Source organism: Symphalangus syndactylus, chromosome 12 (assembly GCF_028878055.3).
Source record: "Symphalangus syndactylus isolate Jambi chromosome 12, NHGRI_mSymSyn1-v2.1_pri, whole genome shotgun sequence".
NCBI classification, from domain to species: Eukaryota; Metazoa; Chordata; class Mammalia; order Primates; family Hylobatidae; genus Symphalangus; species Symphalangus syndactylus.
Genome location: NC_072441.2, coordinates 126,940,881 through 127,012,969, shown reverse-complemented (window position 1 = coordinate 127,012,969; position 72,089 = coordinate 126,940,881). Strand labels below are relative to the sequence as shown.

The 72,089-nt window shown below is 39.0% G+C and overlaps 1 protein-coding gene across 2 annotated transcripts; it reads left to right on the top strand.

The window, feature by feature from the left end:
* The first annotated feature begins 23,241 nt into the window (after positions 1-23,241).
* C12H1orf185 (chromosome 12 C1orf185 homolog) lies at positions 23,242-69,612 on the top strand. 2 transcript variants are annotated; one of them, XM_063627565.1, is made up of 5 exons: positions 23,242-23,289; positions 33,407-33,512; positions 38,691-38,826; positions 67,481-67,517; positions 69,230-69,612. In XM_063627565.1, exons 1-5 carry the CDS (start codon positions 23,286-23,288, stop codon positions 69,532-69,534), a joined length of 588 nt encoding a protein of 195 aa, XP_063483635.1. In that variant the 5' UTR covers positions 23,242-23,285; the 3' UTR covers positions 69,535-69,612. The 2 variants fall into 2 exon arrangements, with proteins under 2 accessions (XP_063483635.1, XP_063483636.1); XM_063627566.1 differs by lacking the exon at positions 67,481-67,517 and having other exon boundaries at positions 69,230-69,384.
* The last annotated feature ends 2,477 nt before the right edge of the window (positions 69,613-72,089 follow it).

Below are 72,089 nucleotides of genomic sequence, written 5' to 3'. Positions count from 1 at the left end.
AAACAAACAAAAAAACAAATGAAAAGTTGGCCATGGTATCCCCAGTCCAGTTCATTGTGCACCAATCATGTGTCTAGGACCACATCGCTTTTCTTGGGCATTTCCTCTACTATTGAAAAATATCCTACAGAGAACTTTCTCTTCCTTAGAATACCTTCTTCTCTCTTTTCCCTGTGCCTGGCACATTTGAACTCTTTTGTCACTTCTTCCATACTCCAAAACACCCACAATCTGCCCTCTTCCCCTCTACTTCAGGTTGTAGCCTTTCCTCTAACAGGTATGCCTAGGAAATCATGCCTTAGTCATGCAGTGGCACTTTATCATTATCATTTATCTTGCCTGTTTTCTCTGCTGGATGGAGAAGAATAACTCCGAGCTTTTTCTTCCCATTTTCTCTTTTGTTTGTTTTTGGTTACTCTGGATATAAAAAAAAAAAAAATCAGACATCTAGACATCTCTCACTGTGAAAATTCATCTTGTATCAATAGCTCTCATCTGACATGTGCACTACATTCATATTCTTCTTACTAGCCTAAGTTTTAGATCTTTTAATGCTAAAAAAGCATCTGTCTCTACTGACCCTTTGTTAAATTAGCGTTAGCACATGCATGCTCAATTGCTTCCTCCTGACTTGTCTGTCTCATCCCGTCCCATCCCTTCTCTTTGCCTCCTCTCCCTTCTTTCCTTTCCTTTTCTTCCTTCCTTCCTTCCTCCTTCCTTCTTTCCTTCCTTCCTTCCTCCTTCCTTCCTTCCTTCCTTTTCTCTCTCTCTGTCTCTCTCTTTCTCTCTTTCTCTCTCTTTCTCTCTTCCTCTCTTTCTTTCTTTTGAGACAAGGTCTCACTCTGTCACCCGGGCTAGAGTGCATAGCTCACTGTATCCTCAAAACTCCTGGGCTCAAGCAATCTTCCCACTTCAGTCTCCCAAGTAGCTAGGACTACAGGTGTACGCCACCACACCTGACTTTTATTTTTGTAGAGACGGGGTCTTGCTATGTTTCTCTTGATTCTTGAGGGATTTTTGTTTTTCCTTCAATGTAGCAAATAGGGAATGTAGTCAGGGCACTCTGAGAAATATGAAAACATAGCTCTGAAAAGAGTTTATTATCTAGTGGAAAAGACAACCTCTTAGCTGTAAGAGGTCCTGCATTTCTTTAAAAAGGAGCTTAAGGAATATGCATTCTGATTGGAAGTCAGAGTTAGGAGATTTGTCTTGAAATTGACAATAGCAAGCACACAATCTTTAGACTGTATTTGGGATGGCTTGAGTAGAAACGTATTGAAATTAAGGGAGAACTAAAGTGACCAAACTGCCCCTCGGGCTGTCAGTCTCTTTCAGGTTCCGGTTCTGACTTTATGTGATTTTGTAAGGCAGATATATTCGTGAAATAGACTGATGGTGCTATAGATAAACTACAAACAGAGGTAAGAAAGGTGAAGGAGAGGCCAGGCGTGGTGGCTCACGTCTGTAAACCCAGCATTTTGGGAGGCTGAGGTGGGTGGATCACAAGGTCAGGGGTCAAGCCCAGCCTGGCCAAGATGGTGAAATCCTGTCTGTACTCAAAATACTAAAAATTAGCTGGGCGTGGTGGTGGGCGCCTGTAATCCCAGCTACTCGGGAGGCTGAGGCAGAGAATTGCTTGAATCTCTGCCAGGAGGCGGAGGTTGCAGTGAGCCGAGATGGCGCCGCTGCACTTCAGCCTGGGCGACAGAGCGAGACTCCATCTCAAAAAAAAAGAAAAAAAAAGGTGAAGAAGAATTAATTCCATCTGGTGAAATCTGAGATGGCTTCAGAGACAAGGTGGCATTTATACTAAACTTTTAAAAAGTAGGTAAGCTTCCAACAAGTAAAAAAGTTGAGTGAAAAGCATTCCAGAAGTATGGAACTAGGTAAACGATGACTAAAGATGGAAAGCCTGGTGCATATTTAGGAAGTGATGAGTATTCTGGTGTAAAAGAAAAAAAATATGTATATGTATGGCAAGCAAATGCATTGGGAGATAGAGTTTGAAAGACAAGTTGAGGCAAAATCTAATTTAGTAACTAAAGTAACAATGCTGCTAAGTATTGGAGCAAGGACTTGAATTCAAATCCTATCTCCAAATCCTATCTCCAAATCCTTAAACCATGTGGCCGGCTAGCAATAAAGAATTAGTAATGCCTTTGCACTCTGTTTGTATGCTTTCTTTATTCATAAAAAGATCTAGAATCCTATGATAGAAATTTGAACTTTAGGGATCTATTGAAACTATTTGAGCAGGAGTTTTTATTTTTTCTAGCCTCACATATCTCAGTCACTTCACAGATCTCTTAATGATATAAATTTAACAAGTTTGCTTTTTTTCCCCTCCATGTGTAAAAATGCTTCCTATCTTGCATATCTGCAATTTTCTCCTCTTTAAGCAGTTATAAACTGATGTCTACCTCAGCTCTTCATTATCTAAAGCTTAAAAAAATGACCTAAGTTGGTGGGCGATTTAAGGGTGATATACTCTCAAGTAAATCTAAATTATTTTTCCTCTTTTTTTTTTTTACACCACTGCCCCCGTTCTACCGTTCTATACTATAGAAGAGAAAAAGAGAAAAAATAATTTCTCCACCACCACTTCGCCCTCCACCACCATTCTACTCTCTACTTCAATTACTTCAACTTTTTTCTTTTTTTTGAGACAGAGTCTCACCCTGTCTTCCAGGCTGGAGTGCAGTGGTGCAATGTTGGCCCACTGCAACCTCTGCCTCCAGGGTTCAAGTTACTCTCCTACCTCAGCCTCCAAGTAGCTGGGATTACAGGCAGGCACCACCATGCCCAGCTAATTTTGTATTTTTAGTAGAGACAGGGTTTCACCATGTTGGCCAGGCTGGTCTTGAACTCCTGACCTCAAATGATCTGCCTGCCTCAGTCTCCCAAAGTGCTGGGATTACAGGCATGAGCCACCGTGCCGGCTCAACTTTTTAAGATTCCATATAAGTAAGATCATGTGGTATTTGTCTTTTTATGCCTGGCTTATTTCACTTAACATAGTATCTACCAGGTTCATTTATGTTGTCACGAATAGCAGGATTTCCTTCTTTTTAAAGGCTGAATAGTATTTTATTGTGTATTATACCACATTTTCTTTATCCATTCATCTGTTTATAGACACTTAGGTTGTTCCCATATTGTGACAATTGTGAATAATGCTGGAATGAACATGGAAGTGTAAACATCTCTTTGATATACTGATTTCATTTCCTTAGGGTATATGTCAGTTTTCTATATCCACAGGTTCCACATCCATGAATTCAACCACTATGATTTGTGAAGAACGTCATTGGTATTTTGATAGGGATTCCATTAAATCTAAAGATTGCTATGGATAGCATGGTCATTTTAATAATATTAATTTTTTTTTTTTTTTACGGAGTTTCACTCTTGTTGCCCAGGCTGGAGTGCAGTGGCATGATCTCAGCTCACTGCAACCTCCACCTTCCATGCTCAAGCGATTCTCCTGCCTCAGCCTCCAAGTAGCTGGGATTACAGGCATGTGCCACCATGCCTGGCTAATTTTGTATTTTTAGTAGAGACGGAGTTTCACCATGTTGGTCAGGCTGATCTCGAACTCCTGACCTCAGTTGATCCACCTGCCTCTGCCTCCCAAAGTGCTGGGATTACAGGTGTGAGCCACCGTGCCCAGCCAACAATATTAATTCTTTAGATCCATGAGGATGGGATGTGTCCATTTGTTTGCCTTCTTCAATTTCTTTCATCAGTGTTTTATAGTACTCATTGTAGAGATCTTTTACCTCCTTGGTTAAATTTATTCCTAGGTATTTTATTTTTTGTAGCTATTAGAAATGGGATTGCTTTCTATATTTCTCTTTCAACTAGCTTGTTATTGGTCTATAGAAACATTACTGATTTTTGTATGTTGATTTTGTATCCTGTAACTTTACTGAATTTGTTTGTCACATCTAAGAGTTTTTGGTTCAGTTTTTAGGATTTTCTATATATAAGATCATGTCATCTGCAAAGAGGGACAGTTTGAATTTCTCTTTCCAATTTGGATCCTCTTTATTTCTTTCTCTTGCCTGATGGTTGTGGCTAGGACTTCCAGTACTACGCTGAGTAAGAGTGATGAAAGTGAGCATCCTTGTCTTATTTCATTTCTTAGAGGAAAGGCTTTCAGCTTTTTCCCCATTCAATATGATGTTAGCTGTGGGTTTTGTAATACACGGACTTTATTGTGTTGAGATATATTCCTTCTATGCCGAATTTATTGAAGAGTTTGTATGATGAAGGGATGTTGAATGTTACCAAATGCTTCTTCTGCCTCTATTGAGATGGTCATATGGTTTTTGTCCTTCATTCTCTCGTTGTGGTATATCATGTTTATTGATTTGGATATACTGAGCCATCCCCAGGATAAGACCCACTTGATCATGGTGTCATGATCATATCTTTTTGATATGTTATTGGATTCAGTTTGCTAGCATTTTATTGAGAACATTTGTGTCTATGTTCATGAATGACATTGCCCTGTAATTTTGTTATTGTTGTTGTGTCCTTGTCTGGTTTTGTATCAGGGTAGTGCTGGTCTCGTAGAATGAATTTAGAATAGTCCCCTTCTCTTCAAATTTTTTGAATAGTTTGAGAAGAATTTGTTAGTTTTTCTCTAAAAGTTTGGTGGAATTCAGTGGTAAACTCATTTGATCCTGGACTTTTCTTTGTTGGGAGACTTTTTATTACTGATTCAATCTCATTACTTGTTATTGGTCTGTTCAGTTTTTTCATTCCTTCTTGGTAGGTTGTATGTGTCCAGGAATTTATCAATTTCTTCTAGTTTTTGTTTTGTTTTGGTGTATAGTTGTTGATAATAGTCTCTACTAATCATTTGTATATTTGTGGTATCTATTGTGATGCCTCCTTTTTCATTTCTGACTTTATTTGAGTCTTCTCTCTTTGTTTCTGAAAAAAGGGGGAGTGTTATGGCTCAAGGAGGTTAGTTAAAAATTAAAAAAAAAATTTTAACGGGAGTTAGTTTAGCTAATGTTTAGCTAATAGTTTGTTAATTTTGTTTATCTTTTCCAGATACCAACATTTTGTTTCATTGATCTTTCGTAATTCTTTTAGTTTCTATTTTGTTTATTTCTTCTCTGATTTTTATTATTTGTTTCTTTCTACTAATTTTGGGTTTGATTTGTTCTTGCTTTTCTAGTTCCTTAAGGTGCATCATTAGATTACTTCTTTGGTCTTTTTACTTGTCATTAGTCTGTTCAAGCTACCTATTCTTTCTGATTGAGTCTTATTAGGTTATAATTTCTTTCAGGTTATCCAACTTGTTGGCATATAATGTTCATAATAGTCCCTTATGACATTTTTTTGTCCTAAGGTGTCTGTTATAATGTCTCCACTTTCATTTCTGATTTTATTTATTTGAGTCTTCTCTTTTTCATACTTAGTACTTAGCTAGGGGTTTGTTGATTTTGGTTATTTTTTCAAAGAACAAACTCCTGATTTTGTTGATTTTTTTCCTATGGTTTTACTGTTCTCTATTTAATGTATTTCTGTCCTGATCTTCCTTCTGCTAATGTTAGGTTTAGTTTGTTCTTTTTCTAGCTCTTTGAGGTTTAATGTTAGGCTATTTATTTGAGATTTTCCTCCTTTTTAAACATAGACATTTATTGCTATTACTCCCCTCTTGGAACTGTTTTTTTACTGTTGTCTTCTAGTTGTTTTGTAGGTCATTTTTTCCTTGCTTTCTCTCTGTAGTCCACCTTTGTGATTTGGTAATTTTTTCTAGTAGCTAAGCTTTAATTCCTTTATCTTTCTCTTTGTGTATCTGCTATAGTCTTTTGCTTTGTTGTTACCATGGGGTTTACATAAAACTTCTTATAGTTACAATAGACTATTTTAAGATGATAACATCTTAAATTTTGTCACATATAAATACTGTAGACTTTTACTCTTCCCTCCTAATTTACATTTTTGTTGTTTTTCTGATCTTGAATTATCTGTTTGTATTCTCATATATCTTGCTGAGCTTCCTTAAGATCATTATTTTGAATTCCTTTTCAGGAAATTTATAAATTTACATTTCTTTAGGGTCAATTATTCGAGGATTATTTTGTTCCTTTGGTGATGTCATGTTTTCTTTTTCATGTTTCTCTGTCTGTGCATTGGTGTCTGCACATCTGGTGGAATTGTCAGTGCTTCCAAACTTTACAGAATGACTTTCATAAGAAAAGGCTTTCACCTGCAGATGAGTCTTAGGGTGCCAGCTGGGAAGGGTGTGGTGGCTTTGGTTACAAGTAGATGTAATAGTATAGCTGCCATGCAGAATCTTCAGCTGCCATTAACGTCAGTGATGACATGGGTGTCTTAGTGACCTAGGCTGCAGAAGTTTGTTGCAGTGGCAGCAGCAGCATATGCCATTAGTGTCCTCCATGGCAAGGGCTTTTAGGGTCCTCCTGTGTTTGTTTTCCCCAAAATGGGAAGTCTTTACTGAGGAGATCTTTCTTGGTATCAAGTCTGACATGAACCACAAGCAACTGCAGTGGCGCTGGGTTTCCGGGAGGAGGTGCTCAGAGCAGCTGTGGAGCCAGGGTCCTGTGCTCAGGACCTCACCAGTCTACTGTGGCACCTGGGAATTTGGACACATGTTCACTCTCTGAGGCATAGGTAGGTGCTGACTGCCATAAAGCTAAGGTCTGTGATTCTGGTGCATACCTCAGCTGCTCAGGCCTAGGGGGCTGGGTTGTTGCTGTGACTCTGCCCCTGCTCCTCAGGGGCAGCACTGGCCCAGCTCTGGTAAAGAAGGGGTGCTCTGGGCCGGGGGTAGTGGCTCACGCCTGTAATCCCAGCACTTTGGGAGGCCGAGGCAGGTGGATCACCTAAGGTCAGGAGTTCAAGACCAGCCTGGCCAACATAGTGAAATCCTGTCTCTACTAAAAATACAAAACTTAGCCGGGCTTGGTGGCGGGCGCCTGTAATCCCAGCTACTCAGGAGGCTGAGGCAGGATAATTACCTGAACCCAGGAGAAGGAGGTTGCAGTGAGCTGAGATTGTGCCATTGCACTCCAGCCTGGGCGATAAGAGCAAAACTCCGTCTCAAGAAAAAAAAAAAAAAAAAAAAAACCAGGGGTGCGCTGGAGGTTCAAGCTTTGGGAAGCAGGGCACAGCTGCAGTTTGGCAACCAGAGGCCTATAGAGCACAGGAGCCACTCAGGCCCTGGACAGGGATGAGAACCTGTGTAGTGGGGACCCTCGACTATGGGATGGTAGGACACAGCAGCATTCCAGGCTCTGTGAAGTCAAGTGCAGTGGCACTAATGTCCCAGGAATGGCAGGGCATAGCTGTGGCTTGGGCCCTGAGGTACAGGGAGCAGCACAGTGATGACTCCACTCCCTGGTAAGTCAGGGTGCATCCTCTGCTAGGGGATAGTCCGGTTTCATGGAAGCAGGGTTCTGCAGTTGTTCAGCCTGGAGAGTAGGTTGTTTCAGTTCACCCAGTCCTCTGTTTTCCTGGGATGTGCAGCACCACATTGGCTCAGCCCTGGGAACTGCAGCTGCTTGGCTCAGCCAAGGGACCCATAATCTTGTGAAGAGGAGTGATTCTTCAGCTCCAACACCTGGGGGGGTGACTGCTCTGGGTGACCCACAGCACCAGTTCCCTAGAAGGCACTACCTCAGGTCTAGTACAGGAGGACATGACTGCTCTGGGTAGCCAAGCCACCAGTTTCCCAGTAGGCACTGCTTCACCTCCAGTGCTAGGGGCATTACTGATCTGGGTGGCCAAGGCACCATATCCCTGGAAGGTAGGATACTGCTGCTGCAGCTCCTACACTGGGGGGCAGGGCACAGCAATCACTGGGAGGGGTAGGGCACAGCAGCTTGACTCTATGGGATAGCATGTAGCAGCAGCTTGATTTAGGGATGGTGAACCACCAGACAGTGGTGGTACAGGTGTAACAAACCCTCGGGAATGGAGAGGTGCAATAACCCCTCACCTCCAAAGCAGGACTTCCTCCAGCCATGGTTCTGGATCTAAGATGGCACAGCAGAGTAGCAGCACATGAAGGGCAGAGCACAGCATTGACTCCTTCTCTGGAAGAAGTGCAGCCATATGGACACCAGGCAGTTCCCTCTGCTGGGCTTAGCACCTTTGAGGAATACAGGATTTCCCAGTGGTGAGGACTGTAGTAACCTCAGTGGTGATGAGGGCTGCTGGGTTCCTCTTGCTTACCTTTTCCCTTCACTGAAAAGTTCAGCCCGGTTCTGAGCTGGTCCTGACTGGAGTGTGGATGGGGTAGGATGTGAGCTGCTTCCTTCTTTTCTCTATGTAACTATCCTGGGTTTCTATGCTCTACGGACTTTATACTACTACTTTTTTTTTTCTTTTTGAGACGGAGTCTCATTCACTCTGTCACCCAGGCTGGAGTGCTGTGGTGTGATCTCGGTTCACTGCAACCTCCATCTCCCAGGTTTGAGCGATTCTTGTGCCTCAGCCACCCGAATAGCTGGGTTTACAGGTGTGCACCACCACGCCCAGCTGATTTTTGTATTTTTAGTAGAAATAGGGTTTCACCGTGTTGGCCAGTCTGGTCGCGAACTCCTGACCTCAAGTGATCCGCTGCCTTGGCTTCCCAAAGCGCTGGGATTACAGGCGTGAGCCACTGCACCAGCCTATACTACTCCTTTGATATATTTCTGTTTTCTCCTTCAGTTATTTTCATCAAAATATAGTTGTTTATTCATTTCTTTGGCTGTCTTTGTGTGGGAGACAAGCACAGGAGCTTCTAGTCAACAATCTAGCTAATGTCCTCCTCTTAAAATTTTAATTGAACCTATGCATGGTGGCTTATGCCTGTAATCCCACTGACTTGGGAGGCTGAGGTGGGAGGATCGCTTGAGGACAAGAGTTCTAGGCCAGTCCAGACAAATAGTGTGATCCCACCTCTAAAAAATAAGAAACAAAAAAATTAAAAATTAATTGAGCATGAAAACATGCATCTGTAGTCCCAGCTACTTAGGGAGGTTGAGGAAGGAGGATCACTTGAGTCCAGGGGTTCAAAGCTGCAGTGAGTTATGGTTATGCTACTGCATTCTAGCCTGGGCAACAGAGTCAGACCCCAACTCTAAAAACTCTTTTAAGTTGAAGAGTTTTCATAATAGCATATTACCACTTATTAGTGGTAGTATTAATATTATTTGTACTTATATAATTGTATTTCTCTTATATATATTTAAATCTTACAATAAGCACTAAATGATGCTTTGGGATGTTAATACCTTAATGAAAATAATGAAGCACTATATATTTTATTACTATACCAAAAGCTATAAAAGCTATTCCTCAACAGTTATAAAAGCCTTTCTTAAAAACTATAAAGTATAATGCCCAGCAGAGGATGCTGCAACTGCATGAAGAAAAGCAAACAATATCCTTAGTGACATCACATCTTCCCAATTCAAGTCAGGGAAGCTAATACCTACTTATCCTAGACAGTGATCCACATTTGTCTTCTGGCTTATGACCTACTGAACTTTTGGAAGAAGAGTTACAGTGAAGAGAACCTAGGAAAATTCAGAGGAAACTTGAGGGATAAAATTGGAAGATTACCTTGGTATAAAGGTCAGCAGACTTCTCTCATTCTCTAGTGACATCAAAATGTACTTATATAATTCAACATCTATTTTGGCATCTTTAAATAATACTCCCTAACACCATTTAAAAAATGCCCTTAGTGATTGAATTGGTATATTAGCTGTTCTTGCATTGCCATAAAGAAATATCTGAGACTGGGCAATTTTTAAAGAAAAGAGGTTTAACTGGCTCATAGTTCTGCAGGCTATACAAGCATGGTGCTGGCATCTGCTCAGCTTCTAGGGAGAGAGCTTTTACTCATGGCAGAAGGTGAAGGGGGAATAGGCATATCACATGGCAAAAGCAGGAGCAAGAGAGAGTCGGGGGGCACACATTACAACAAAACAAGAACTCAATATCATGAAGACAGCACCAAGCCATAAGTGATCTGCCCCCATCATCTAAACACCTCCCACAGGCCCCATCTCCAACCTTGGGGATTACAATTCAACATGACATTTGGTGGGGACATATACTCAAATCATATCAATTGGTGACACATGTATATAGTGTGTCTTTCATATTGACAATTCAGATATTTCTATTGATGATAGGATAAGAATATATATTTTCTTGCGGCATCCTTTGCAACTTCCACTTAGTTATTAGATGATTTCTTTAAGACCTGGCATTTTAAAAAGTAAGGAACTCAACAGGTAAATTACTAAGAATCTGTAAGCAAACATACCCAATAAAAATCAAAACAAGTGAGATACAGATTACTGGAATAAATAATCTTTCAGTGCAAAGACAGGCATACATCCATAAGAGAAATCTGCAAACAGAGATCTCCCCAAATGAACAAAGAACCAGTGACTGATCCTAACAAGATGACAAAATATGAGGTCTCTGACCAATTATTCAAAGCAGCAGTTTTAAGGAAACTCAGTGATCTCCAAGATGACACTGAAAAACAATTCAGAAATGTATAAAAGAAATTTAACAAAGATATTGAAATAATTTTTTAAAAATCAAGCAAATCTTGGAATTAAGAAATACACTGGCAGAAGTGAAAAATTCATTAGAGCCTCTCAGCAGCAGAATGGATCAAGCAGAGGGAAGAATCAAAAAGCAGGAAGAGGCCAGGTATGGTTGCTTATGCCTGTAATCCCAGCACTTTGGGAGGCCAAGGCGGATGGATCACTTGAGGTCATGAGTTCAAGACCAGCCTGACCAACATGGTGAAACTATGTCTGTGCTAAAAATACAAAAATTTGCCGGATATAGTGGCATACACCTGTAATCCTAGCTACTTGGGAGACTGAGGCAGGAGAATTACTTGAACCTAGGAGGCGGAGGTTGCAGTGAGCCATGATCATGCCATTGTATTCCAGCCTGGGTGACAGAGCAAGACTCTGTTTCAAAAAACAAAAAAGCAGGAAGACATTGCCGGGTGTTGTGGCTCTTGCCTGTAATCCCAGCACTTTGGGAGGCTGAGGCAGGTGGATCACCTGAGGCTGGGAATTCGAGACCAGCCTGGCCAACGTGGTGAAATTCCATCTCTACTGAAAATATAAAACTAGCCAGGCATGGTGGTTGGTGCCTGTAGGTGTCTGTAATCCCAGCTACTCAGGAGGCTGAGGCAGGAGAATCTCTTGAATTCAGGAGATGGAGGTTTCAGTGAGCCAAGATCGCACCATTGCACTTCAGCCTGGGCAAGAAGAGTGAAACTCTGTTGCAAAAAAAAAAAAAAAAAACAAAAAACAAACAAACAAACAAAACAAAACAAAACCAGGGTATTTGAAATTATACAATCAGAGGAGGAAACAGAATGAACAGGAGTGAAGATTGCCTAGAAGATATATAGAAAGTTACCTCAAAACAGGAAGTTCAGAGAACACCAGAGAGACTTGACCCAAATAAGACTAACCCAAGGCATATAATAATCAAACTTTCAAAGTTCAAGGACAAAGAGGATCCTAAAAGTAGCAAGAGAAAAGAAGCAAATAACATAAAAGAACTCTAAGTTGTCTGGCAGGAGACTTCTCAGTGGAAACTATGCAGGACAGTAGGGAGTGGGACTACATTTTCAAGATGCCGAGAGACTGTATTATGCATTTCCCCAAACCACTTAAATATGTATTCCTAATACATTATAGTTTTAAATATATCATACAAAGATTAATTGAAAAGAAAGATAAATTGGCACATTTGATATTATCTTAGGTGACATTATCACAAAACCAACTGTTTTGGTATATAATAAATATATGAACACAATAAATGTGTATTCTATGTGCTGTACAAATATTAACCACTATGGTTCATGAAATTATTGACCATTGATAAAATTCCTCACTTATAATATTATTTTGTATTTTTTCTAATTACAAGCTGCATTTTTTATGTTACTAAATTTTGGCACAAAAGAAGATGTAGGCTCAGTCTACTATTTTGATAAAACTCAAAATCAAATGGCATAATTTCTTAATTTACTTTAGATTCAATATCTCATTTGTCTCATACAGTAAGTCTGAGGGGTAGGGAGCTATAGCAGTTATAGTCGTTTTCTCTCTCCTATATCAGAGGACCTTTAGACATAGGGTATTTGTGGATTGACTCATTCTCCCACATTATTTTTGTATATCAACAACCATGACAATGAGAGAAACTTGGAACACTAAAAATTATAAGCAAACTTATGTAAAGATAAAAATGATTGAAAAGAACTCAAGAAGGAATAGAGGACATCAATAAATCTATAAAAAGTAAAGATATTAAATTGATTTTTAAAACTTTTACAAAGAATATCCCAGATCCAAGTGGTATCACAAATGTACCCTGCCAATTTTTAATGAGGAATTAAAAACAATAATTCAAAAATACTTTTACAAAAGACAGAAGAGGAGGGAACACTTTCTCATTAATTCTACTAGGCCAGGATTACTATAATCTAACAACCACACAAAAGCAGTACAAGAAAATAAAACTACAGAACATATCTCTCTTAAATGTCCACAAAGAAATATTCAAGATAATACTAGCAAACTGAATACAAAACATATAAAAAGGATTATACACTATTACTAAGTGTGATAGTATGAACAAATACATAGTTTGTCTAACATGTAATAAACTGTTAGCTTTTCTGTCCATATCCATCACTTCCGGAGTTTCTCCGTGTGTGTGTGTGTGTTACTTGTGGTAAAAACACTTAACATGGATATGTTTGTTATCCTGATTATGATGAGAGTATCAAAAGTATATGCATAAATCCAGACTCAAATAGTATACGCTAAACACGTGTGTGGGGTGTACTAATTATCCTTCAATAAAGTTGTTAAAAACAATGTAATACACCATATTAATAAAACAAAAGGACAATTTTTAAAAGGTGCTGAAATAAAGCTGGGCGTGAGGGCTCACACTCGTAATTCCAGTGCCTTGGGAATATGAGGTAAGAGGATTGCTTGAGACCAGGAGTTCAAAGAGCTGAAAGAAAAGAACTGCCATCCAAGAATACTGTATTCAGCAAGGAAAGATAGTCTTTCCATGACAAACAAAAACTAAGAGAATTTACCACCACCAGTCCTGTCTTACAAGAAATCATAGAGTTTTTCAATCTGGAAGAACAAAACACTAACGTGCAAAAAGAAAACATTTGGAAGTATAAAACCCACCAGTGAAATTAATTACAAGGACAACCACAGAATATTTCAATATCTTAATTATGGTGTGCAATCCATGCATACCTCTAGAATGAAGCCTCAAAGACAAATATATCAAAAATAACAATAGCTATAGCAACCTGTTAATAGATAGACAATATAAAAATATGTAAATTTAGGCAACAAAATGTGTGTGGGGGGGGTGGAGTTAAGATACAGAGTTTTTTTAGTTTATCTTTTGTTTCTATTTTTTTGTGATCTAAGTTGTCATCTCTTTAAAATAACTAGTTATAAGATTTTTTGTAACCCTCATCATAACCATTATGCAAAAAGCCTATAATAGATACAATAAAAATAAGATGCCATGAGTTAAAACATACTACTAGTAAAAACCACTTAACCACAAAGGAAGATGGGAAGAAAGGAAGAGAAGAGTTACAAAACAACCAGGAAACCATCAACAAAATGGCAGGAGTAAGTCCTTACTCATCAATAATAACACTGAATGTAAATGACTCTATTCTTTAATTAAAAGTCACAAAGTACCTGAATGTATAAAGAAACAAGACCCAGTTGTGTACTGCCTGCAAGAAACCCACCTCACCTATAAAAACACACATAGACTGAAAGTGAAGAGGTGAACAATGTTATTCCATGCAAGTGGAAAGCAAAAAAGAGCAGGAGTAGCTAAACTTATATCAGATAAAATGGACTACACATCAAGACTATAAAAAGAGATTAAGACGGTCACTGTATAATGATAAAGGGGTCAATTCAGCAAGAGGATATAACAATTATAAATATTTATGCACCACCACTGGAGCACCCACGTATATAAAGCAAACTTTAATAGATTGAAAGGAAGAGATAGACTGTAATACAGTAATAGTAGGTGATTTCAGCAGCCTACTCTCAGTAATGGACAGATCATCCCCCCACAGAAAATCAACAAAGAAACATTGAGGTTAAACTGTACACTAGACAAAATAGAACTAACATTTAAAGTCCATTTCACCCAAGTACTGCAGAATACACTTTTTTTTTCCATCAGCACATGGAACATTCTACAAAACAGACCATATATGAGGTTGTAAAACAAGCCTCAGCAAATTGAAAAAAGTAGAAATAATGCCAAGTATCTTTCTTGACCACAATGGAATGAAACTAGAAGTCAGAAACAAGAGGAACCTGAGAAATTACACAACGCATGGAAATTAAACAGCATGCTACCAAATGTTAAATGGGCCACTGAAGAAATTAAGAAGGAAATTAAAACACTTCGGGAGTGGAGGCAGAGCAAGATGGACAAATAGAAGACTTAATTGATTGTCCTCCCAGCAACTATCCACAACAATTGAACAACGGTTCAATCCACAATTGAACAACTATCCACACAAAAAAGCACCTTTATAAGAACCAATAATCAGAGGAACAATCATAGTATTTGGTTTTAAGTTCATATCACTGAAAGAGGCACTGAAGAGGGTAGGAAAGCATTTTGAATTGCCAGTGCCACCCCTTCCTCATCCCCCACAGCAGCTGTGTGGTGCAGAGAGAGAATCTGTGTGCTTGGAAGAGGAAAAGTGTAGTGATTGTGGGACTTTGCACTGGAACTCAGTGCTCCCTGTCACAGCAGAAAGCAATACCAGGCACAACTCAGAGCCTGTGGAGGGAGCATTTAGACCAGCCATAGCCAGAGGAGAATTACCCACCCTAATAAAACCATTGTCAGAACTTGAGTTCCAGCAAGCCTTGCCACCATGGGCTAAAATGTTCCAGAGCCCTAACTAAACTTGAAAGGCAGTCTAGGCCCCAAGGACTGCAATTTCTTGGCAAGTCCTGCTGCTGTGCTGAGCTTGGAACCAGTGGACTTGGGGGCAAGTAACCTAGTGAGACACCAACCAAGGCAGCCAAGGGAGTGTTTGCACATCCCTCTTCCATCTCCGGGCAGCACAGCTCGCAGCTACAAAAAAGACTCCTTCCCTCTGCTTGAGGAGAGGAGAGGGAAAAGTAAAATAGAGTTTGTCTTGCAATTTGGATACCACATCAGCCACATAGGATATTGCACCAGGCAGGCTGGGCGCGGTGGCTCACGCTTGTAATCCCAGCACTTTGGGAGGCCGAGGCGGGCGGATCACAAGGTCAGGAGATCGAGACCACGGTGAAACCCCGTCTCTACTAAAAAATACAAAAAATTAGCTGGGCGTGGTGGCGGGCGCCTGTAGTCCCAGCTACTCGGAGAGGCTGAGGCAGGAGAATGGCGTGAACCCGGGACGCGGAGCTTGCAGTGAGCCGAGATTGCGCCACTGCACTCCAGCCTGGGCGAAAGAGCAAGACTCCGTCTCAAAAAAAAAAAAAAAAAAAAGGATATTGCACCAGGCAGAGTCTTCAGGCTCCCATTCCAGGTCCTAGCTCCTGGATGACATTCCTAGACACACCCTGAGCTAGAAGGGAATCCACTTCCTAGAATGGAAGGACCCAGTCCTGGCAGGATTCATCACCTGCTGACCCAAGAGTGCTTGGGTCCTGAATAACCAGCAGCAATACCCAGGCAGTACTTGCCATGGGCCTTGGGTGAGACTCAGAGACATGCTGGCTTTAGGTGTAACCCAGCACATTCCCACCTGTGATGGCTATGGGGAGAGCCTTCTTCTGCTTGAGAAAAGGAGAGGGAAGAGTAAAGGGGACTTGGTCTTGCAGCTTGGGTACCAGCTTGGCCATAGTGGGGTAGAGCACCAAGCAGGCTCTTGGGATCCCTGATTTCAGGTCTTGGCTCTTGGACAGCATTTCTGGACCTGTCCTGCGCCACAGGGGAGCGCATTGCCCTGAAGGGAGAGTCCCAGGCCTGGCAACATTCACCACAAGTTGATTGGAGAGCCCTTGGGTCTTGAGTGAATATCAGGGGTAGCCAGGCAGTACTTACTATGGGTGTAGTGTAGTGATGGTCATGGGGAGAGACTTCTCTGCTTGTGGAAAGGGGAGGGAAAAGTGGGGAAGACTTTGTCTTGTGGCCAGGGTGCCAGCTCAACTGCAGTAAAATAGAGCACCAGGTAGCTTCCTAAGGTTTCTGACTTCAGGCTCTCAGATGACATCTCTGGGCCCACCTGGAGTCAGGGGGAACTGGCTGCCCTGAAGGGAAGTTTGCAAGCCTGGCTGGCTTTGCCACCTGCTGATTGTAGAGCCCTAAGGCCTTGAGTGAACATAGGTGGTAGCCAGGTAGTGATTACCACAGGCTTTGGGCGAGACCCAGTACCATGCTAACTTCAGGTTTGAACTAGCACACTCCCAGTGGCTCTCCCAGCTGTAGGCATCTCAGCACACAGAGCAATATTCCATTTGTTTGACAGAAAGTAAAGGAAGGCAACAAGAGTCTCTGCATTGTAATCCAAAGAGTTCTTCCTGGTCTTATCCAAGACCACCAAGGTGGTACCTCTAGGAGTCTGTAAGAGCTATAGTGTTACTCAGCTTGGGGTGCCCCCTAATACAAATATGGCTCCGATGACCAAAAACTTAGATCACAACACCCAAGTCCCTTCAAATATTTGAGAAGCCTTACTAAAAAGAACAGGTACAAACAAGCCCAGACTGCAGAGACTACAAAAAATACTTAACTCTTCAATGCTCAGACACCAACAAACATCCACAGGCATCAAGACCATCCAGGAAAATGTGACCTCACCAAACAAACTAAGGCACCAGGGACCATTCCTGGAGAGAGAGAGAGATGTGACCTTTTAGACAGAGAATTCAAAATAGCTGTTTGAGGAAACTCAATGAAATTCAAGATAATACAGAGAAGGAATTCAGAATCCTATCAGATAAATTTAACAAAGAGATTGAAAGAATAAAAAAGAATCAAGAAAAAATTCTGGAGTTGAAAATGCAACTGACATACTGAAGAATGCATCAGTCTTTTACCAGCAGAATTGATCAAGCAGAGGAAATAATTAGTGAGCTTGAAGATAGGCTATTTGAAAACAGAGGAGACAAAAGAAAAAAGAATAAAAAAAAAAGAAGCACTCCCACAAGTTCTAGAAAATATCCTCCAAAGGGCAAATCTAAGAGTTTTTAGTCTTAAAGAGGAGATAGATGGGGTAGAAAGTTTATTGAAACATAATAACAAAGAACTTCCCAAATCTAGAGAAAGATATCAATATTCAAATACAAGAAGGTTATAGAATGCCAAGCAGATTTAACCCAAAGAAGACTGCCTCAAGACATTTAATAATCAAACCCCAAAGGTCAAGGATAAAGAAAGGATCCTAAAAGCAGCAATGGAAAAGAAAGAAATAACATGCAATGGAGTTCCAATAGGTCTGGCAGGAGACTTTTCAGTGGAAACCTTACAGGGCGGGAGAGAATGTGTGACATATTTAAAGAGGTGAAGGAAAAAAAAGTTTATTCTATAATAGTATATCCAGCAAAAATATCCTTCAGACATGAAGGATAAAAAGACTTTCCTAGATAGACAAAAGTTGAGAGATTTCATCAACACCAGACCTGTAATATAAGAAATGCTAAAAGGAGTTCTTCAATCTGAAATAAAAGAACGTTGATGAGCAATAAGAAATCATCTGAAGGTACAAAACTCACTGGTAATAGTAAGTACACAGAAAAACAGACTATTATCACGCTGTGATTGTGGTGTGTAAACTATTAATAATATCTTGAGTAGAAAGACTGAAACGTGAACTGATCAAAAACAGTAACTACATCAACTTTTCGAGACATAGTAAAATGAGAAAAAAAATTTGATTAAAAAAGGGCAAATGATCTGAACAGATATTTCTCAAAAGAAGACATCCAAATAGTCAATAAATATATTTTCAAATGCTCAACATTACTTATCACCAGCTATCTGCAAGGAAAAATCCCAATGAACTATCATTTCATCCCAGTTAAGATCGTTATTATAAAAAAGACAAAAATAGCAAAGCCTGGTGAGGATGCAGAGAAAAGGGAACTCTTATATACTGTTCATTAGAATATAAACTAGTACAACCACTATGGAGAACAGAATGGAGGTTCCTCAAAAAACTACAAGTAGAACTACCACATGATCCAGCAATCCCACTACTGGGCATTTATCCAAAAGAAAAGAAATCAGTATATCAGAGTGACATCTGCACCCCTATGTTTATTGTAGTACTATTCACAATAGCCAAGATACGGAATCAACGAAGGTGTCCAGCAATAGATGAATGGATAAAGAAAATGTGGTGGCCGGGCATGGTGGCTCATGCCTATAATCCCAGAACTTTGGGAGGCCAAGGTAGGAGGATCACTTGAGGTCAGGAGTTCGAGACCAGCCTGGCCAAAATGGTGAAACCCTATCTCTGCTAAAAATACAAAAATTAGCCAGGTGTGGTGGTGGGTGCTTGTAATCCCAGCTATTCGGGAGGCCGAGGCAGGAGAATTGCTTAAACCCAGGAGGTGGAGGTTGCAGTGAGCTGAGATTGTGCCGTTGCACTCCAGCCTGGGAGACAGAGACAGAGACTCTATCTCAAAAAAAAAAAAAAGGAAATTTTGGCATAGATACAGAATGCAATACTATTCAGCCACAAAAAGAATGAAATTCTATCATTCACAACAACATGGATGGAACTGGAGGACATTATGTTAAGTGAAATAAGCCAGGCACAGAAAGACAAAAATTGTATGTTCTCACTCATATACGGAAGTTAAAGTAAAGTTGACCTCATAGAAGTAAAAAGTAGAATTGAGGATACTAGAGACTGGGAAGTTTAAGGGGAAAGGAGAATAAGGACAGATTTGTTAAAGGATACAAAATAACAGCTAGATAGGAGGAATAAATTCTAGTGTTCTATACCACTGTAGGAGAATTATAGTTTGAAATAGCTAGAAGGTGGATACTGAATGTTCACAACACAAATAAATGATAAATTTGTGAGATGATGGTAATTACCCTGATCTGGTCACTATATATGTATGCTAACTACCCTGATCTGGTCACTATATATGTATGAAATATCACTATGTATGCCGTGAATATGTACAATTATTTGTCAATGTAAAAGAAAAATGTGGTGGCCAGGTGCAGTGGCTCACATCTGTAATACCAGCACTTTGGGAGGCCAAGGTGGGTGGATCACCCGAGGTCATGAGTTTGAGACCAGCCTGGCCAGCATGGTGAAACCCCGTCTCTACTAAAAATACAAAAAATTAGCCAGGCGTGGTGGGACATGCCTGTAATCTCAGCTACTCCAGAGGCTGAGGCAGGAGAATCGCTTGAACCTGGAAGGCGGAGGTTGCAGTGAGCCAAGATCATACCACCACACTACAGTCTGGGTGACAGAGCAAGATTCCATCTCAAAGAAAAAAAAATAGAGAGAAAAAGAAAAAAATGTGATATATATACACAAAGGAATATTATTATATTGTTAAGTCATAGAAAAGAATGAAATTCTGTCATTTGCAGGAATGTGATGAAACTGGGGGTTATTGTTACATGAAATAAGCCCAACACAAAAATACAAATACCTCATGTTCTCACTTATATGTGGGAGCCTAAAAAATGGATCTCTCCTAACACAGAGAAATAATAAATGTTTGAGGGGATGTTTATTCCAATTATCCTGGTTTTATCATTATACATTGTGTGCTTGTACCAAAATATCACATGTACTCCATAAATATGTACAACAATTATGTATCCATAAAATTATAAATAAAAAAGGGGATCTCATGAAGATAGTAGATTGGTGGTTGCCAAAGGTCAGAAAGAATGTGGGGAGGGAGTTGATTAATGGATATAAACATACAGTTGGATAGGAAAAATAAAACCTGGTATTTGATAGATCAGCAGGGTGACTGTAGTTAATATTAATCTATTATGCATTTCAAAATAACTAGAAGAGAACAATTTGAATGTTACTAGCATATAGAAAAGATATAGCCGGCTGGGCGCGGTGTCTCACGTCTGTAATCCCAGCACTTTGGGAGGCCGAAGCGGGCGGATCATGAGGTCAGGAGTTTGAGACCATCCTGGCTAATACGGTGAAACCCCGTCTCTACTAAATATACAAAAAATTAGCCAGGCGAGGTGGTGGGCACCTGTAGCCCCAGCTACATGGGAGGCTGAGGCAGGAGAATGGTGTGAACGTGGGAGGCGGAGCTTGCAGTGAGCTGAGATCGCACCACTGCACTCCAGCCTCGGCAACAGAGCGAGACTCCGTCTCAAAAAAAAAAAAAAAAAAAAAAAGATATAGCCAGGTACAGTGGCTCACATCTGTAATCCCAACATTTTGGGAAGCAGAGGCAGGAGGATCACTTAAACCCAAGAGTCGAGACCAGCTTGGGCAACATAGTGAAACCCTGTCTCTACAAAAAAAAAAAAAAAAAAAATTGTTTTTAATTAGCTGGGTGTGGTGGTGCACACCTGCAGTCCCAGCTACTCAGGAGGCTGAGGTGGGAGGATGACGTGAGCCTAGGAGGTCGCACCACTGCACTCCAGCCTGGGTGACAGAGCAAGATTCTGCCTCAAAAAAACATAAAATAAAATAAAAAATAAGATATATTTAAGGTGATTGATATCCCAATTACCCTGATTTGATTCTATTATATCAAATTATCACGTGTACCCTGTAAATACACATCTATTATGAATCAGTAAAAATATAAAGTAAATATGAAAGGACATAGATCAGCTACATTGTTATCCTTGATAGAAAGAAAAAAAATAATTTCTCATAGCATCTTATTTAGGGACTATTTGGGAATAACGAACATTATTTAGGGATGTGGCAAAAGCCATCCTCAATAAAAATCTTGTAGCAAATATAGTAATGTTTCTAGTCAGTTTATGCAAAAGCTGATCCAACTAATTTAAGAAGAAATTTAAGAAGGAAGGTTGAAATATCACCTTGCTTTATATAACGTTGAAATTTTCTGCAATCACTGTAACTATAAGGTTTATAGCATTTTTAAATGTGGGAAGAAACGCTTTGATAGCATAAGGTGTGAGAGGTCATCTGAAATTAAGGATAGTGGTAGATGGAATTGAAAGCTTGAGCAAAAAGCAGAGGTTTAGAATAACCGCAGTACATTTATAGATCATCGAGAATAAAATGTCAAATAAGCTGACTGAAGATGAAATCCTACTCCAAAGAGTTAAAGAAACTAACAACAGATATTCTTGAGTTTGCAGGATGACGCATAAGAAACAACTTGCTGAAAAGCTGAAACTTCCTTTGCTATTAATAGTAAGAAAACGAAACTGACTAAAATCAGTTGAAACCAATATGGCCAATTAGAGTTTGTGCAGAATGAATTTGCTGACATTACAGCCTGAATTTCCACCATATGTTTTTTATTAACTCCCCCTGAATTTGCACATGGGACCCATGAGAAAGCATGAAGAGATAAGTACACATACCTGAGGACTTTCCAGACCTCCCTTTCCTTCCACCAATCACCTACTGATTTCAGAATGCACCCCCTGAACTTTTCTAATAAAAATACTGCCTTGAAGCCAGCATAGGGAGACAGATTTGAGTTGGACTCCTATCTCTTTGTTGGTTGACTTGTAATAAAAAGCTTCTTTGCTGGGTGTGGTAGCTCATGCTTCTAATCCTAGCAGCTTTGGAGTCTGAGGTGGGAGGATCACTTGTGCTCAGGAGTTTGAGACCAATTGGTGCTGGACAATATAGTGAAATCCCATCTCTATGAAAAAAAATTTAATTTAAATTAGCTGGGTGTGATGGCACATGCCTGAAGTCCCAGCTACTTGGAATAGTGAGGCAGAAGGATCGTTTGAGCCTGGGAGATTGAAGTGGAAGTGATCCATAATCAAGCCACTGCACTCCAGGCTGGGCAACAGAGCAAGACCTTATCTAGAAAAAAAAAAAAAGTGTTTCTTTTTTCTTTTCTCAAAAACCCAATGTCATAGTATTTGCTGCAATCACATTGGGCAGTGAACCTCTTTTGCTTGATAACAAAGATATATATAATGCATTGGATTTAATTTACTTTAAAAATAAGCAAGCTAGGCACGGTGGTTCACATCTGTAATCCCAGCAGTTTGGGAGGCCAAGGTGGGCAGATCACCCAAGGTAAGGAGTTCAAGACCAGCCTGGCCAACATGGTGAAACCCCGTCTCTACTAAAAATACAAAAATTAGCTGGGTATGGTGGTGGGTGCCTGTAATCCCAGCTACTTGGGAGGCTGAGGCAGAAGAATCAGTGGAACCTGGGAGGCGGAGGTTGCAGTGAGCCAAGATCATGCCACTGCACTCCAGCCTGGGTGACAAGAGCAAGACTTCATCTCAAAAAAAAAAAAAAAAAGCAAAGCAGAATTAACCAAAAAATGTTCCATAGCCTACCTGACTACTCACATAAGCGATTAGATTACGGAATGTACATTTATAGTTCATCAAGAATAAAAAGTCAAATAAATTTATGATGAAATATATAGTATAGTAATGGATCTATAATTTCAGAAAGCTAAAAGGTTGCCCTTTTTTGAAAAAAATGGTAGATTATATCCCATAAGTACTGCTTTAGTGGCATGCTGTAAATCCTGATATACTGTGTTTTCATTTTATTTGTTGAAAATATCTTTTTATTTTCCTTTGAGACTTCCTCTTTAGAGTAATGATTATTTAGAAATGTGTTATTTAGCAGTTATGGTAGTTTTCAATGATTTCTCTGTATTAGATAATGTATCGTGTACTTGGAAAGGATATGCATTTTGCTCTCATTGAGTTGAATGTTATATAAATGTCAACTAGATCCAGTTGATTGATGGTGGTAACATCGATACGTGGCTACCAAGGTTTCCCTGGGGATCATCTCCACCCCCATCAGCCCAAAGGGAGAAAGATCATAAAGAAAATTGCCTGGAATGTTTTTATGACATCACTTCCACTCAAATTCTATTGGTTAGAACTCAGTCATATGGCTTCACCTAAAGGTATGAGAAGCTGGGTCATGTAGTCTAGCTTTTTGCCTGGGAAGAAGAGGAAAATATATTTAGATGAACAACCAGAAATCTCTTTCTATTCTCTGGAAGAGCTTGTATAAGATAAGAAATACTTGAATCATGGGTATACAGTAGAAATTGTAAAGTTATTGGGGCTTTCTATTTTCTTTGGGGGAAATTTTGTAACTACTGATTCAATTTAATGGATACTGTTCATATATGTTTTCTATTACTTCTTGAGTCACTTTTTGTAAGTTACTTTTTAGGTATATATTATTTTGTATAAGTTTTAAAATATATTAGCATAAATTCATTGAAAGTATTTATTTTAACCTCTGCTCTGTGATTATGTTTTCTTCATTTTTAATATTATTTATTTATGCCTTCTATTTTTTTCATTTGGTTAATCTTACTAGAGATTTGTCCATTTTATTAGTCTTTACCAAGAATCATAAATTTTATTTCATTAATTTCTGTTCTTTATTATTTTCTTCCTCTACTTTCTTTGGGTTTATTTTGCTGATCTTTTTCAACTTGTAATTTGTATGCTAAGCTCACTAGTTTTCAAACTTCTTTTCTAATATATGCACTTAGGGCCATATATTTTCCTTAAATTTGGCTCCAGCTGTGTTCCTATGAGTATTTATGCATAGTATTTTCATTATTATCTGGTCCTATGTATTTTCTAGGTTCCGCTGATTTCTTCTTTAATTAATGAGTTATTTACAATGTGATTTTAAATTTCCCCAAGCACAGGAGCTTTTCTTAGGGTATATTTTAGGTTATTAATGTAGAGATTAATTGCATTATTGTCAGAGAACATGGTATATATAATAATGATTTTATAAAACTTGTTGAGTCTTGGCCAGGTACAGTGGCTCACACTTGAAATCCCAGCACTTTGAGAGGCCGAGGTGGGAGGATCCCTTGAGGCCAGGAGCTCAAGACGAACCTGGGCAACATAGAGAGATTCTATCGCTACAAAAACTTTAAAAATTAGACAGTGATGGTGGCACACGTGTAGTCCTAGATACTTAGGAGGCTGAGGTGGGAGGATCAGTTGGGCCCAGGACTTTGAGACTACAATGAGCTATGATCATGCCACTGCACTCCAGCCTGGGCAACAGAGTGAGATCTTGTCTCAAAAAAAAAAAAAAACCCAAAAACCACGAAACAAACAAAAACTTGTTGAGTCTTGCTTTATGGCCTGATATTATATGCATGTTAAGTTTCAGATGTTTTCCTTTTTTTTGAGACTGAGTTTCACTCGGTCACCCAGGCTGGAGTGCAGTGGCACAACTCTCGGCTCACTGCATCCTCTGCCTCCTGGGTTCAAGCAATTCTCCTGCCTCAGCTGCCCCGCTAACTGGGCACTATCAGGTGCACGCCATCATGCCTGGTTAATCTTGTGTATTTTTAGTAGAGATGGGGTTTCACTATGTTGGCCATGCTGGTCTTGAATTCCTGACCTCAGGTGATCTGCCTGCCTTGGCCTCCCAAACTGCTGGGATTACAGGCATGAGCCACTGCACCCAGCCATTATGTTATTAATTTCTTATAATATTATCTTATTTATTCCTTGCTGTAATTCTGTGAGATAGTATGATTCTCATTTTTCAAGTGAGAACATTAAGATCCACCCAATATAATAAGTAGCTTTTCAAAGTTCACAGATCCAGTTAGGCTTATATCAGATCAAAGCAGACACCAACTATAAACAATCAATATGGTCCACTTTACATACTGGCTGCATATCAGCCCTGCATATATTTCATTACAGATTTTTAAACCTCAGAGTAAGGATTATTCTTATTTTAAACAGATTTTTATCCCCCTTAGGTCCCCCATGCAATGTTTCACACATATTTGCTGTTCAACAGATATTTGTTGATTGGACTAAACCACTTATATACAGCATAAACCTAAGAATGAAATCTGGCAAAACTCAAGAAGAGCAAAATAAACAAGTATTTTGTTAATACTCAAAAATAAAAGCAGGACTTATAGCTCTGGAAGCATTGCAAAAAAAATCTGAAAATACTCCTGGTACAAATACTTAGTACTTCTGATTTAATATATAGGTCTATAACATATAAATATGTAACACATAAATATATAAATATGTGAATATAGACAGGCTGAGGAAGAAGAACCTACAAATGCAATTATAGACATAGAGTTGGGAGGAAAACCAAGTGAATTTAAGTTACAGACATTAAGGCAAGAGAGGGAGAAAAATCAGTAGTGACCTTTGGATTTTGTGTTAATGAAGTTATTAATCACTGTGGAAATAGAAGTTGCATGGAAGTAGAAATTTTTATTTTAAGAAGTTTGGCTATAAGTGGTAAGAAAAGGGCCAACTGTAAGCTGGAGGGTGCTGTAGTGAGACAGTTTTATTTATTTTCATGTGGAAAAGTCATAATCAGGCTTAAGACTTAATCCCTTTGGCTACACTATTTCTTACAGTCTAAATCTTAAGATTCGGCTTAAGTGTCATTTCTAGAAAACTGTTTTTGCATTGGGCCAAACTGCCTCTGTTGTTATACCACTGTAAACAGGTTATTCTCTTAGCACTCAGGACATTTTAAGGAACATATATGTTTAAATGACTTGCCCCCTTCTAGATTGTATGCTCCATAATCATGTGTTACTTTTCTTCTCCTTTTTTTTTTTTTTTTTTGAGATGGAGTCTTGCTCTGTCACCCAGGCTGGAGGTGCAATCTCAGCTCACTGCAACCTCCGCCTCTTGGGTTCAAGCTATTCTCCTGTCTCAGCCTGCTAAGTACCTGGGATTACACATGTGCGCCATGACGTCTGGCTAGTTTTTTGTTTTGTTTTGTTTTTAGTAGAGAAGGGGTTTCACCATGTTGGCCAGGCTGGTCTCGAACTCATCACCTCAGATGATCCGCCTGCCTCGGCCTCCCAAAGTGCTGGGATTACTGGTGTAAGCCACCATGCCCCACCTGTTACTTATCTTCGAATCACCAATTCTTGACTAGTAATTGGCAATAGAAGATTATCAGGCAATGTTTAACTATGCAGCCTTAAAAAAAAACTTTCTCCTATCTTTCTATAGATCTTCCTATGTCTTTATTTTGTATTATTCTTCCTATTATTCTTCCATTATAACACCCATAATACTTTTAAATTGAACTTAAAAAATATGTGTGTCCTTCCTACTAAGCAGCATACTTCTTGAGAGAAAGAACCTTATCTTATCCATGTTTTAATACTGGCATCTATCATTATCCATTGAATATTTAATCATTTATTGAGCAACCAGTCATTATTCTAAACTCTGAGAATACTATAGTGGTTCTAAGAAGACAGACAACAGACAATAAACCAATAAATAAAGAATATTATTAATGATTATTATTAAAGACAAAGAAATAGAGTGATAGAGTGACTACTGAAAGTGGGGAGTTACTTTAGATAGGATACTTAAGAGTGGAGTCAAAAAAGTAAAAATACTATCTTTGTATATAATGTGACTTTATGATATATATTGACTAAACCTTTAGAGTAGGAGCAGAACTTAGTGATCACACAGTCAAGCCTTCTCATTTTACAAATTGATTTGGACAGAAAGCGACACTCGTTGAAGGTATTAGCAAATATGTAATTTTTCTTTCCCATGGTAAAATGTTTTGGAAACTTTCATGTTCTTTAGATCTCATTGAAATTCCCCTGAGAGGTAAATGATTCATTTAAACCAGGGGCCGGAATGGTGTACTAATCACACTTATTTTCTGTCCTAATAGAGAATTTTTAAGGAGAGGAAAGGTAGGAGGGCAGAGATTCTCAGAGGTGAAAGCTAAGTGGGATATAAACACAGTGATAAAAATATAGAAGGTGCTACAAGGAGACTTGTAATATCTAAATAGATGAGTCAGGAATTATATATGAAGCATTAAAAAATTTTTTTTCTGATTTTTCTAAGATATTCATGGTAGCAAATTTGATATAAAGGTCTAGAGTGAAAATTGTACCTATAAGCCCTTACCCCAGGAATAACCAATGTTGATTATTTTCTTTATACAAATAGTTTTTGCTATCTCTCTCCCTCTCTTTTTTTTTTTTTTTAACAAAATTGAGATTATATTATGTCTATATTTTTTAAATATTTGAGAAAAAGAAATCAGCCTTGGCAAAAAAGTGAGACTCTGTCTCAAAAAATTAAAAAGATTAGCCAGGAATGGTGGCATGTACCTGTAGTCCTAGTTACTTGGGAGGCCAAGGCAGGAGGATCAGAGGATCGCTTGAGCCCCAGGAGCCCAAAGCTATAGTGAGCTATGATTGTGCCACTGCATTCCAGCCTGAGCAACAGAGTCAGGCCTTGTCTCCAATACATATTGGAGAAAAGCAGAAAAAGGAAAAGGAAAAAGAATAGTAAACACCCATGTAATCTCCTCATAAATGAACATTTTTTTGTTCAGCTAAGCTTCAGATCTGTAATTTTTTTTTTTTTGAGACAGAGTCTTGCTCTCTCGCCAGGCTGGAGTGCAGTGGTGCAATCTCAGCTCACTGCAACCTCCAACTCCCTGGTTCAAGTGATTCTCCTGCCTCAGCCTCCCGAGTAGCTGGGATTACAGGCACATGCCACCATGCTCAGCTAATTTTTTGTATTTTTAGTAGAGACGGGGTTTCACCATGTTGACCAGGATGGTTTTGATCTCCTGACCTCATGATCCGCCCACCTCAGTCTCCCAAAATGCTGGGATTACAGGCGTGAGCCACCGCGCCTGGGCCAGATCTGTAATTTTTTTAAAGAAATGAAATATTGGGCATGGTGGCTCATGCCTGTAATCTCAGCTACTCAGGAAGCTGAGATGGAAGGATCACTTGAGGCCAGGAGTTCAAGACCAGCCTGGGCGATATAGAGAGACCCCCCTATTTACCCGCCACTCCATAAAAGGCTGCTCCGAAGGTAGTGAGTCTTAATTGATTGTGCACAGTCAGTTGCAGATCAAACTCCTTGTTCAGTTCTTTCTTCTCTCATCACTACTGCACTTGGCTAGTCTAAAAAAGTGTTTAAGAAAAGAAAAACCAATGAAATATTATAGATGAAGTCTAAGTTTGTGTTCTGTCCACAGTACCATCCACTGCTTTCCCCACCGAAAGACAACTAATACTAAAATTTGGTGTACTTTAATACTTTTTAAATATTTAATTGTTAAAAATAGTATTTTATGTTTTCTTTAAATGTGCATAAGTGAAATCAGTACATAATTGGAATCATTGAATATACATTTGTAGATCTTGCTTTTTTATATTATTTTTTCAGTTTTATTCATACTGACACATATAGATCTAGTTTATCGATAAGTCATAAGTGGTAAGTTTGATGAAGTTTCAGTCAACAGACCTATAGAAGCAACACCCAGATCAAGAAACAGAACATTCCCAACATCCCAGAACTCCCCCGATGTCGGTGTTTGAACTTTTTGTCTGCCTTCTTTTGCTCAGCATTACGTTTATAAAATTTATCCATTATGTTGTGCATAGTTGTAGCTTATTCTTTCTCATTGCTGTAAATATTTTGTTTTCTTTAATTAATTCAACTTTTAAATTTACCCATTCAACTATTAATTGGCATTTGGACAGTTTCCAATTTGTGGGCCATGTCAAGTAGTGCTCCTGTAAATATTTTAGTACATGTTTTTGTGAACACACGTATGCTCCTCAGTTGGGTATTTGTCTAAGAGTTGAATTGCTGGATCATAAGTATGCATGTGTTCAGCTTTCATAATAATGCTAAACAGTTTTTTAAAGTATTTTACCAAATTACATTCTCACCACCAGTGAATGAGAGTTCAGGCTACTCTGCCTCCTTGCCAGTACTTCATATTTTCTTTTTCATTTTACCACTGTATATAGTGGTCATAGTATCTCATTGTGGTTTAATTTCACTTCCTTAATGATTAATAACATTTTTACGTGTTTATTGGCCATCTAGATTCTCTTTTATGATACTCTTAAAATTTTGGTTGTTTTTTATAATTGACATAATTGTGCACATTTATGGGGTACAGTGTGATATTTTGATACATGTGAACAATGTGTAATACTCAAACCAGGGTTATTGGGCTATCCCTCACCTCACACATTTATCTTTGTATTTAGAACATTACAATTCTTATCTTCTAGCTATTTTGAAATATATAATACATTATTGTTAACTGTTGTCACCCTGCTCTGCCATCAAACATTAGAGAACATATTCCCTCTAACTGTATGTTTGTACCCATTAACCAATTTCTCATCATCCTCCCCTCCCCCACTCCCTTCCCAGTCTCTGATAACCACCATTTTACTGTCTTCTTCATGAGATCCCCTTTTTAAGCTCCCACATATGAATGAGAACATACAATTTTTGTCTTTCTGTTCCTGGCTTATTTTACTTATGACTTCCAGTCCCATCCATGTTGCTGCAAATGTTTCATTTGTTTTTAGGACTGAATAATATTACATTGTGTATATATACCACCTTTTCTTTATTCATTCATTTATTGATGGACACCTAGATTGATTCCATATCTTGTCTATCGTGAATAATGCTGCAACAAATACAGGGGTACAGATGTCACTTTGTTATACTGATTTCCTTTCCTTTCCTTTGAATATATACGCGGAAGTGGAATTGCTGAATCACGTGGTAGTTTTATTTTTAGGTTTTTGAGAAAACTCCATATTGTTTTTCATAATGGCTGTACTATTTTGCATTCTCACCAATAGTCTATAAGTGTTCCCCTTTCTCTGCATCCTTGCCAGCATTTGTTATTTTTTGTCTTTTTGATAATAGCCATTCTAACTAGGGTAAGATAATATCTCATTGTGGTTTTGATTTGCATTTCCCTGATGATAGTGGTGCTGAACATTTTTTCATATACCTGTTGGTCATTTGTACATCCGTTGAGAAATGTCTATTCAGATCATCTTCCCATTTTTAATCAGATTATGTTTCTTTAATGCTGAGTTGAGTTCCTTGTATATTTTAAATATTAATCCCTTGTCAGACGAATAGTTTGCAAATATTTTCTGCCATTCTACAAGTTGTCTCTTTGCTTTGTTGATTGTTTCCTTCGCTGTGCAGAAGCTTTTTAGTTTGATATAATCTCATTTATCTATTTTTGCTTTTGTTACTTGTGCTTTTGAGGTCTTATTCATAAAATCTTTTCTCAAACCAATGTCCTGAAGCATTTCTCCTATTTTTTTTTCTAGTTGTTTTATAGTTTGGGCTCTTACATTTAAGTCTTTAATCCATTTTGAGTTGATTTTTGTGTATGGTGAGAGATAAGGGTCTTCTGCAGATGGATAGCCAGTTTTCCCCGCAAGAGGTTGTTCTTTCTCCGGTGAGTGTTCCTGGCACTTTGGCAAAAATCAGTTGTCTGTAGACATGTAGATTTATTTCTGGGTTCTCTATCCTGTTCCATTGGCCTATGCTGCTGTTTTTTATGCCAATGCTATGCTGTTTTGGTTATTATAGCATTGTATAATAACCAGCATTGTAGTATATTTTGAAGTCAGATAGTGTGATACCTCCAACTTCTTTTTACCCTCAGGATTGCTTTGGCTATTCAGGGTGTTTTGTGGTTTTGTACACATTTTAGAATTTTTTCCTATTTCTGTGAAGAATTTCATTGTTATTTTGATAGTGATTGTATTGAATCTGTAGATTGCTTTGGTTACCCTAAATTTTTAACATCTATACTTAACTGTTTTTCTAAAAAAAAAAAAATCTAAAGATATTCACTGCCTCTATTCCTTACCCAATCTAGATGATAAAGTCCCTTAGCAACATTTAAATTACTACTATTCCCCCACTTACCAGTTCTATTCTTTTTTTTTTTTTTTTTTTTTTTTTTTTTTTTTTTTTTTGAGGCGGAGTCTCGCTCTATTCTTTTGAGAAAGCTGTTTGGCCTCAATTTGCCTCATCTGTTTTCTCATATGTAAAGTGCAGAAATCATAGTATTTAACTTATAGAATTTGGAGAAGTAAATAAGTTAATGTTTATAAAGCACTTTGAATAGTGCCTGGCATATAGTATTTGCAGTATAAATGTTAGATGTATTTTTCATATATAGCATCATTATAACTTATTTAATTGATTTCCTAATTTGGGGCATTTGGAGTTTTTATGTTAAAAGTATCACTTTGAGAAATAATCTTATATAACATTTTTGTACCACTAATTAATTCCTGAATGTAGACATTTCTGATCTCAAAGAAAACTAAGATTTGACAGGCACTATCTTGAAGCTGGAAATTACTTAGGAAACAATAAAAATAGGGAAACGACAAAAGTCTTTATCATGTCATATTCTTAGTGGAACTTGATAATATATTCACACAAAGATCTTCAATTAGTTTTATACTCAATCTTTTCCCAAAATAATATACTCCTCAGTTGTCTTAAGGTTCAAGTTCTATAAAGCCGCCTATGAAAGCTTTCTTTCTCAGCTGGGCGCGATGGCTTACGCCTGTAATCCCAGCCCTGTGGGAGGCTGAGGTGGGTGAATCACTTGAGGTCAAGGAGTTAGAGACAAGCCTGGCCAACATGGTAAAACCCCGTGTCTACTAAAAATACAAAAATTAGCCAGGCGTGGTGGTGTGCGCCTGTAGTCCCAGCTACTTGGGAGGGTGAGGCAGGAGAATCACTTGAACCCGGGAGTCGGAGGTTGCAGTGAGCCAAGATCTCACCACTGTACTCCAGCCTGGGTGACAGAGCGTCTCGCTCAAAACAAAACAAAAAAACACAAGAAACAGAAAGCTTTCTTTCCTTCTTTTGTTTTTTGAAAGCTTTCTACGGTTTACTTTATGCAGCTTTCAGAATCTTAAGGAAGACTTGACCAACCTATAATTACCCCATGCCTTCTTCATTCCTAATTATTTTTAATACATACCAGAATTATGATAATTTGTAGCAGGGATAGGATAATAGGAAAAAAAAAAAAACCAGAGGTCTGGCTTTAATTTGCTGCATAACCTTAGTTTATTACTTTTCTTTCGTGGACCTCAGTTTTACCATCTGTAAAATAAAGGGTAATACCGTATAATTCCTATAGGCTTTTCCAATTATAAAATTGGTGATATACTTTTACTTTATATTGCTTTCATTTAGCTTTCTTTCCTCTTTTTTTTTTTTTTTTTTTTTTTTTTTGAGAGACAGGTTTTGCTTTGTTGCCCAGGCTAGAGTGCAGTGGAGCAATTTTAGTTCACCGTAACCTCAAACTCCTGGGCTCAAGCAATCCTCCCACCTCAGCCTTCCGAGTAGCTGGGACTAACAGGCAAATGCCATCACACCTGGTTAATTTTTTTTTGAGACGGAGTCTCAGGCTCGAGTGCAGTGGTGCTATCTTGGTTTACTACAACTTCCACCTCCCAGGTTCCAGTGATTCTTCTGCCTCAGCCTCCCGAGTAGCTGGGACTACAGGCATGTACCAGCATGCGCGGCTAATTTCTGTATTTTTAGTAGAGACAGGGTTTCACTATGTTGGCCAGGCTGGTCTCGAACTCCTGACCTCAGGCACTCCGCCCGTCTCAGGCTCCCAAAGTGCTGGGATTACAGGCGTGAGCCACGGCGCCCCGCCCCTGGTTAATTGTTTTTTAACTTTTTGTAGAGATAGTATTTCACTCTATGGCCGGGCTGGTATCCAACTCCTGTCTTCAAGATCCTTCCGCCTCAGTCTCCCAAAGTGTTGGGATTACAGGCATGAGCCGCCACGCCCATCCTCATTTTACCTTTTAGATCAAACTTGTAAAGATTTCTAAGATCTTAAAAATTCCTCATATTTGTTACTTTATTACTCTTATCTGCCTCCTTATAGAGATTGATAACACAAATCTTAAAATGAAAATCTTAAAAAGTCTTATATTGGAGGCCTGCCAGGAATGATACTGGAGAAAAAAGAAAAAAAAAAAAGCTAGACTGAGAAGGAAGAAAAACAGATAACAAGGTGGTGGCAGCTGTACAAACACAAACGAAACCTAGGTTTCAAATATTGGCATCGTCAAAGAAATGTGCCCTGGGCCATAATCATCAGGAGGCCATGTGTAATTCTCTAATCCAGGGTCTTGGAGTTTATTAGAATTGCATGGGACTAGAATTCCCATCTCCCAATCTCCTGGTTAATGTCTTAACACTACAACATGCTATATCATTTGAAGTTTATCATTCAGTTTTACCTAGAGAATAAAAACACATGCATGAAATAATCTTTTGTAATTTGTTTGTATAGGTTTTTTTAATTACTTGACCTATTTTCTGGCTGCTGGTGCTGTCACTTTGGGAATTGGTTTCTTTGCTTTGGCATCAGCTTTGTGGTTCCTGATTTGCAAACGAAGGTAAGGATTATTCGAATATTTCTTTAACCTTTTTTTCTTTTAAAAATTCAATAAAGGACTTTTTCAAATGAAAGTAAACTTAAATAACTATGATAGTATTGGTTGTGTAGTTTGGGATTTGGTTATAGACCCTTTGGTTGGGGACGGAAGGCTTTACATTTTTTAAATAGCCTCAAAAAAGAAGTACTGGTGATAGGAATGTTCATGCATTAAAATTTTGAAGGATAACAAGACCTACTTTCTTTTCTTTTTTTTTTCTTTTTTTGAGACAGAGTCTTGCTCTGTCGCCCAGGCTGCAGTGCAGTGGCGTGATCTTGGCTCACTGCAAACTCCACCTCCTGGGTTCACACGATTCTCCTGCCTCAGCCTCCCAAGTAGCTGGGATTACAGGCTCACGCCACGATGCCCGCCTGTTTTTGTATTTTTAGTAGAGACGGAGTTTCACCATGTTGGCCAGGCTGGTCTCGAACTCCTGACCTCAGACGATTCGCCCGCCTCAGCCTCCCAAAGTGCTGGGATTACAGGCATGAGCCACCACACCCGGCCTTTATTTTCTAGAAGACATAGGTTTGATTGTAATGGAAGGTGAAAACGTTTTTAAAAATTGACTCCCAATTTTAGAGATTGAAAACATTACAGAAAAGGAAAGAAACATTTTCTTTAGGAGATATTTGAGAAAAAAGCTGACAGAATGCCCTGGTATGGTCTGAAAGTAGTCTTTTGCCAGAAACAGAAAAAAGATGATTTGACACCTTAATTCCTTTCAACTGTAAAATTTGCTGTTTCTAATTATTAAATCATTTCAGGCCGGGTGCCGTGGCTCACACCTGTAATCCCAGCACTTTGGGAGGCCAAGGCGGGCGGATCACCTGGGGTCAGGAGTTTGAGACTAGCCTGGCCAAAATGGTGAAACCCTCTCTCTACTAACGATAAACAAAGTTAGCCAGGTGTCGTGGCACACACCTGTAGTCCCAGCTGCTCGGGAGGCTAAGACAGGAGAATCGCTTGAACCCAGGAGGCAGAGGTTGCAGTGAGCCGAGATTGTGCCATTGCACTCCAGCCTGGGTGAAAAGAGTGAAACTCCACCTCAAAAATGCATACATACATACATACATAAATTCAGTGTTTGCATTGTCTAATGTTTAAAATATATAAATTGTAACATAATCTTCCCACACAGTCTTCCAGTGTTCCTCGTTGCAAATGAATACACACTACCCATCTACATTCAGAAGTCAGAAACCTAGAAATTATTCACTTATTCATTCTTCCAACAAATATTTATTAGGTGCTTGCCATTGTTCTAGGTATTGAGGTTACAACTGTGAACAAGTTAAAAAAGTTTCTGTTTCATATATTTGCAATGCCACTAGCAGGGGACAGACAATGAACAAATAGTCAGGATGTGTGTGTACTAAGGTAGGTTGTATTTAATCTAAGATCTGAGTTAGAAGGAACCAGACATATGAAGACTTTGTGCAAGAGCTGTCTAAACTGAAAGCAGAACAAATACAAAGACCCTAAGGAATGGTCTTGACGTGTTTAACAAACAGAAAGAAGGCCAATGTGAATAATCTGCAGTGAGAAAGGGAAACAATCACGAAATTGAAGAGACACGTAAGAGCCAGATCGCTTAAGAATTTGTAGGCTAGAACATGGAGTTGGATTTTATTTGTGCCATTGGCAGTTTCTAAACAAGGGGAATAGCACCATCATCGTAATAGCTAGCACTGACTGCTTTCTACATAGGCACTGTTAAAAGTGCTTCATATGTTATCTCATTCAGACTTAGCCCCCATGAGGTAGAAGTAATATTACCTCCATTTGAAAGACTATCCTAGGCCTGGTGCGGTGACTCACGTCTGTAATCCCAGCACTTTGGGAGGCCGAGGCAGGTGGATCACTTGAGGCTAAGAGTTCGAGACCAGCCTGGCCATCATGGCAAAACTTTGTCTCTACTAAAAACACAAAAATTAGCCGGGAATGGTGTCGTGCGCCTGTAACCCTAGCTACCTGGGAGGCTGAGACACGAGAATTGCTTGAACCCTGAAGGCAGAGATTGCAGTGAGCCAAGATCCCACCACTGCACTCCAGCCTGGGTGACACAGCGAGACTCTGTCTCAAAAATAAATAAGTAAATAAACACTATTCTACAGCTGATTTACATTTTAATAACTGTTTAAAATTGAGGTGTAGTTTACATACAAGCAACTGCATAGATCTGAAATGTACAGCTATCAGTTTCAACAAATATACACCTATGTAACCACCACTCTATCAAGATACAGAGCTTTTCACTGCCCTAGAAAGTTCTGTCATGCTCCTTTCCAGGCATCATTCCTGACCTCCTACCTCAGAGGCAAGAATTATTCTGGTTTCTATCACCACAGATTAATTTTGCCTGTTCTCGGATCATATGGACTTTTTATGTCTGTTTTTTTCACTCAACATAATATTTTGGAGGCCGGGCGCAGTGGCTGACATCTGTAATCCCAACACTTTGGGAGGCTGAGGCGGGCAGATCTCTTGAGGTCAGGAGTTGGAGACCAGTGAACAGTGAAACCCGGTCTCTACTAAAAGTACAAAAATTAATTGGGCATGGTGGTTCATGCCTGTAATCCCAGCTACTCGGGAGGCTGAGGCAGGAGAATCACTTGAACCCAGATGGCAGAGGTTGCAGTGAGCCGAGATTGTGCCACTGCACTCGAGCCTGGGCAACAGAGCAAGACTCTGTCTCAAAATAATAATAATAATAATATTTTTAGATTCATTTATATTGCATTTATCCATCCATAGTTCATTGTTTTATTGAGTAATATTCCATTTTATGAATATACCTTGGTTTATCTATTCTTTTGTTAATGGACATTGGGGTCATTTTGTTTTTAGCTCTTAGGAAAATGGCTGCCATAAACATTCTTGTATAAATCTTGTACGTATAAAGTACATGTACTTTCACTTTTCTTAGGTAAATACCTAAAACTAGAATTGTTGGATCATATGATTAGCTTTATTAGAAACGGCCAAACACTTTTCAGAAGTGTATATACACTCTCACCAGCAATGTATGAGACTTCTGATTTACACTTTTAAAGATATTTTTAAAATATCTTTATGTCTCTATGAAGCCTGAGTTTTAATGGAGCAAGAGTGAAAGCAGAGAGACGAGTCAGGAGACTATTGCAGAGTCCGGGTGAGAGTTTACGGTGTCTTGCACTCACATGGAAGTAGAGGAGATGAAAAGATGGAGTTGGATCTGGGATAGGTTTGCAGGTAGAGTCAGCAGATCTTGTCGACAGATTGGATGAAAATGGCAGAGTTAATGCTGACACGTAACTTTTTACCGTAAGCAGATAGGTAGTTTATACTTTACTCAGCTCAGTTAAGCTCAGCCATTTACTGAGACAAAGAGATGATGAAAGGGAGGAGCAATTTAGGGGGCTGGTGATAAAAATGAAAGACATCCTTGAATCTCCCCACTCCCACTAAACTTGAACTGTCACTAAATTCTATTTACTTTACTTCGTATATTGCTCATATCTACTCAATTATCTCCTTTACCACTGCCACCATCCTATCCAAGTTCTCATTATCCCCCACAGAGACTACTGCAAAAGGAGTTAAAATTGACTCCACCTTCAGTATCTTACTCATTTAATCTTTTCTCCACACTTCTACCAGATATTCTCCAAGGGCAAATCTGATCAAGTCACCCTACCCTTTTTTTTTTTGAAATGGAGTCTTGATCGGTCACCAGGCTGGAGTGCAGTGGTATGATCTTGGCTCGCTGCAACCTCTGCCTCCCAGGTTCAAGCAATTCTCCTGCCACAGCCTCCTGAGTAGCTGGGACTACAGGTGCATGCCACCACATCCAGCTAATTTTTGTATTTTTAGTAGAGACAGGGTTTCGCTATGTTGGCCAGGTCGATCTCGAACTCCTGACCTTAGGTGATCCGCCCTCCTCAGCCTCCCAAAGTGCTGGGATTACAAGTGTGAACCACTGCGCCTAGCCCAAACTACCCTTCTACCCCACACTCACTGTATTTTAAAGGACTTTTCATTGCCTTTGGATTAAAGATAAAACTTTAAAGAGCTTACATGGTCTACCCCCGCGCATATTCCCCAATCTCATCTCCCACTTTCCCTCTTGCTTTCTATGTTTCTGTTACATTGTCCTAATCTGGCCAGTAGGTCTTTGTGTATGATATTCTCTCTGTCTAAAATATACTTACTTTTACATGTCCCCTCTTCCACCACATTCTACCTAATAACTACTGCTGTTTCTTCAGATGCCCAGTTAAATCATCCCTTCCTTAATAATAAAGGCTTCCCTGGCCAGGAAGCCTTTCTCTCTCTCTCACTTACTTGTGGTTGCATGGGTAAGAAAAGATTACGGTACTCTTCCATTGTGAGTCAATTCAGTTTTCTTCCTCCTATTTATTTATTTTTGAGGCAGGGTCTCACTCTGTCACCCAGGCTGGAGTGCAGTGGTGCAATCTAGGCTCACTGCAACCTCCACCTCCTGAGTTCAAGCAGCTCTCCTGCCTCAGCCACCCTAGTAGCTGGGATTGCAGGCGTGTGCTACCATGCCCAGCTAATTTTTGTGTGTGTGTTTTTAGTAGAGACAGGGTTTCACCATGTTGGCCAAGCTGGTCTTGAACTCCTGACCTCAAGTGATTTGCCCGTCTTGACCTCCCAAAGTGCTGGGATTACAGGCATAAGCCACGGCACCAGCCCCTCTTACTTTTTGCCGGAAATATAATTAAATACCAAAACTGACCAATGAGTTGCATTTTATTTAATTTCCTTCGCCATTAAGGATAATTTTATGAAAAGGCTAATTAACATTAAAGTCAATTAATTTTCTCACAACCAGAAAGAAATAAAGACTCCTGGCTGATATTCAAACTGAAAACAATAGCCCTGCATACATAGCTTAATTTACATTTCATGAATAAAATAAGTGGCTTAATTTATATTCTATGAATAAAACAGTTGTAATGAAATCTAACATATGAGTAGGGAGTATGTAAATTGACTTGTGCTTTTAAAAATAAATATGCTATAATGTATTTATTCTGATTTTAAAGCTTTATATATAAATATTGGAAATAATGATTTTAATTGTTTTATAATCTAATTCAGGTTTAATAATATTCTTTATAAAATATTTTTCAGAGAACTATTTCAAAATTCCAAATTTAAAGCAATTGATGAGAGATGCAGGCAAAGACCATCAACGGCAAAGATTAAATCTCATCCTCAGTGTGTTTTTATTTCTCGAAATTTTCATACTGGGAGATTCCAATTACAGGTAGGGTGTAATATTTTATAGTAATCTTTTCAAATAATTTTTTTTTTATTATTATACTTTAGGTTTTAGGGTACATGTGCACAATGTGCAGTTTTGTTACATATGTATCCATGTGCCATGTTGGTTTGCTGCACCCATTAACTCGTCATTTAGCATTAGGTATATCTGCTAATGCTGTCCCTCCCCCCTCCCCCCAACCCACAACAGTCCCTGGAGTGTGATGTTCCCCTTCCTGTGTCCATGAGTTCTCATTGTTCAATTCCCACCTATGAGTGAGAACATGCGGTGTTTGGTTTTTTGTCCTTGCGATAGTTTACTGAGAATGATGGTTTCCAGTTTCATCCATGTCCCTACAAAGGACATGAACTCATCATTTTGTATGGCTGCATAGTATTCCATGGTGTATATGTGCTACATTTTCCTAATCCAGTCTATCGTTGTTGGACATTTGAGTTGGTTCCAAGTCTTTGCTATTGTGAATAGTGCCGCAACAAACATACGTGTGCATGTGTCTTTATAGCAGCATGATTTATAGTCCTTTGGGTATATACCCAGTAATGGGATGGCTGGGTCAAATGGTATTTCTAGTTCTAGATCCCTGAGGAATCATCACACTGACTTCCACAGTGGTTGAACTAGTTTACAGTCCCACCAACGGTGTAAAAGTGTTCCTATTTCTCCACAATTTCTTTTGATACCATGTTATTAGCATTGCTGTCTTAAAATCTGAAGGACAGAGAATCCACTGTTATTTTTTAATTTGAGGGACAAACTAGTTAGAGTTTATACTATAGGAAAACTGAAAAGCTAAATGAAAATGTATCACCTTCTACAGTTGTTTCTTCCTATCTCTAGCCCAACAACCTACATTCCACATATTGGGATTGCTATAGGGATAAAGATAAATGGCATAAGGAAAACTGAAAGCAAAATTACCAGGCTTGTCAAAGGAAAAAGATCTGGAGATAAGAGATACTCCAGATAGCCTAACCATACCAATTGAAATTAAATTCACTTTGACAAGGATGTACTAAGCCTTTACTATATTCCAAGCTCCTCTGGGCCCCTTTATTGAAGATAGTAAGATATGGCACCTACCTTCAAGGTATATGTGTAGTACAAGTGAGAAAGGCAGACACCTAATTAACTTTGTGTGATATGGTGTCAACACAATGCTAAATGAACAAAGGAAAAAAATGCAGAGACTAAAACTACAATAGCTAAGCAAAACAGTGTTTGTTTTGTAGATAGATAAATAGTGACAAACTGATAGGTTGTCAGAGTTTCACTATATATCTTGAGTATTCAACTCAAGTTGTACTCGGTGTTCATTGATTTAACAAACATTTGCTGGCTGGCCATGGCAGCTCAGGCCTGCAATCCCAGAACTTTGGGAAGCCAAGGGTGGGAGGATTGCTTGAGCCCAGGAACTGGAAACCAGACCAGGCAACATGGCAAGACCCCATCTCTATAAAAATTTTAAAAATAAAAAAGTAGTTGGATGTAGTGGCTCATGCCTGTACTCCGAGTTGTTCAGGAGGCTGAGGCAGGAGGATCCTTTAAGTACAGGAGTTTGAAGTTGCAGTGAGCTATGACTGTGCTACTGCACTCCAGCCTAGGTGACAGCGAGAGAGACCCTGTCTCAAAAACAAACACATTTGTTGAGTACTTCATGTACATCGGCACTAGTTTTGCCACTGAGGTTAATAAACAAATAAGATATGAGCCCAGCCCTAGATGAGCTCAAAATCAGTAGAGAAGAAAAATACATAAACTAAATAAGTACAACATCATATGATAAGAGCTCACAAAGTTGAAGAAGTGCAGACAAAAAAGGCTGAATCGAGGAGGGCTTCACAGAGAAGACATTTTGAACTGGGTTTTAAGAAATGAAGAGAAGTTTGTCGGGAAGAAAGAGAACAAAGGACATCTCATGTTCAAAGCCTTGTGGCTATGAAAGGAAGCAATATATTCAGTAAAAATGTTATAATGTTTGGAACCTAGGATTCAGAAGAGAGTGGTGGAAAAAGACGCTGGGGATGAGATTGCGATGAGCCTCATTTGCACCCTAAGGATTTTGAATTTTACTCCTCAGGCTGCACAGAACCACTGAAGGATTATAGTAATATGGTCAAGAGCATTGTCTGTAGAGCCAGATTACAGATTTCAATTCTGACTGTACCACCAGTAGCTGTATAATGTTAGGCAAGTTACTTAACTTCTCTGTGTCTCAGTTTCCCCATCTGCAAAATAAGGATAATTTCACCTCCATAGAGTTGTTGTGGGATTAAAGGAATTATTATGTGAAAAAGCACTCAGAATAGTGCCTGATCCTGTAGTGAGCACCATATAATTCTACTATTATTTTTACTGGAAGATTTTAGGCAGGTGGATGTAAACATCAAATTAATTCTAAAGGTTATTTCCTCTGACTTTCAAATGAAGGACAGTTTGAAATAGAGATTGCATTGCAGAGAAAAATTGTTTCTATGTATGCATTTAATATTAATTTATTCAGTACCCATCACGTACTAGGCATTTTGCTAAGTACTAATGATATAATAATACCACCATACTTAAGGATGTATAGACACTAATAGACAATTACAAAAGTGTCATGAGTGCAATTTTAATTAGGTTGTTTATTATTCATTCAACAAATATGTAAGAAGTGCTTATATGCCAAGCATTGTATTAGGCCACTGGAAATTTGGAGATGAACAAGAGAGATAACAGCTCCTGCTTTTATGAAATTTTTAGTGTAGTGGGAGAGAGAAATAATGCACAAGTAAACACAAAATATTATTCAGGATTCTTTTTAATTATTTTTTAATTGACAAAAATTGTATATATTTATCATGTAAAACATGATGTTTTGAAATATGTGTACTTTGTGGAATGGCTAAATAATGTTAGTTAACACGTGTGTTACCTCACATACTTGTCATTTTTTGTGGTGAGAACGCTTAAAATCTACTCTCTTAGTGATTTTCAACAATACGATACATTGTTATTAACTATAATCACCGTGTTGTACAATAGATTCCTTGAATCTATTCCTCTTATCTAACTGAAATTTTGTATCCTTTGACCAACATCTCCTCTGTCACCCTGCCACCCCCAGCCCCTGGTATCCTGCCATCCCAGCCCACCATCCTACTGTCTGCTTCTACGAGTTCAACTTTTTTAGATTCCACATTTGAGTGAAATCATAGGGTATTTGTCTTGCTGTGCCTGGTTTCTTTCACTTAATATAATGTCCTCCAGGTTCACCCTGGTTGTCGCAAATGACAAAGTTTCCTTCTTTTTTAAGGCTGTTATTTAGGATCCTTGATATTCAGTGACAGGAACCTCATTCAAACTAGAATAAGAAAAAAATAGTATAAAAAGTATATGGTAGTGCTAACCTCAGCCAGTCGATTTCAGTACAAAAGAACTCTTTTGTATTGTCCCTCTTTTTCTTATCTCAATTTCTGCCTCTGTACTGGCTTCTTCCTCTTCTACTACAGGCAGACTTCTATGGGGCAGGAGGATAAAATGATAACAAAAATAGGTTTAATATAATAAAAAACTAGAGATTGATTTCTAGCAAAAACTTTTATTGTGAAATATGACATACATACAGAAGAATACATATACACATAGACATGAAATTTAAATAATAAATGGATTTTTTATACTCACTACCCAGAATAAAAATAGAATGTTACCAGTACCTTTGAGATATTCTGAGTCTTATATATCTGTCACACCTCCAACTCCCACCCTCCACTAAAGGAACCACTATCCTGTAATTTCAGCTAATCATTTCCTTACTTTTCCTTATAGTTTTGCCATAAATGTTATAGAATAATATATTATTGAATTTCATGTGTTTTGAACTCCATATCTAATCTTTCCTTTTTTGTGCAGTATTGCATTTCCGAAATTCCTCCAGTTGATGTATGTAGCCATAGTTCATTGCTTTTACTGTTATTTGGTATTCCATCGTGTGAAAATATCAGATTTTCTGTGGTTGACGTTAAGTTTGGGGTTGTTTTCAGTTGTTTCTCTATGAAATCTTTATAGGGGCTATACCTAAGAGTAGAATTGCTGCATTATGGGGTAAGTGCATGTTCAACCTTATTAGATAATTCCAAATTGTTTTCCAAAGTAGCTGTGTCAATATACGTTCCCCCAACACATATATAAGTGCACAGATTACTTCATACCTTCAACAATCTTGGCATTTTCAGGCTTCTAAATTTTTGACAATCTAATGGGTGTGTAATAGTATCTATATTCTTCATACCTAATTTTTTTCAAGCCATTGCAGATTCATAGCAAAACTGAGCAGAAAGTACAGAGTCCCACTATATTCTTTCCCCCCCACACAGGCACAGCCTCCCCATCTATCCACATCCTACACCAGAGGGGTGCATATATGCTACCATTGATGAACCCACATTGACACATAATAATCCAAAATTCATAGTTTACAATAATGTTCATTTTTGGTATTATGTAGTCTATGGGTTTTGACAAATGTACAATCATGTTGTTACAGTATCATACAGAATAGTTTCATTATCCTAAAAGTCCTCTGTGCTTCTCTGATTTATCCCTCCCTCTGCTCTAACCCCTGGCAACCCCTGATCCTTTTACTGCTTCCATAGTTTTTGCCTTTTCCAGAACAGGCACATTTGTCATGTAGTTGGAATCACACAATATGTAGTCTTTTCAGATTGGCTTCTTTCACTTAGCAATGTGCATTTAAGCTTTCTCCATGTATTTTCATGGCTCAATGGCCTGTCTTAGTCTGTTTTCTGTTGCTTATACCAGAATACCTGAAACTGGGTAATTTATAAAAAACGAAATGTATTTCTTACAGTCTGGAGTTTGGAAGTCTAAGGTCAAGGAGGGGCACATCTGGTGAGAGCCTTCTTGCTGGTAGGATTTCTGCAAAGTCCTGAGGTGGCATAGGGCATCACATGGTGAAGGGGCTGAGTGTGTTAGTTCAAGTCTCTTGTCTTCTTAGAAAGCCACTAGTCCCACTCCTGTGATAACCCATTAATCTATTAATCCATTAAGCCATTAATGGATTAATCTTTTTATGACCCAATCACTTCTTTTCTTTTTTTTTTTTTTTTGAGACAGAATCTCGCTCTGTCACCCACGATGGAGTGCAGTGGCGCGATCTCGGTTCACTGCAAGCTCTGCCTCCTGGTTCATGCCATTCTCCTGCCTCAGCCTCCCGAGTAGCTGGGACTACAGGTGCCCGCCACTACGCCTGGCTAATTTTTACTATTTTTAGTAGAGACGGGGTTTCACCGTTTTAGCCAGGATGGTCTCAATCTCTTGACCTCGTGATCTGCCCACCTTGGCCTCCCAAAGTGCTGGGATTACAGGCGTGAGCCACCGTGCCCGGCCGACCCAATCACTTCTTAAAGGCCCCACCTTCTGAATACTGCCACATTGTGGATTAAGTGTGGATTAAGTTTCAACATGAGTTTTGGAAGGACAAACATTGAAACTATAGCCTAGCCTATTTTTTTTAGCATGGAATAATGTTCCATTGTATACCATAGTTTATTTATCCATTCACCTATGGAAGGACATTTTGGTTTTTTCTAAGTTTTGGCAATTATGAATAAAGTTGCTATAAACATATGTGTGGAGGTTTTTGTATAAACATAAATTTTCAACTTATCTGCATAAATACCAGGGAACAAAATTATGGGATCTTATGGTATGAGTGTGTGTAGTTTAATAAGAAAATGCCAATTTTTCTTCCAAACTATATCAGTCTGCATTTCTACCCGCAATGCATGAGAGTTCCTGTTGCTCCCCATTCTCACCAGCATTTTTTGTTGTCAGTGTTTTGGAGTTTCACCATTCTAACAGATGTATAGTGGTATCTCATTTTAATTTGCAATTCCCTAGTAACATGTGATGTTGAACACCTTTTCATGTGCTTATTTGCTATCTATCTTCTTCGATGAGGTGTCTGTTCGATCTTTCATTCATTTTTAATTGAGTTATTGATTTTCTTGTTGCTGAGTTTTAAAGAAGGTAAATTTTAAAGAACTTATATATAACAAGTTTAAAATATATATTTTATACACATATATATATACACACACTATATATGTATATATATATATATATATATATATATATATAGAGAGAGAGAGAGAGAGAGCAATAATCCTTTATCAGATATGACCTTTGCAAATATTTTTTCCCAGCCCATGGCTGTATCTCTTGGTATTTCAGTGTAGTTTTTTTTTTTTTTTTTTTTTTTTTTTGAGACAGAATCTCGCACTGTTGCTCAGGCTGGAGTGCAGTGGCATGATCATGGCTTACTGCAAGCTTCGCCTCCTGGGTTCACACCATTCTCCTGCCTCAGCCTCCCAAGTTGCTGGGACTATAGGCGCCCGCCACCATGCCTGGCTAATTTTTTGTATTTTTTTTAGTAGAGGCAGGGTTTCACCAAGTTAGCCAGGATGGTCTCGATCTCCTGACCTCGTGATTCTCGCTGTAGTTTTGATTTGTATTTTTCTGCTAACGAATGAGATGATTGTCTTTTCAAAAGTTCAGAAGTACGTTGGGGCTGGGCGTGGTAGTTCACGTCTATAATCCTGGCACTTTGGGAGGCAGAGGCAGGCAGATCCCTTGAGCTCAGGAGTTCGAGACCAGCCTGGGCAACATAGCGAGAGCCTGTCTCAAAAAAAAAAGTTTATTGGCCATTTTGGTTTCCTCTTATGTAAATTGCCTGTTATCTTTTACCTCTTTTGTTATTAGATTATTTGCCTGTTTATTATAAAACTTTGAAAGAGTTATTTATTTGGGATATCTAATCCTCTTTCACGTATGTAAATTTGAATGTTTTCATCCATTCTTTGACTGTTCTTTGCACTTTCTTTTTTTTTTTTCTGAGACAGAGCTTCACTCTTTTCTCCCAGGCTGGAGTGCAGTGGTGTGATCTCGGCTCACTGCAACCTCTGCCTCCCAGGTTCATGAAATTCTTCTGCCTCAGCCTCCCAAGTATCTGGGATTACAGGTGCCCACCACCACACCCAGCTAATTTTTGTATTTTTATTGAAGATGGGGTTTCGCCATGTTGGCCAGCCTGGTCTTGAACTCCTGGCCTCAAGTGATCCGCCCACCTTGGCCTTCCAAAGTGCTGGGATTATAGGCGTGAGCCACTGTACCTGGCCTCTTTGCACTATTTTTAAGGTGTGTTTTTGTAGCAGGGCAGCCGCCTTAAAACCAGGGTTTAGCCTAGGAGAAAGCCAGGAAAGAATTCAAGGGCAAGCTGGTGGTGTTGGACAGCAATCTTTTGTTGAACATTACTGCTCTTTGCAGAGCAGGGCTAATTCATAGGCAGCACATCCAGAGATAGCAACCTATGGAATCTTATCAACTGTGGTTATACTCAGTAAATCCACATTCAATTACATGCAAATTAAGGGGTGGATCAATGCAAATGGAGGAATGGATTACTTAGAACTTTCTAGGAAAGGGGCAGTAATATCTGAGTCATTGCCATGGAAAGTGGTCATAACTTCTGGGTCAATGCCATGCCACTGGTGATAGTGTCTTATGTTAATGAGCAGTGAAGGCAGCTAGGGATCACTTTTGTCACCATCTCCTGGTTCCTATGGGTTTCTTCACTATATTCTGTCCGGACAAGATCCTGTTTTGGTCAGCAGGGTTGTGACCAGAAAACAAGTCCTGCTGGTTTCCTAACCTCATTCCCCACCTCAGAGATTACCCTTCCTTAATCTTAAAGGGCCTGTGGAAGGGCAGAGGCCCATCTTCTATAACTGCTTCTTGCTCATTTTATGGGTATAGGCCTTGCCTAGCATTGGAGGAGTAAAAATCTCTGGATACCTTATCCAAGGGGCCCAACGGGAAGGTGTTTTTGTTTTCCGGGTCAAAAGATGGGATGCGGTTGGAAGCCTTGTGCCAGCATCATCTTTACGTGTAATCTAGAAAGTATAAACTTTACGAGGAGGTTAAACAAGAAAAGGAATTAGAAGGAAGAGAAAAATTAATGCTCCTATGCCCACCCACAGCATCACATTATCTATTTACGCATTTGTGAAATAATAGCTTTCAGTCTTTTAGGGGCTTATAAATGTAAGTCTGGTATCCTCCTTTTAGGCTTGTGAGGACTTATAAGAAACAGGCTTAATCCTGGACATATATCCAGCTAGTGATTCCCTTGAAGTTTAATAGCAGTATGGTTTTTAGTTTTAAGTTTTTAGTAACACTAAGTCTTCCAGGAGGAGGCAATACTTTATTTCTATATTCTTGAAGGGCCTTGTAAACCTATCCTAAATTATAAAGCGGGCATAGTGCTGGATTGTAGGAATGAGTCACCATGCCCAGCTATAATTAATTTTAAAGAAGTCTTGCATATCTTATTTTGTTACCAAGCAATGGGCATTCTGTCTGACATGCATAGAAGCCAATACTATGGCACCAGATTTTAAGAAAAGAAAAAGCTTCATTGCAAGGTCGACTGGGCAAGGAGTTAGAAGGCAGTGCTCAAATATGTCACCCTGAGCTGGAGTCTGGGAGGAGATTTGAAAGGCAGAGAGTAACTATGAAGGAGATAGAAAAATGTAACAAGGCATCATCTGATTGGGTCCCAAAGAGGAGGTGCCAGGTCCTTAGGTTTTAAATTTGCACTTCAGCAAAACAGGAGCTAGGTGCGGTGGCTCATACTTGAAATCCCAGCACTTTGGGTTGCTGAGGTGGGTGGATTGCTTGAGCTCAGGAGTTCAAGACCAGCCTGGGCAGCATAGCAAGACCCCAGCTCTAAAAAAAAACAAAAACGGGGCACCCCCTCACTTCTTAGTTGGGTCCCTCTTCCTCAACTCAAGTTACATAGGTTCTGCATGTGGTTAACTTTTCCATTCTGGTCAGCTCTGGGTCACGTATCAGGCACGATTGGTTCATCTGGACAAGCTCAAGTGTGACTTGCAACCTGGGGGCCCACTGCAACTGAGAAACTCAGTATTTTGTTACAATTGCTGACAAAGTTTAAGCAGAGTGAACTGGTTCTATAATTACATTGTTAGTTTTTATTACTAGAATTTTTTTGAGACAGGGTCTTGCTCTGTTGCCCAGGCTGGAGTGCAGTGGCACAATCATAGGTCACTGTAACCTTGAACTCCTGGACTCAAAGGATCCTCCTGCCTCAGCCTCCTGAGTAGCTTGAACTACAGGTACACACCACCATATCCACTTTAAAAAAAAATTGCAGGGATAGAGTCTTGCTGTGTTGCCGAGGCTAATCTCGAACTCCTGGGCTCAAGTGAGCCTCCTGTCTCAGCCTCCCAATGTGCTGATTACAGGTATGAGCCACTGCACTCAACTACTATTACTGAAAAATGTATATGTTTGTGCTTTTGTTAAATGATTTTAAGTAACCTTTTAATTTTAGAATAATCTATGATTTATAGAAAAGTCATACAGATAATATAAAATTTTCCTATACCCTTCACCCAGTTTTCCTCCAGTGCTAAAATCTTAAGTTACCATGGTACATTTGTCAAAACTAAGAAATCAACACTGGTACATTATTATTAACTAAACTCCAGATGTTATTTAGATTTCACCAGTTTTTACGCGAATGTACTTTTGCTATTTCAGGACCTAATCCAGGATCCTACGTTGCATTTGTTTCTTTAATTTCCTCTGCTCTGTGACTGTATCTCCATCTTTCTTGTTTAACCTAACCTTTACAGTTTTGAGGAGTGCTGGTCATGTTTGTAAAATGTCCCACAATTGGGATTTGTTTAATTTTTTTTCATTATTTATAACTTGGGTTATGTGTTTTGGGGAAGAATACCACTGAAGTGAAATTAATGTGATTTGAAAAATATTTTATTGATACAATTTTTAAAATATTTTGAGATTAATTGCCTACAATAGAATGCAAAGAATTTAGATATTCCACTTAATGAACATTGACAACTGTATATACATTCAACCAACACCTAAAACAAACTACAGAACATTTTTATCACCTAAGAAAATTCTCTCATGTCTCCTTTCCAGTCAATTCCTCTACCCATCCCAGGTATCAGCTTTCTGATTTTTTGTCTGTTTTTTTTTTTTTTTTTGAGATGGAGTTTCGCTCTTGTTACCCAGGCTGGAGTGCAACGGCACGATCTCAGCTTACTGCAACCTCCGCTTCCTGGGTTCAAGCGATTCTACTGCCTCAGCCTCCAGAGTAGCTGGGACTACAGACGCATGCCACCAAGCCCAGCTAATTTTGTATTTTTAGTAGGACACGGTTTCACCATGTTGGCCAGGCTGGTCTTGAACTCCTGACCTCAGGTGATCCACCTGCCTCGGCCTTCCAAAGTGCTGGGGTTACAGGTGTGAGCCACTGCACCCAGCAGCTTTCTGATTTCTGACAAGGTTTAGTTTTTATCTGTTCCTAAATTACATATAAATTAAATTATATCTTTTATGTCTGACTACTCTCACTTAATAAAAGTTTTGGGGCTCACCCATGTTATTGTGTGTGTTAGAACTTTGTTGTTTCTATTGATAAGTGCTAGGCCATTATAGGAACATTTTATTTATGCATTCTCTTGTTGATGGATATTGGGTTGTTTTTAGTTTTTGACTGCTATGAATAAGGCTACTCTAAACAACCACATACTTTTAGTGAACATATATTTTCATTTTTCTTTCTTTCTTTTTTTTTTTTTTTTTTTAGATAGAGTCTCACTCTGTCACCTAGGCTGGAATGCAATTGCATGATCTCAGCTCACTGCAACCTCCGCCTCCTGGGTTCAAGTTATTCTCCTGCCTCAGCCGCCCGAGTAGTTGGGACAATAGGCACGTGTCACCACGCCCAGCTAATTTTTTGTATTTTTAGTAGAGATCAGGTTTCACCATGTTGACCAGGCTGGACTAGAACTTTTGACCTCCAGTGATCCGCCCGCCTTTGCCTCCCGAAGCACTGGGATTACAGGCGTGAACCACCACGCCCAGCCGGCATTTTCATTTTTCATGGGAACGTACCTGAACCTGGAATTGTCAAGGCTTGGGGAGACATACATGTAACTTTATAAGAAACTGCTGAGCAGATTTCCAAAATGATTGTAACTTATTTCACTCCCACCAGCAATAAGTGAGAGTTTCAATTTTCCATGGACTTGCCAACATATGGTGGTGGTATTAGTATTTTTAATTTTAGCTATTTTGGTGAGTGTAAAATGGCATTTAAATGTGCTTTTAGGCCAGGCACAGTGGTTCACTCTTGTAATCCCTGCACTTCGGGAGCCCGAGGTGGGCAGATCACTTGAGATCAGGAATTCAAGACCAGCCTGGCCAGTATGGTGAAATCCCATCTCTACTGAAAATAAAAAAAAATAGCCAGGTGTGGTGGTGCTTGCCTGTAACCCCAGCTACTCGGGAGGCTGAGGCAGGAGAATCGCTTGAATTTGGGAGGCAAAGGTTGCAGTGAGCAGAGATTGTGCCACTGCACTCCAGCCTGGGTGACAGAGCAAGTCTTCATCTCCAAAAATTAAATTAAAATAAAATATAAAATAAAATAGCTTTCAATTTATATTTCCCTGATGACTAAAGATGGTGAGCTTGTTGGCTAGCTGTATATATTTGTGTGTGTGACCTGCTTATTTCAGTCTTTTACCCACTTCTTAAACTGGAATGTTGGTTTTGCTCTGTTTGCTTTTTTTTTTTTTTTTTTTTTTTTTTGAGGTGGAGTCTGGCGAGGTCACCCAGGCTTGAGTGCAGTGGCACGATCTTGGCTCGCTGCAACATCTGCCTTCCCAGTTCAAGTGATTCTCCTGCCTCAGCCTCCTGAGTAGCTAGGATTACAGACATGTACCACTGTGCCTGGCTAATTTTTGTATTTTTAGTAGAGACAGGGTTTCACCACGTTGGCCAGGCTGGTCTCAAACTCCTGACCTCAGGCGATCTGCCTGCCTTGGCCTCCCAAAGTGCTGGGATTACAGGCATGAGCCACCATGCCCGGCCACGCAGCTAGATTTTTAAATTTTTTGTAGAGATGGGGTCTCCAACTCCTGGCCTCAAGTGATCCTCCCTCCTCAGCCTCCCAGAGCACTGGGATTATGAGTGTGAGCCACTGCACCCAGCCCATGCTACCCTTTATAATCACTCCTTCCCTCCCTTTCCCTAGCTCCTGGCAACCAGCGATCTGTTGCCCATCTCTATAATTTTATCATTTCCAGAATGTTATATAAATGGAGTCATGTAGCATGTGGTCTTTTGACATTGACTTTTCTTTTGAGATTGTGCAGTGGCACAATCATAGGTCACTGTAACCTTGAACTCATGGACTGAAGGGATCCTCCCACCTCAGCCTCCTGAGTAGCTAGGACTACAGACATGTGCCACCACACCCTGGGAGACCCAGTTTAATACCTGTCTTATTCATTTCAGGCTGCTATAACAAAAATAACATAGATTGGGTGGCTTAAACAACTTTTATTTCTCACAGTTTTGGAGGCTGAGAAGTCCAAGATCAAGATGCTGAAAGATCTGGTTCTGGTGAAGGCCCTCTTCCTGGTTTGGAGATGGCCTTTTTCTTGCTGTGTTTTCATATGGCAGGGAGCAGAGAGAGCAAGAGCGCACTTTCATATCTCTTCTTATAAAGGCACTAATTCCATTCATGAGAGTCCAAGTCCTCATGTCTTAATTACTTCCCAAAGGCTTCACCTCCTAATATCATCACATTGGGGGTTAAGATTTCAGTGTATGAATTTTTAGCTGACACATACATTCAGTTGGTAATAATATCCATACAATCCCTCCAAGTTGCTGCATCAATAGTTTGTTCTTTTTCATGGCTGAGTAGTATAACATTGTGTGTTATACTAATGATTAAACCACAGAGTTTAATCATTTATGCATTGAGGGATATTTGAGAGGTTTCCAGTTTGCAGCTTGCAAATAAAGGGCCACAAACATTCATGTACAGGTTTTTCTGTAGAGGTAAGTTTTCATTTCTCTAGAATAAATGCCCAGGAATGCAGTTTCTGGGTCGTATATTTAATGCCCAGGAATGCAGTTTCTGGTGAGAATATATTTAATTTTTAAGAAACTGTCAGACTTCATTCCAGAGTAACTGTACCATTTTACATTTCTAACAGTAATGTATGAGAGATCCAGTTTCTTTCTTTTTTTTTTTTTTTTAAGAGACAAGGGCCTTGCTATATTGCCCAGGCTGGACTCTTAACTCCTGGGTTCAAGTGATCCTCCCACTTCAGTCCCCTGAGTAGCTGAGACTACAGACATGTGCCACTACACTCCAAGAAATGCAGTTTCTAAGCATCCTTGCCAGCATTTGATACTATCTATATTGTTTATTTTAGCCATTTAAAACTATGTGTTTTCATGTATGATATATGTGTCCGACTTTATTCACTTGCAACTCATTGTCCCAACATCATTTGTAGAAAAGTCTTTTTTTCCCATTCCATTGTCTCAGCACACTTATCAAAAATCAGTTGACTGTAAGTGTGAGCATTTACTTCTGGACTCTGAGTTCTATTTCATTGATGTGTATGTCTCATACCAATACCATGCTATCTTGATTATTGTAGCTTTGTAGTAAATTTTAATGTCAGGAAGTATGAGCCTTCCAGTTTTGTTCTTTTTCAAGATTATTTTGACTGTCATAGTTTTACATGTTACATTTCTGTGTTTGGTCCATTTTTAGTTAATTTTTCTTTTTCTTTTTTGAGATGGAGTTTCACTCTTGTCGCTCAGGCTGGAGTGCAATGGCGCTATCTTGACTCACAGCAACCTCCACCTCCCAGGTTCAAGCAATTCTCCTGCCTCAGCCTCCCAAGTAGCTGGGATTACAGGCATGCACCACCACGCCTGGCTAATTTTGTATTTTTAGTAGAGATGGAGGTTTCTCCATGTTGGTCAGGCTGGTCTCAAACTCCTGACCTCAGGTGATCTGCCCACCTTGGCCTCCCAAAGTGCTGGGATTACAGGTGTGAGCCACTGTGCCCAGCCATTATTTGTTTTGTATAAGGTGTGAGGTTTAGGTCAAAGTTCATTTGTGGCAGTACGCATGTCTAATTGTTCCAGTATTATTTGTTGAAAAAGTAAACACATTGAATTGCTTTGCTTTGCATCTGTGAATTGCCTTTGCAATTCTTCTCCCATCTATGGCAGTTCCTCCTCCTCCTCCTTTCGCAATTTTAGTCAGTGGTAAGAGCTACTGTAGATGTCTTCTCTCTTATTAAGGGTTTGTCACCTTCTGGAATTTAGTTTTTTGTTTTATTTTTAAACGATGATTATTGGCTGGGCTTGGTGGCTCCCACCTGTAATCCTAGCAGTGTGAGAAGCTGAGGTGGGAAGATCATTTGAGCCCAGGAGTTTGAGACCAGCCTGGGCAACAAAGCAAGACATCATCTCTAGCAAAAAGAAAGAGAGAGAGAGAGAGAGAAAGGAAGAAAAAAAAATTTAAAAAGATAGTTAAGCTTATCCATATTGCTTGTGTCATTAGAGTAAGAGCAATAGTCTTTTACAACTTTCTACATTTAAACCTAAAATAAGCAATGATTGGCCATGGATTGCTGGCCAGGAGAAATAGTTGTTTTCTGGCTAGTATATAGAAATGATCCCACTGCTGCCACACTACTAAATGCTTTGGCTGACACCACCCATTGGAGTGTAGTGACCAGTGGTCCAAGAGCACCTCGGCACCCCCAGCAAAGTGAATTCCCAACCTTGAGCCAGAGAACAAAGTCAGGGCCCAATGCAAGTCCCTTAGAGTTAGAGCACATAGTCTAGGAATTGGGAGCTGAGGATTGGCCCCCTAAAATATTCTAGAAATGAAGCCAGTTGGCTGAATCTGCCTTATACCACAATAAAACCCTCAAGGTCATCAAATAGGTGAAAAGGAAAAAGAAAACATCCAAAGGTCGGCAACCTCAGAGATTGATGGTAGATAAACCCACAGTGCAAAAACCCTGACAATTCAAAAAGCCAGAGAGACTTCTTTCCTCCAAATGACCACATCACCTCTCCCGCAAAGGTTCTGAACCAGGCTGAAAGGGCTGAAATGACAGAAATAGAATTCAGAATATGAATAGTAATGAAGATTATTGAGCTACAGAAGTGCATTGAAACCCAGTGTAAGGAAGCTAAAAATCATGATAAAACAATGCAGGAGCTGACAGACAAAATAGCCAGCATAGAAAAGAACCTCACAAACCTGATAGAGCTGAAAAACACACCACATGAATTCCATAATGCGATCACAAGTATTAATAGCAGAATAGACTAAGCAGAGGAAAGAATCTCAGAGCTTGAAGATGGGCTTTCTGAAATTAGATAGTCAAACAAGAATAGAGAAAAAAATGAATAAAACTTCTGAGAAATGTGGGATAATGTAAAGAGACCTAATTTATGACTCATTGGTATCCCTGAAAGAGATGGGGAGAATGGAACCAATGTGGAAAACATATTTCAGCATATCATCCATCTCTTTCAGGGGAATACAGAGAACTCCAGTAAGATACTTCACAAGAATATTATCCCCAAAACACACATAATCATTGGATTCTCCAAGGTCAAAATGAAAGAAAAAATGTTAAAGGCAGTTAGAAAAGTCAGGCCACCTACAAAGGGAAGCCCATCAGACTAACTGAAGACCTCTCAAAAGAAACTCTACGAGCCAGAAGAGATTGGGGGCCAATATTCAATGTTCTTAAAGATAAGAATTTCATATCTGGCCAAATTAACCTTCATAAACAAAGGAGAAATAAGATCCTTTTCAGACAAGCAGATTCTGAGGGAATTCATTACCACCAGATCTGCCTTACAAGAGCTCCTGGAGGAAGCACTAAATATGGAAAGGAAAGATGCTTACCAGCCACTACAAAAACACTGAAGTATACAGACCAGTGACACTATAAAGCAACCACATAAGCAAGTCTGCAAAATAACCAGCTAACGTAATGATGACAGGATCAAATCCACACATATCAATACTAACCTTGAATGCAACTGGGCTAGATGCCTTAATTAGAGGACACAGTAGCAAGCTGGAAAAAAGAAGCAAGACCCATTGATATGCTGTCTTCAAGAGACCCATCTCACATGCAATAATACACAGGCTCAAAATAAAGGAATGATGAAAAACCTACCAAGCAAATGGAAAACAGAAAAAGCAGGGGTTGCAATCCTAGTTTCAGACAAAACAGACTTCAAACCAGCAAAGATTTTAAAAAGACAAAGAAAGGCATTACATAATAGTAAAGAGTTCAATTTAACAAGAAGATCTAACTATTCTAAATATCTATGCACCCAACGCAGGAGCACCCAGATTCATAAAGCAAGTTCTTAGAGACCTTCAAAGAGACTTAGACTCCCACACAATAGTAGTGGGAGAGTTTTACACCCCACTGACAATATTAGACAGATCAATGGGACAGAAAATTAACAAAGATATTCAGGACCTGAACTCAGCACTGAATCAAATGGGCCTGATAGACATCTGCAGAACTCTTCACCCAAAAAGAACAGAATATACATTCCTCTCATTGCCACATGGCACATATTCTAAAATTGATTATATAATCAGAAGTAAAACACTCTGGCTGGGCACAGTTGTTCATGCCTGTAATCCTAGCACTTTGGGAGGCCAAAGCAGACAGTTTGAGACCAGCCTGGCCAACATGATGAAACCCTGTCTCTACTAAAAATACAAAAATTAGCCAGGCATGGTGGCATGTGCCTATAATCCCAGCTACTCAGGAGGCTGAGGCAAGAGAATCACTTGAACCTGGGAGGCAGAGGTTGCAGTGAGCTGACATGGCACCACTGCACTCCACTCTGGATGACAGAGCAAAACTCTGTCAAAAAAAAACAAGAAGTAGAACACTCCTCAGAAAATGCAAAAGAACAGAAATCATAACAATCTATCTCTCAGACCAAAACACAATCAAATTAGAAATGAAGACTTGCAGTGAGCCGAGATCACGCCACTGCACTCCAGCCTGGGCGACAGAGCGAGACTCCGTCTCAAAAAAAATAAAGAAATGAAGACTAAGAAATTCACTCAAAATCATATAATTACATGGAAATTAAATAAACTGCTCCTGAATGTCTTTTGGGTAAACAATGAAATTAAGGCAGAAATCAAAAAGTTCTTTGAAACTAGTGACAACAAAGGTGCAACATACCAGAATCTCTGGGACATAGCTAAGGCAGTATTAAAAGGGAAACGTATAGCACTAAATGCCCACATCAACAAGTTAGAAAGAGTTCAAGTTAACAACCTAACATCAAACTAAAAGAACTAGAGAACCAAGAGCAAACAAATCCCAAAGCTAGCAGAAGACAAGAAAGAACCAAAATCAGAGCTGCACTGAAGGAGAATGAGACACAAAAAAAACATTCAAAAGATCAGTGAATCCAGGAGCTGGTTTTCTGAAAAAAATAAAATAAAATAAAATAGACCACTAGCTAGACTAACATAGAAGAAAAGAGACTGTTCAAATAAATACAATCAGAAATGACAAGGGGGATATTACCAGTGACCCATAAAAATACAAATAACCATGAGAGAATATTATGGACACCTCTATGCACATAAACTAGAAAATCTAAAAGGATAAATTCCTGGACACATACACCTTCCTAACACTGAACCAGGAAGAAATTTAATCACTGAACAGACCAATAATAAGTTGTGAAATTCAGTTGGTGATAAATAGCCTACCAACCAGAAAAAGCCCAGGACCAGATGGATTCATAGCTGAATTCTACCAGATTTGCAAAGAAGAGCTAGTACCATTCCTGCTGAAACTATTCCAAAAAATTAAGGAAGAGGGACTCCTCCCTAACTCATTCTATGAGGCCAGCATCATCCTGATACCAAAACCTGGCAGACACACAAAACAAAAAGAAAACTTCAGGCCTATATCTTTGAAGAACATTGATGCAAAAATCCTCAACAAAATACTGGCAAACCAAATCCAGCAGCACATGAGAAAGCTTATTCACTGTGATCAAGTAGGCTTTATTCCTGGGATGCAAGGTTGGTTCAACATACACAAATCAATAAATGTGATTCATCATATAAACAGAACTAAAGACAAAAACCACATGATTGGACCGGGCACAGTGGCTCATGCCTGTAATCTCAACACTTTGGGAGGCCAAGGTGGGCAGATCACCTGAGGTTGGGAGTTCAAGACCAGCCTGACCAACATGAAGAAACCCCATCTCTACTAAAAATACAAAATTGGCCAGGCGTGGTGGCACATGCCTGTAGTCCCAGCTACTCGGGAGGCTGAGGTAGGAGAATCACTTGAACCCAGGAGGCGGAGGTTGCGGTGAGCTGAGATCATACCATTGCACTCCAGCCTGGGCAAGAAGAGTGAAACTCTGTCAAAAACAAAACAAAACATGATTATCTCAATAGATGCAGAAAAGCCTTTCAATAGAATTTAACACAACTTCATGTTAAAAATTCTTAATAAACTAGGTATTGAAGGAACATACTTCAAAATAATAACAGCCATCTATGACAAACCCATACCCAACATTGTACCGAATGGGCAGAACCTGGAAGGATTCCCCTTGAAAACAGGCACAAGACAAGAATGCCCTCTCTCACCACTTCTACTCAACATAGTACAGGAAGTCCTGGCTAGGGCAATCAGGCAAGAAAAAGAAATAAAGAGCATCCAAATAGGAAGAGAGGAAGTCAAACTATCCCTGTTTGCAGATGACATGCTCCACTATCTAGAAAACTCCATTGTCTCAGCCCAAAAGCTCCTTAAGCTGATAAACAACTTTGGCAAAGTCTCAGGATACAAAATCAATGTGCAAAAATTACTAATGTTCCTATACACCAACAACAGTCAAGTTGGGAACCAAATCATGAATGCAATCCCATTCACAATTGCCACAAAAAATATAAAATACCTAGGAATACAGCTAATCAGGGAGGTAAAATAACTCTATAACTACAAAACACTGCTCAAAGAAATCAGAGATGACACAAGCAAATGGAAAAACTTTCCATGCTCATGGATAGGAAGAATCAATATTGTTTAAATGGCCATACTGCACAAAACAATTTATAAATTCAATGCTATTCCTATTAAACTACAATTGACATTCTTCATAGAACTAGAAAAAAATCATTTTATTTTATTCTATTTTGATTTTGATTTTTTTTTTTGAGATGGAGTCTTGCTCTGTCACCCAGGCTGGAGTGCAGTGGTGTGATCTCAGCTCACTGGAACAAAAAAGAGTCTGAGTAGCCAAGGAAATCCTAAGCAAAAAGAACAAAGCTGGAGGCATCTGCACTTCAAACTATACTATAGAGTTACAGTAACCAAAACAGCATGGTACTGGTACAAAAACAGACACATAGACCAACAGAACAGAATACAGAACCCAGAAATAAGGCCACACACCTACAATGATCTGATCTTTGACAAACCTGACAAAAACAAGCAATGGGGGAAGAATTCCCTATTCAATCCATGGTGTTGGGATAACTGGCTAGCCATATGCAGAAGACTGAAACTGGACCCCTTCCTTATACCATATACAAAAATTAATTCAAGACGGATTAAAGACTTAAATGTAAATAAAACCCAAATGTATAAAAACCCGGGAAGACCACCTAGGCAGTACCATTCTGGACATAGAAATGGGCAAAAATTTCATGATGAAGACACCAATAGCAATTGCAACAAAAGCAAAAATTGACAAATGGGATCTAATTTAACTAAAGAGCTTCTGCACAGCAAAAGAAATTATCAACAGAGTGAACAAACAACCTACAAATGGGAGAAAATTTTTGCAAATTATGCATCTGACAAAGGTCTAATATCCAGCATCTATCAGGAACTTAAACAAATTTACAAGAAAAAAACAAGCAACCCCATTAAAAAGTGAGGAAAGGACATGAACAGATACTTTTCAAAAGAAGACATACATGTGGCCAAGAATCATATGAAAAAAAGTTCAATATCACTGATCATTAGAGAAATGCAAATCAAAACCACAATGAGATACCAGTCAGAATGGCTATTACTAAAAAGTCAAAGCTAGACATGGTGGCTCATGCCTGTAATCCCAGCACTTTGGGAGGCTGAGGCAGGTGGATCACTTGAGGTCAGGAGTTAGAGACCAGTCTGGCCAACATGACAAAACCCCATCTCTACTAAAAAATACAAAAATTAGCTGGGTGTGGTGGTGCACACCTGTAATTCCAGCTACTTGGGAGGCTGAGGCAGGAGAATCACTTGAACCCAAGAGGCAGTGGTTGCAGTTAGCTGAGATCATGCCACTGCACTCCAGCCTGGGTGACAGAGACTCTGTCTCAAAAAAAAAATAAAAAATAAAAAATAACATGCTGGTGAGGCTGCAGAGAAAAAGGAACTCTTACACACGTTATGGGAGCGTAAATTAGTTCAACCATTGTGGAAGACAGTGTGGCAATTCCTCAAAGGCTTAAAAACAGAAATACCATTTGACCCCGCAATCCCATTACTGGATATTACCCAAAGGAATATAAATTGTTTGATTATAAAGACACATGCATGTGTATGTTCACTGCAGCATTATTCACAATGGCAAAAACATGGAATCAACCTAAATGCCCATCAGTGGTAGACTGGATAAAGAAGATATGGTACATATACATTATGGAATACTATGTAGCCATAAAAACGAATGAGATCATACCCGTTTCAGGAACATAGATGGAAATGGAGGCCATTATCTTTAGCAAGCTAACACAGGAACAGAAAACCAAATACTGCATGTTCTCATTTATATGTGAGAGCCAAATGTTGAAAACACATGGACACATAGAGGGGAACAACACACACTGGGGCCTGTAAGAAGGTGGAGGGTGGGAGAAGGGAGAGAATCAGGATAAAATAACTAGTAGGTACTAGGCTTAATACCTGGGTGATGAAATAATCTGTATAACAAACCCCCATGACACAGGTTTACCTGTGTAACAAACCTGCACATGTACTCCTGAACCTAAAAGTTAAAAATATATATATATATTTAAATTAAAAAGACATTTATGTTTGTACATCACTTATTTTTATTTTTAAAATTGTGATAAAATACACATAACAAAATTTACTATTTTAACCATTTTGAAGTGTACAATTCAGTGGCATTAAGTGCATTCACGTTGTGCAACCATCACCACCATTCATCTTCAGAATTTGTTTGTTTGTTTGTTTTGAGACAAAGTCTCGCTCTGTTACCCAGGCTGGAGTGCAGTGGCGCGATCTCGGCTCACTGCAAGCTCTGCCTCCCGGGTTCATGCCATTCTCCTGCCTCAGCCTCCCGAGTAGCTGGGACTACAGGCGCCTGTCACCACGCCCGGCTAATTTTTTGTATTGTTAGTAGAGATGGGCTTTCACCATGTTAGCTAGGATGGTCTCAATCTCCTGACTTTGTGATCTGCCTGCCTTCACCTCCCAAAGTGCTGGGATTACAGGTGTGAGCCACCATGCTGGCCCAGAATTTTTTTTTTTTTAAGACAGAGTCTTGCTCTGTCGCCCAGGCTGTAGTGCAGTGGTGCAATCTCAGCTCACTGCAACCTCCGCCTCCCAGGTTCAAACAAGTCTCCTGCCCCAGCCTCCCAACCAGCTGGGATTATGGGTGTGCGCCCCTATGCCCAGCTAATTTTTGTATTTTTAGCAGAGGTGGGGTTTCACCATGTTGGCCAGGCTGATCTTGAACTCCTGACCTCAAGTGGTCCACCTGTCTGGACCTCCCAAAATGCTGGGATTACAGGCATGATCCACTGCGCCCAGGCCATGATGTCTTTTCTTTTACATATGGATGATTTGATTTGCTAATATTTTACTTACATTTTTTACATGTCTGTAAATGAATGAAATCAGCCTCAAATTTCCTTTCTTTTTTTTTTTTCCCAGAGACAGAGTCTCACTCTTGCCAACCAGGTTACAGTGGAATGGTGTGATTATAGCTCACTATAACCTCAAACTCCTGGGCTCAAGCGATACTCCCACCTCAGCCTCTCGAATAGCTGGGATTACAGGTGCTCGTCACCATACCTGGCTAATTTTTGTATTTTTTTTTAGTAGAGACGGGCTTTCACCATGTTGGCCAAGCTGTTCTCAAACTCCTGGCCTCAAATGACCCTCCCACCTTGGCCTCCCCAAAGCACTGGAATTACAGACATGAGTTACTGCACCTGGCCAAATCTTCTTTCCTATACTGTGCCGCCAGACCTTTGTATCAAGGTTATGCTAGGTTCATAAAATGATTGGGGTAGGTTTCTTCTTTTTCTGTACTCTGAATAGTTTTTGTAAAAGAGTAAAACTATTTGTTTTTTGAATGTCTGTTAGGCTCAAATAGTCTTGGATTTAAACTGCCCTTGTAGGAAAATATTTAACTATTAAATCTATTACTTCACAGTGTTGTGTGACAAGGATAATTATTTATAGGAAATACAATATAAATGGTGCCCCCTAGAGTTACTATTGTTGTCTTAGATTTTCATTTTTTCATTTTTTAAAACTTGTACGAACCATTATCATCATTTTTGTATTTTTCTCAGTAACACTTCAGTAACACATAACCCAAAATCTTAGTGCCTTATAACAGCCAAGGTTTATTTCCCACATTACATATCATCTGTGGGTCAGCATTGGCTCTACTTGGCATGTTCTTTTCATTCTGGTATCCAAGCTGAAGGGATAGTCTCTATCCTAGAACATCCTTTCCTTGTGACGGAAGAGAGATGTGGAACCACAGTGTTGGCCCTTAAAGCTTCTATCTAGAAGTGGTCACTTCTGCTCACATTTTATTGGCCAAAGCAAATTTCTTAGTCAAGCTTGATGTCAGTGATTCAAAAAAAGTATAATTAGCTCACTGAGAATGGCAAATAATTAGGAACAGTAATGCGCTCTACTACATACAGGTACCATACAGTCAGTGTTTACTTAGATTTACCAGCAAATTGATCACTTTCATTGTCTTTCATGCCTGGAACATCAAACTGTTATTCTGGGATGACTTTTCTTTTTGTGCAAATTACATCCTTCAGATTATTTTAGTGGGTATCTTTTGGTTCCAAACTCACTTAGTTTTTGGTCATCTGAAAATGACCTTTTTTATTCTCTTTCCTTCAATGGATTCTAGGTTGACACTTCTTTTCTTTTAGTAGAGGGAAAATATGCCTTCTGGTTTTCATAGTTGCCACTGAAATAATACTAGCAGTCTAATCATAGTTCGTTTTTGTTCAGTTTTTCTAATGTGTATCTTAGGTTTAGATTGCTTTATTTATGTTTAATGTTGGTTGTGATTTGTTTGGCTCTATGAATCTGTGGATTTTTGCCTTTTTCAATTGTGTAGAATTGGTATCATTTGTTCCCCACATGGTTGGTATAATTCACTAGTCATCTAGAGTGTCCTTTATGGAAAAGTTTTTAGCTATGAATGCAAATTCTTTGGTAGACATAGGGCTATTCATGTTACCTATTTCTCCTAGAATGAGTTTCAGTTATTTGTGCCTTTCAAGGGATTTTCCACTTCATCTAAGTTGTCTAATTTATTGGCATAAAGTTGTTCATGATATTACCTTATTACTTATTCAATGTATCTGGTATCTATAGTTGACATTCTCTTGCTCACTTCTGATATTTATTTGTGTTTTCTCCCTTTTCTCCCCAATTGTTCTGGCTAGAGTTTTATCAATTTTATTAATATTTTCAAAGAACTGTATGCTTGTTTTATTGATTTTCTTTGTTGTTTTCTATTTTATTGATTTCTGCTCTAGTTGCGTTATTTCTGAGCTCAGACTTTTGATAGGTTAGCTCCACCCAATTCAAAGGAATAAGTGATCAGACTCACCTAATGTAAATTATTGTATCTTAGTAAGGAGAAGTGGAGAAGAGAACAAAAATATTTAAAGGAAATAAATTTTCCTCTAGGAAACTAGAGAAATGGGAAGAACTCTACTGAAGTTTTGCTATGTTCAACAGATGTGTACAGTGATATTAAGAAGAGATAAGGCCAGGGATGGTGGCTCATGTCTATAACCCTCGTACTTTGGGAAGCCAAGACAGCAGGATCACTTGAGCCCAAGAGTTAAAGACTAGCCTTGGCAACATAGACAGACCCCGTCTCTACACATCCAAAAAAAAATTAGCTGAGTGTATAGGCACATGCCTGTGGTTCCAGCCACTTGGGAAACTGAGGTGGGAGGATCAGCTTAAGCCCAGGAGGTTGAGGCTACCATGAGCCCATGATTGCACCACTGCATTTCAGCCTGGATGAGAGAGTGAAACTGTCTCAAAAAAAAAAAATCTAGTACTTATAATTAGCCCTGAGGTACTCCAAACTTTAGAGATTTAGCACTAGTCACTGTGGTAGAAAGAGAACCAAGAGGTGTCCCAAAAGCCTAAGGAAGAAGGTGTTTAAGAGGTAGGAGTTATGAACTGTGTCAAATGTGTGTATGAGTGTGTATTTTTATTTTTTCTGAACCACTTGAAAGTAGAATGCATATTCTTTTCCTTCACTCCTTAATACTTCAGTGTACACACTAAGAATGAAGATATTCTCTCATATTATTATAGCTTAGTTTTCAAATTAGGGAAATTTAATATTGATTCAAATGCTCTCATATATATATAATTTTTTTTCTTTTGAGGCAGAGTATCGCTCTGTTGACCAGGCTGGAGTGCAGTGGCACCATCTTGGTTCACTGCAACCTCCGCCTCCCGGGTTCAACCGATTCTTCTGCCTCCGCCTCTCAAGTTGCTGGGATTACAGGCATGCGCCACCACACCTGGCTAATTTTTGTATTTTTAGTGGAGACAGGGTTTCACCATGTTGGCCAGTCTGGTCTCGAACTCCAGACCTCAAGTGATCTGCCTGCCTCAGCCTCCCAAAGTACAAGTGCTGGGATTACAGATGTGAGCCACTGCACCCAGCCCAAATACTCACTTATATTTTTATAGCTTAGTTTTCAAATTGGGGAAATTTAATATTGATTCAATGTTTTCATATAATCTAAAATCCATATTCCATTTTTGTCTATTATCCCAATCATGTCCTTTACAGAATTGTTTCCCTTTAGCACAGGATCCAGCCCAGAATCACATTTGCATTTAATTGTCATGTCTCTTCAGTCTTCCTTATTCAGGGACAATTCCTCAGCCTTTCTTTGTCTTTTGTGATATTGGCATTTTTGAACAATCCACGACAGCTATTTTATACGTAGTAGGTGGCTCCTCAATTTGGCTTTTCCTCGTGATCACATTTAGTTTATCACATCTAAAGGCATACAGTGTTTATCTGTGGATTTTTGCCTTTTTCAATTGTATATAGAATTGGTATAAATTATTCACCAAATGGTTGGTATAATTCACTAGTGAAGTCATCTAGAGTTTCCATTGTGGAGAAGTTTTTAGCTATGAATTCAATTTCTTTGGTAGACATAGGGCTATTCATGTTACTATCTCTCCTTGAATGAGTTTTGGTAATTTGTGCCTTTCAAGGGATTTTCCACATCATCTACATTGTCTAATTTATTGGTGTAAAGTTGTTCATAATATTCCCTTATTATTTATTTAATGTATCTGGTATCTATAGTGATATTCTCTTGCGCACTCCTGCTATTATTTTTTGTTTTTTGATTTTTGTTTTTAGGCAGAGTCACTCTGTGACCCAGGCTAGAGTGGCATGGTGCAATCTTGGCTCACTGCAACTTCCACCTCCAAGATTCTCATGCCTCAGCCCCCAAGTAGCTGGGATTACAGGTGTGCACCATCATGCCTGGCTAATTTTTGTATTTTTAGTAGAGATGGGGCTTCACCATGTTGGCCAGGCTGTTCTCAAACTCCTGGCCTCAGGGGATCCACCTGCCTCGGCCTCCCAAAGTACTAGGATTTCAGATGTGAGCCACTGTGCCCAGCCTCACTCCTGAGTATGATTAATTAGAGATTTTAGATTGATCACACAATCAAGATGTTTGTTTTTTGTTTTTGCCACACTGTATTATTCCTATTTTTTACCCTTCCGATTAATAAACGACCTGTGTGAAGACATTTTGAAACCATACGAATATCCTTCTCTTTATCAAACTTTACTCTCTAGCTATACAAATTACTTGTGCCTGAGTAAATCTTAACTAAACTGTAGCAAAATGGTGATTTTCCAACTCTGCCATTCCCATCCACAATTGTCATTTAGCTTTATATGAATGTAAGGAAGCAGCTGTCCCTTCTCTGTCATTTTATTGCCACTATGGATTTGTGGATTTCTATTTCATTCAGCAGATTATAATCCATTACTACCATTATTTAGATGCCCAAATTTTCCCAAATTTAGTTAGTAGGTACTGCTTCAAGATTGTTCTTCTGTCTTTTTGATATGTTCCCATCATTTTTTAAATTATTCCATAATTGCTGATATGTAGCATCATTTTTAACAGTTGAAAGAATATGCATTGTATTAATATCTATGTATCATAATGCATTTAACTATTTCCTTACTCGGGATTTTATAAAAATTAATTGATTAATTAATTATTTTGAGACAAGGTCTTGCTTTGTCATCCAGTCTGGAATGCAGTGGCGCGATCACGGCTCACTGCAGGCATGACTTTCTGGGCTCAGGAGATCCTAGCACCTCAACCCCGAGAGTAGCTGGCTCTACAGGCATGCGCCATCGTGCCCGGGTAATTTTTGTATTTTTTGTAGAGATGGGGTTTTATTATGTTGCCCAGGCTGGTCTCTAACTCCTGGGCTCAAGGGATCCACCCATCTTGGCCTCCCAAAGTGCTAGGATTACAGGTGTGAGCCACTGCACCCAGCCATAAGCTTGGGATTTCAAACTGCGGGTTTTAAAAAACAATGTTGGATGAATATTCTGATAGCTGAATGTTTATACAAAACCAAAATTATTTACTTGGCATAATAAATTTCTAGAAGTGGATTTATTAAGTTTCACTAGAAAAAATTCTACCGGTGTACATGTAGCAGTATATAAGAATGCCCATTCGGCATTCCCTTATTTGGGGTAGAATTTTAATCAGTCTAGGGCCTTAATCTTTGGTTCCCAGACCAGCAATATCAACATTACCTAGGTGAGCCTATTAGAAATGCAGACTCTTATACCCCATCCCAGACCTACCAAGTCAGAATCTGCATTTTAACAAGCTCCCAGGGTGATCTGTCAGCACATCAAAGTCTGAGAAGCAATGTTCTAAAGTAATTTATACAGGAGTCACAGAATGAATTGGTCTTAAATCTAGCCAAGGTAAGGCCAGGAAGCCCATACTGGCATTTGTTAATGAAAGGTGAAAGTGACAAAGAATTAAAGTTGGCTTTGTAAAAAGTGCTGGTTGGGTGCCTGTAATCCCAGCACTTTGGGAGGCTACGGTGGGAGGATCACTTGAGCCCAGGAGTTTGAGACCAGCGTGGGGAACAAAGTGAGACCTCATCTGTACAAAACATTTTAAAAATTAACCAGGCATAGTGGCATGCACCTGTTGTTCCAGCTACTCAGGAGGCTGAGGCAGGAGGATCACTTAGGCCCCAGAATTTGAGACTGCAGTGAGCTGTGATCATGCCACTGCACCCCATCCTGGGTGACAGAATGAGACCCTGTCTCAAAAAAAAAGGGAGTTATTCTAACAGAATGAATATAAGTATCCTAAAGAAGCTTTTTTGGGAGACTGGCAAATGCAGATCAGCACAGAGCACTGACACGTTTTCTCCCAGAACATAAGACATGATACTATTATCTCTCCAGCTTCATCTTCACTCACTCCATCCCAAATGGTCTATGCTTTTGCCTATTGTTTATCTAGTGATCCAAGAAAAACTTGAACTAGAATCACTTGCAGAATGTGTTACAATGTATACTCCCAAGCCCACTTCTAGAGAATCTGTTTCAGTAGGGTCTGATATTATAATCAAGAATAAGAATTTTAACATGCACATCAGGTAATTCTAATGCCCTAAAGTTTGAGAACTACTACAACACTACACTTCCCAGAACATATCTGGAATGTATTGTTTAAGCAATGTTTTATTTGCTATAAAAAAAATTCCCAAGCCAGGTATGGTGGCGCGCACCTGTAGTCCAGCTACTCAGGAGGCTGAGACAGGAAGATCACTTGAGCCCAGGAGTTCGAGGCTGCAGTGAACTATGATCATGCCACTGCACTCCAGACTGGGTACAGAGCAAGACCGTGTCTCTAAAAAAATAAAAATAAAAATAATATTCCCATTTTTATACAGACCTTCAACCAGAATTCACTTTTTTGTTATTATTGCTGTTAGTTCATTAAACAAGTCTAGGAATTCTCATTTTTTAGCATTCTCTAGTTACGACCAAGTTTCTGAGGATGGAGAGAATGAATCCTATTTGAACTGTTATTCCTTATTTTGGAGACTGCCTTTTTGGACCAATCCAAATTCATTTCAGATGATACTTCAACTTCTTCTTTTCTGTCAATATATTTTGGTGAAAGAAATTCATACTGTGGAAAGAAACATTTTCCATTAAAAATTATAATGTTAAAATGTATTACTCTCATATAAAATATATGAAAGAAGTTATATCAAAAATTATTCTGATTTTAAAATACAAATAACTTTTTTTAATGTAGGAGGAGCAAAGAAAAAAGGAAGCAGCACATATAAAAGGTATTTTTTTTTCAATAATTTATTAGAAGAAATCTTAATGAACTTTAGCAATTCACGTCTTGAGGAATCAAGAGGCTTCCTAAATGTCATCTAAGTATCTTAATGGTATGAAAATGTAAGGGAAACATTAATTTATTAGTATGTAAAAGGGCATAAATTTTTTAGAAAAAGCGAAACTTGCAATATCGCATCTTAAACTAAAGTGAGAAGTTTTAATTTTTATCTCTTATTTGTACTCAAAGGTATCATAGTCAATGTCACATAGTAATGCTTGAGGATAAAAAGATATTGCATATTACATCTTAGTACCTCAAAACATTGCCTCTTACATAATTTTAGAGATGCTGAATATAAAATATAACAAGATATTTTGCAGAGCTTTAAAAATGTAGAAAATACAAAAGTTAATATGTTTAGACCAGGCATAGTGGCTCATGCCTATAATCTCAGCACTTTGGGAGGCCAAGGTGGGCAGATCACTTGAGGCCAGGAGTTCAAGACCAGTCTGGCCAATATGGTGAAACCCTGTCTCTACTAAAAATGCAAAAATTAGCTGGGTATGGTGGCACAGGCCTGTAATCCCAGCTACTTGGGAGGCTGGGGCAAGAGAATCTCTTGAACCCAGGAGGCGGAGGTTGCAGTGAGCTGAGACTGCCCCAATACACTCCAGCCTGGGTGACAGAGCAAGACTTTGTCTCAAAAAAAAAAAAAAAAGTATGTTTGCAAGAATGGCCTTATACATAAATTTTTAAAAAAGAAAAGTTAATATGCAAAATGTTATAAAAGATATTATAGAATATTGTATAAATATTATATTTTCTAAAACAGCATATTTTAATGGCAAATGTGCAGCCTAAATACTATAATGGGAAAAGCATGAGACAAAGTAATGAAAATCTAGGCAGCTAAGATCTATTTTGTATCTGATCTGTAATGGGTCATTTATCCAAGTCTGTTTATTATTTTCGTGAAGTGGTGCTAATAGTAACTACCTTGAAGAATTATTAAGAGTATAAATAAGATATAGAAGTATATCAAAATGCTTTGTAAATTGAAAGTCTCTACAGGAAGATTTGTTATTATTATTGGTATAAAGCCAATTCATACACCATTCCCAATGCAGACCAAGTATTTTCTAATACATGCTTAAGGAGGCATGTACTTTTCTTTTTTGAAGTTTAGTTGTCCCTATTTTAAAATGAAACAAATTAGTTATAAAATCCTTTGCTCCAAGTAGAAACTATGTATATTACAAATGTTTTTTGCTTGGTTTTGAGTTTTAAAGATTACTGTAGTAGTTATTTCTAATATCATAAATAATTATTTCTTTCTCAGAAAACTTTCTGAATTTGTAATGCAATATTTACACAAATTGAATAAGTGAAAAATGATAGTTTATTAATTATGCCAGTATAGTTAAAATTTATTTTTAAAACAAGGCAATCAGTCCTTTCTGATTTTAAGGAACATTTTGAAACATTTCTAGCCTAATTAGTCTTTTTCTGTTTAAGCAGGTTGATTTAATTTAGAATAGTCTTTTCTATTCTTGATTATCATGAAAATATTGCTAATTCCTAATTACATATAACACTATGTAGATGATAGCAACTCAGAATTTCTTTATAGCATTATCCTGCCCATTCTGACATTGTCCTTATAATTAAGAGTTGGCTTGTGAATATATAATATTCATAGTAAATCTGTTTTTACAGCAATTAAAGATCATTCTAAAGATGAATCCCGACTTGCAACAAAAAATGTCATTTGTGATCCCTCAGAGACCAGCTCCGCAACAAATCGCAGCAGTGTTACATTAAGCTTATCAACATTACCATCTGATTCTTATTACAGCCGAAGTATAGAAGCAGCTGATGACTGGTTTTCTGATGATTCTCTAGTGAAAAGGAACTCTCCAGGGCCTTCTCTCGGGGAACCTCTAATGGAAAAAGTATTTTCATACCTGTCAACCATTTCATTAGAAGAGGGTACTGAAAGTGTACTGAATGACACTTTATGATCATCAAAAAGATGACCACATTAAGGGAAAATGTTCATGAAGAAACATAGAGGTTGAAATACAAAATCTTCAACATAATACTGAATGACTTTTTTCTTTTGAAACCTTGTATACACTGAAATCAGGTAAAGTTGAAACTGAATTATCAGCTTCTGAGTCTCTTAACATGTCCATGCTAATATTACTTTTTTTGTTCTTTACCATAGAGCGGCTCTACGTCCCTTGCTGGTTCTTATTTCTAGAAACAAAATTAGGAAGAACTAGAGTGATATCATGAACATTAAGCTTAACTTATTGTATCTCATCCAAAGACATATTAAGTAAAATGAGTGTATGTCAACAAATAGGAGAAAAACATTTAAAAATCTTCAGCACAAAAATAATATATATATTTTCTTTGAGACTGAGTCTCGCTCTATTGCCCAGGCTAGAGTGCAGTGGCGTGATCTCAGTTCACTGCACCCTTCGCCTCCAGGGTTCAAGCGATTCTCCTGCTTCAGCCTCTTGAGTAGCTGGGATTACAGGCACCTATCACCACGCCGGCTAATTTTTGTATTTTTAGTAGAGATGATGTTTCACCATGTTGGCCAGGCCAGTCTCGAACTCCTGACCTCAAGTGATTCACCCGCCTTGGCCTCCCAAAGTGCTGGGATTACAGGCATGAGCCACTGCGCCTGGCCAAAAAAATATATTTTTGAATAAAATATCCACAGCATTTCCTTATACTTTTGATGTTTTCAATTTTATTTCAATGTGGGTAGGGCTGGGTGGAATATCTATTAATTTTTCTGAATTTAAAACACATAAATTACTTATAATTCAAATATTACCATGTTATGCTTTTAGTAAGCAGTATAATTTTGCTCCTGCAAGATAGCTTGAAATGCTGAATCCAGAAAAGAGGCCAGGCACAGTGGTTCATGCCTTATATAAGAATTATTATATCTTACACAATTGTAAGAGGAACCAAGGAAGTGAAGTTTAAGGAGAGAAACTAGAGAATCAGAGAAGGAGTCACCAGCAAGATAATCTGAAACTCTGACCAAGAGATCTTTTGAAAAATAAATAAATAAATAAAAATAAAAAGTAAAACATTTTTTTAAAGTGAATAACTAGAGAAACCACTGTCCAACTGCCACAGTAAGACTGTAGAGGGGAGGCTTGTGGGAATGTTTACAGGAAGCTATGCATCAGCAGCAACTGCCTTTGGGTGTACAACCTAGTTCCGTGATTCCTAGCCTGGAAATATGGGATAACATTAAAAAATTTATTTTATTTTTATTTATTTATTTTATTTTTATTTTTATTTTTATTTTTTGAGACGGAGTCTCACTCTGTCACCCAGGCTGGAGTGCAGTGGCAATGGTCTTGGCTCACTGCAACCTCCGCCACCTGGGTTCAAGCAATTCTCTGCCTCAGCCTTCCACATAGCTGGGATTACAGGCGCCCGCCACCACGCCTGGATAATTTTTTTGTATTTTTAGTAGAGACGGGTTTCACCATCTTGGCCAGGCTGGTTTCGAACTCCTGACCTCATGATCCAAACACCTCAGCCTCCCAAAGTGCTGGGATTACAGGTGTGAGCCACTGCGCTCAGCCTATTTTATTTTTATTTTGTTTTATTGAGACAGCCTCACTATTCTGCTCAGGTTACAGTTGAACTCCTGGGTCAAGCAACCTGCCTCAACCTCCCGAGTAGCTGGGACTACAGGAGCACGTCACTGCACCCAGCTCGCAACTGCCTTTGACACTGTGCTGCCAAGCATCTTGTGGCAGACCCAGGGCCATTGTTTGCCAACATGATCAGCAGTTGGTAGGAAGAACTGGACACTGAAAAGAACTGGACATAGGGCGGAGGAGAAAAGACAAACCGGAATCCACTGGCCTCTCTATAGTCTGTTTCCACACATACGCAGATTACCTTCACAGAATAATGGCCTCTGCTTAGATTCTGCTTTCCAAATATTGCACAAATGCCTCTTTAGGCCAACTTTAGCCAAGAACTATACATAGAAAAAGATTCTGAGAAACATAATTCCAGCTTAACTAAGTTAACACAGTACAAACCACAGTCTACTCATTATCAATTTAGCGTTCATTTACACTTTTTTTTTTTTTTTGAAACAGAGTCTTACTCTCTTCCCCAGGCTAGAGTGCAGTGGCACGATCTCGGCTCACTGCAACCTCCACCTCCCAGGTTCAGGTGTGTCTCCTGCCTTAGACTCCCAAGTAGCTGGGATTACAAACACAGGCCACCACGCCCGGCTAATTTTTATAGTTTTACTAGAGATAGGGTTTTACTATGTTGGCCAGGCTGGTCTTGAACTCTTGACCTCAGGTGATCCACTGGCCTTGGCCTCCCAAAGTGCTGGGATTACAAATGTGAGCTATTGTGCCCAGCATTATTTACATTTTATCCATACTTGAAACCTTCAAATAAAAACAATAGCAGAGTGATGTTGACAAGACATCCCTCTACAGCAATAGTAATTTAACAGGCATCCACAGACAAAAGTGCCTTTGTTAAGCTTTGGGATCCAGGTAGGAGTTTGTGA

Bases quoted from the DNA above. Each gene is read 5' to 3' on its own strand.
- C12H1orf185 (XM_063627565.1), top strand. The intron at 33,513-38,690 runs GTAAGGATTATT...AATATTTTTCAG, and splicing joins TTCCTGATTTGCAAACGAAG to AGAACTATTTCAAAATTCCA. The intron at 38,827-67,480 runs GTAGGGTGTAAT...TTTTTAATGTAG, and splicing joins CTGGGAGATTCCAATTACAG to GAGGAGCAAAGAAAAAAGGA.